This window comes from Oncorhynchus masou, chromosome 16 (genome assembly GCF_036934945.1).
Source record: "Oncorhynchus masou masou isolate Uvic2021 chromosome 16, UVic_Omas_1.1, whole genome shotgun sequence".
Lineage (NCBI taxonomy): Eukaryota > Metazoa > Chordata > Actinopteri > Salmoniformes > Salmonidae > Oncorhynchus > Oncorhynchus masou.
In genome coordinates this window covers 19123835-19195923 of record NC_088227.1, presented here as the reverse complement: position 1 = coordinate 19195923, position 72089 = coordinate 19123835, and the positions used below count along the sequence as shown (strand labels likewise).

At 41.8% G+C, this 72089-nt stretch overlaps 2 protein-coding genes across 12 annotated transcripts in view; one reads left to right on the top strand and one right to left on the bottom strand.

Moving 5' to 3' along the window:
- The first annotated feature begins 25170 nt into the window (after positions 1-25170).
- On the top strand, positions 25171-37315 carry LOC135557199 (endothelin-1-like). The gene is made up of 4 exons (XM_064990402.1): positions 25171-25355; positions 34594-34762; positions 36662-36790; positions 36899-37315. Exons 1-4 carry the CDS (start codon positions 25295-25297, stop codon positions 37005-37007), a joined length of 468 nt encoding a protein of 155 aa, XP_064846474.1. The 5' UTR covers positions 25171-25294; the 3' UTR covers positions 37008-37315.
- An 18876-nt stretch (positions 37316-56191) lies between these two features.
- Positions 56192-72089, bottom strand: part of LOC135557605 (adhesion G-protein coupled receptor G6-like) — a 61862-nt gene continuing 45964 nt past the window's right edge. For 10 of the 11 annotated variants that reach the window (XM_064991028.1, XM_064991030.1, XM_064991032.1 and 7 more), the window contains 18 exons: positions 72082-72089; positions 71906-71953; positions 70617-70759; positions 70218-70329; positions 70000-70088; positions 69558-69759; positions 69142-69307; positions 68370-68510; positions 67930-68046; positions 66923-66968; positions 66165-66271; positions 65848-65975; positions 65391-65659; positions 63854-63956; positions 63302-63585; positions 62710-62811; positions 61680-61835; positions 56192-58533 (listed from right to left, as the gene is read on the bottom strand). The exon at positions 72082-72089 is cut by the window's right edge and continues 45 nt beyond it. In XM_064991028.1, the coding sequence (XP_064847100.1) occupies positions 58340-58533; positions 61680-61835; positions 62710-62811; positions 63302-63585; positions 63854-63956; positions 65391-65659; positions 65848-65975; positions 66165-66271; positions 66923-66968; positions 67930-68046; positions 68370-68510; positions 69142-69307; positions 69558-69759; positions 70000-70088; positions 70218-70329; positions 70617-70759; positions 71906-71953; positions 72082-72089 (2415 nt within the window). In that variant the 3' untranslated portion in view covers positions 56192-58339. Of the gene's footprint in view, positions 58534-61018; positions 61057-61679; positions 61836-62709; positions 62812-63301; positions 63586-63853; positions 63957-65390; positions 65660-65847; positions 65976-66164; positions 66272-66922; positions 66969-67929; positions 68047-68369; positions 68511-69141; positions 69308-69557; positions 69760-69999; positions 70089-70217; positions 70330-70616; positions 70760-71905; positions 71954-72081 lie in introns of all 11 variants that reach the window. The other variant, XM_064991034.1, reaches the window with a different exon arrangement.

Below are 72089 nucleotides of genomic sequence, written 5' to 3'. Positions count from 1 at the left end.
GGTGTTCCTCTCAAAGAGTGCAGTGTATAAAGTCAGAAAATCTGCTGTCTCAGCCTGAAGTCGGAAGTTTACATATACCTTAGCCAAATACACTTAAACTCAGTTTTTCACAATTCCTGACATTTAATCCTAGTAACAAATTCCTGTCTTAGTTCAGTTAGGATCACCATTTTATTTTAAGAATGTGGAAAGTCAGAATAATAGTAGAGAGAATGATTTATTTCAGATTTTATTTCTTTCATCACATTCCCAGTGGGCCAGAAGTTTATATACACTCAATTAGTATTTGGTAATGTTGCCTATTAATTGTTTAACTTGGGTCAAATGTTTCAGGTAGCCTTCCACAAGCTTCCCAAAATAAGTTGGGTGAATTTTGGCACATTCCTGGTGTAACTGAGTCAGGTTTGTAGGCCTCCTTGCTCGCTCACGCTTTTTCAGTTCTGCCCACACATTTTCTACAGGATTGAGGTCAGGGCTGTGTGATGGCCACTCAAATACCATGACTTTGTTGTCCTCAAGCCATTTTGCCACAACTTTGGAAGTATGATTGGGGTCATTGTCCATTTGGAAGACCCATTTGCGACCAAGCGTTAACTTCCTGACTGATGTCTTGAGATGTTGCTTAAATATATCCACATAATATTCCTTCCTCATATGATGCCATCTGTTTTGTGAATTGCACCAGTCCCTCCTGCAGTAAAGCACCCCACAACATGATGCTGCCACCCCCGTGCTTCACTGTTGGGATGGTGTTCTTCGGCTTGCAACCTCCCCCATTTTCCTCCAAACATAACGATGGTCATTATGGCCAAACAGTTCTATTTTTGTTTCATCAGACCACAGGACATTTCTCCAAAAAGTATGATCTTTGTCCCCATGTGCAGTTGCAAACCGTAGTCTGGATTTCTTATGGCGGTTTTGGAGCAGTGGCCTCTTCCTTGCTGAGAGGCCTTTCAGGATATGTTGATATAGGACTTGTTTTACTGTGGATATAGATACTTTTGTACCTGTTTCCTCCAGCATCTTCACAGGGTCCTTTGCTGTTTTTCTGGGATTGATTTGCAATTCTCGCACCAAAGTACGTTCATCTCTAGAATACAGAACGAGTCTCCTTCCTGAGCGGTATGACGGCTGCGTGGTCCCATGGTGTTTATACTTGAGTATTATTGTTTGTAGAGATGAACGTGGTACCTTCAGGCATTTGGAAATTGCTCCCAAGGATGAACCAGAATTGTGGGGGTCTACAAATTTCTTTCTGAGGTCGTAGCTGATTTCTTTAGATTTTTTCATGATGTTAAGCAAAGAAGCACTGAGTTTGGATGTATGCCTTGAAATACATCCACAGGTTCACCTCCAATTGACTCAAATGATGTCAGTTATCCTATCAGAAGCTTCTAAAGCCATGACATAATTTTCTGGAATTTTCCAAGCTTAGTGTATGTAATCTTCTGACCCACTGGAATTGTGATACAGGGTATTTGTGAAATAATCTGTCTGTAAACAGTTGTTGGTGTAAGGGATTTCCTCTTCTTCTTCCGAAGAGGAGAGGCGAGAAGGATCGGAGGACCAATATGCGGCGTGGTAAGTGTCCATGGTTCTTTTAATAAGAAAAACTACACATGAACAACTGAATACAAAAAAACAGTAAACGTGGAACGAACGAAACCCAAAACAGTACCGTGTGGTGAAAAACACAGACACGGAAACAAACACCCACAAACAAACAGTGAAACCCAGGCTACCTAAGTATGATTCTCAATCAGAGACAACGAATGACACCTGCCTCTGATTGAGAACCATACTAGGCCGAAACATAGAAATCCCCAAGTCATAGAAAAACAAACATAGACTGCCCACCCCAACTCATGCCCTGACCATACTAAATAATGTCATGTTGTGTTGCTACCATGCTGTGTTGTCATGTGTTGCTATCTTGTTATGTTGTTGTCTTAGGTCTCTCTTTATGTAGTGTTGTCTCTCTTGTCGTGATGTGTGTTTTGTCCTATATTTATGTTATTTATCTATTTTTTATCCTAGCCTCAGTGGGGGGTCTTTGCCTTTTGGTAGGCCGTCATTGTAAATAAGAATTTGTTCTTAACTGACTTGCCTAGTTAAATAAAATAATAGAAATTATGTCATACATTACAGTTGAGGAACAATGTTCCTCTGTATATAGGATGCTGTCTGTTCCTCTGTAAATAGGATGCTGTATGTTCCTCTGTAAATAGGATGCTGTATGTTCCTCTGTAAATAGGATGCTGTATGTTCCTCTGTAAATAGGATGCTGTATGTTCCTCTCTATGTAGGATACTGTATGTTCCGCTGTATATAGGATGCTGTATGTTGTTCTGTAAATAGGATGCTGTATGTTCCTCTGTATATAGGATGCTGTATGTTCTTCTGTAAATATGATGCTGTATGTTCCTCTGTATATAGGATGCTGTATGTTCCTCTGTATATAGGATGCTGTATGTTCCTCTGTATATAGGATGCTGTATGTTCTTCTGTAAATATGATGCTGTATGTTCCGCTGTATATAGGATGCTGTATGTTGTTCTGTAAATAGGATGCTGTATGTTCCTCTGTATATAGGATGCTGTATGTTCTTCTGTAAACAGGATGCTGTATGTTCCTCTGTATCTCAACATTATTCAAACCTTATACAAACCCTCACAGATTATTAATTTCGTACCTACCGTTGGATGATTCATTTCATACCTACCAACTATGTGTTTCGTCACGTGTTCCAGCACCTCGACCTGAGAGCAAGGTATATACGTAGAGTCCAACTTCCATAATGTGAATATTTTAGGTTCATTTGGGTATGGGATGGAGATATTTAATGGTTCTTTGGGAGAAGGAGAGCTGGTTCTTGGTCCCACTTGGTATTGTGGGACCCGGTTCTAGAGAAAATGCTGTGCGGTAATGAGTTAATTACTCTGTAATTAGGAAATGGTAGTACAGCGTAATGATGGGTTTGGAGTGATGGCCTCTCCCTTGGGCACAGGCTTGTAATGTTGAGTTTGTGCTCATCCTCTCCATACCCTGATATCCTCCAGTCACACCAGATGACGTTCTCTCTCTCTGTCTCTGATAGTTACACACCCCCCCCCCACACCCCTCTTGGGCCTGGGAAGACTCCTTGGCTAGTACTTTGCCAGGCTGGCTTTTCACCATAACTCACCGCACTGACTAAGCACATGCAAAATATATTTAAGGACAACAAGATGGCCTAGAATGCCTTGAGTTTGAGTCAGGCCCTGTTAAATTGTGATTACAGCTGCCACCATTAGGAGGATTTATTTGGAAACATTGGGGGAAAGAACAACATCAATTCTGCCGTGATGGGCATGAGAAAGGGCAAGGGCATGCTGAACATACTGAGAGGTTACTTTTCCATCAGATGGAGGGAGGTTGTGGAGGACAGGGCTGTGTCTGCTCCACGCCGGGATGACCCTCGCTCCATTAATCCAGCCCTATAAATCAGTCATCAGCATCACACCATCACCATGCTGTCTGTCTCTCTCTCCCCCACAGCCACCACTCCAGGTCACACATTAATGACACGGCTCTGAGGAAATCTGGATAGTAAACCTTTCCTCTCCTGTGACAGTTCCATGCTGGGGTGTTTATTTGGAAAATTGAATGTTTTTAAAAGTGAAAAGGGTGTTGCAGCAAAACTTGCATTTAGCAGACACTCTTATTCAGGGCAACTTACAGGAGCAATTAGGGTTAAGTGCTTTGCTCAAGGGCACATTGACATTTTTTATTTTTACCTAGATGGCTTGGGGATTCGAACCAGCGACCTTTCGTTTACTGGCCCAACGCTCTTAACCGCCTTGGCAAGACCTTATCTTCTACTCTGTAGTCTGCTACAGTATTACAGGATGGGATTCCTGGAGCTCTGTCAGTTGGGTCAGAAAGGAGGGAGGGGAGAGCAGACCAGCGGTTAACCTCAAGAGAGGTGGCCAGAACACCCCACATCTCTGAAGATAGACATAACACATAGGAAACAACAGTGCCAACACATAGATGGGCAAGTAATATGAGCTGCCCAGAGCGGGATGGAGGGAAAGGAAGAGAGGGAGAGGTGGGAGGAATGGCGGGATGGATGGAGGAGGAGGAGGGGGAGCAGGCAAGATATGAAGCAGCGGGAAAGATGGCGCTCAGTGAGACAGAGAGGACATATGGTTGAAAAATCTGTTCCTCAGGCCACTTTTGGCCGAAGTATTTCCAGCGAGCGAAGGAGGAGGGAGGGGGGTGTTAGAGAGAAAGGGAAAAAGACATGGTAGGTCTCATGTCATTGACGTGTGTTTGGGCTGGGGTACAGGGTGGACTTGGCCCACGTCTGTTTGTTTGTTATTCTTAGAGCCACGTTGTCGTCATCCGCTCCACGTTTCTGGCGTTTTAAAATGTCACACTGTTGCAAACTGTAGACCGTCAGCATACTGACTGAGGCCACCTCCAAACAATGATCTGATCTCAATGAGAGAACTGGATAAAATAAGAATGAGAGGGTGCAATACATTGTGAATGAGGAATGGCGCTATGATTATTAGCAATAACACAACATTTAAAACCATTTGCTTATTCTGACACATCAGTGAAACTGGGTGAAATAAAAACATTGTTTTATGCACTTGTGCCAATATCATTTTGATGTACAGTACCAGTTAAACATTTGGACAGCTGCTCATTAAAGGGTTTTACATTGTAGAATAATAGTGAAGACATCACAACTACGAAATAGCACATATGGAATCATGTAGTAACCAAAAAAGTGTTAAACAAATCAAAATACATTGTATATTTGAGATTCTTCAAAGTAACCACCCTTTGCTTGATGACAACTTTTCACACTCTTGGCATTCTCTCAATCATGAGTGGAATGCTTTTCCAACAGTCTTGAAGGAGTTCCCACATATGCTGAGCACTTGTTGGCTGCTTTTCCTTTACACTGCGGTCCAACTCCTCCCAAACCATCTCAATTGGGTTGAGGTTGGGTGATTGTGGAAGCCAGGTCATCTGATGCAGCACTCCATCACTCTCCTTCTTGGTCAAAAGGAATGGCTATTTAATAGCCCATACACAGCCTGGAGGTGTGTTTTGGGTCATTGTCCTGTTGAAAACAAATGATAGTCCCACTAAGTTCAAACCAGATAGGATGGCTTATCAACCATGCTGGTTAAGTGTGCCTTGAATTCTGAATAAATCACAGACAGTGTAAGCAGCAAAGCACTCGCACACCATCACACCTCCTCCTCCATGCTTCACGGTGGAACCACACATGCGGAAATTATCCGTTCACCTACACTGTCTCACATTGGTGTCTGACACAGAGGTTAGAACCAAAAATCTCGAATTTGGACTCATCAGACCAAAGGACAGATTTCCACCGGTCTAATGTACATTGATGTGTTTCTTGGCACAAGCAAGTCTCTTCTTATTATTGGTGTCCTTTAGTAAAGTTTTCTTTGCAGCAATTCGACCATGAAAGCCTGATTCATGAAGTCTCCTCCGAACATTTGATGTTGAGATGTGTCTGTTACTTGAACTCTTGTGAAGCTTTTATTTGGGCTGCAATCTGAGGTGCAGATAACTCTAATGAACTTATCCTCTGCAGCAGAGGTAACTCTGGGTCTTCCTTTCCTGTGGCGGTCCTCAAGAGAGCCAGTTTCATAGTAGCGGTTGATGGTTTTTACGAAGACACTTTGAAAGTTCTTGAAATGTTCCGTATTGACTGAGCTTCATGTCTTAAAGTAATGATGGACTGTCGTGTCTCTTTGCTTATTTGAGCAGTTCTTGCCATAATATGGACTTTTACCAAATAGGGCTATCTTCTGTATACCACCCCTACCTTGTCACAACAAAACTGATTGGCTCAAAAGCATTAAGGAAGAAATTCCCCAAACACACGTTTAATAAGGCACACCTGTTAATTTCAATGCATTGCAGGTGACATGAAGCTGGTTGAGAGAAGAGTGTGCCAATAGTGTGCAAAGCTGTCATCAATGCAAAGGGTGGCTACTTTGAGGAATCTCAAATATAAAACATGTTTTGATCTGTTTAACTACTTGTTATTTCATCATTTTGATGTCTTCACTGTTATTCTACAATGTAGGAAATTGCATGAGTAGGTGTGTCCAAACCTTTGACTGGTACTGTACATTATTACATGAACTCTATGGGCGAATGCTCATGGAAATGTTAAACGGCTTAATTGACATTTTGACTTGATTGATATTCCAAAGCCAAACCAACGAGGGCAATTAGTGATTTTTGAATTGTATTCATTAAGGAAAAGTATCCTAAATGATAACCCGAACGACCAAATACGAGTATTTCTGTACATTTTTGGTGAATGATACAATTTAGCTTCAAAGCAATCGTCCAAGAACTCCCAAGTGCTCTCCATGAATCCAAACCTCTAAATATAGTCCGAAAAGTTGTAAAACATTTTAAGTAGCAATTGAGAAACGTGTGTTTTTCTGGTTGCGTAATTGCATGATTCTACAAAGAAACAACATCACCGATCCTTTGCTTAACATATGCTCAGTACTGTTATTGTACCCTATTCATAAACGGTGGATGTGGTAAGTTTACTATGGATCCAGAAAACATCTGGACAAAAATCTGTTGTGCATAGGTTCAAATAGGTTAATCCCATGACACCGCAGAGCATTCTGCTGTGCAGACGCCAGGCAAGCAAATCATTACAGACAGTGGATTCTTTGATTCAGTATACACACAAGGTCTTTATTGTTTTGTTGATCCTGAAAAAGAATGTGTAAATATACCATTGCTAAACCAATGCTTTTCATATCTATGAATCGTTTAAAAGTAATGTTTTTTTTAAGTGTAGCTAACAAGATTGATCATGTTAGAGTTCAGTAAATCAAAACAGAAGTGTTCTAATGGTAATAACTTATGAGTAATGGCAAGTCTCTTCAGCTGATATTCAAAGATGTGTTTGTGTGACAGTTACCTAACTTGCTAAGAGTGCTCAACCAGACTAGATATGACCACGGATATGTGCTATGGCAATGTGGAGAATGCATATGTGCCCAAGTGTCATATGTGGACACCTACAACTCGTTGTTGACAAGTGCATAAAATCGAGCACACTGCCATGCTTTAATGACAGATTTCCTCCTCTTTGTCTGAAGAGGAGTAAGAATCGGACCAAGATGCGGCGTGGTAAGTGTTCATAACGATTTTAATAAGAAAAGCACTGAACACTACGAAATACAAAAAACGAATACGTGAAATAACCAAACCGAAACAGTAATGTGTGGCGACAAACACACACACGGAAACAAACACCCACAAACCAACAGTGAAACCCAGGCTACCTAAATATGGTTCTCAATCAGGGACATCGATAAGCAGCTGCCTCTGATTGAGAACCCTATCAGGCCAAACACAGAAATAGAAAAAGCATAGAAACACAAATGTAGACTGCCCACCCCAACTCACGCCCTGACCATACTAAATAAAGACAATCAAAGGAAATAAAGGTCAGAACGTGACACATGCAATGGCACAGTCATAGGATGCCACCTATCCAACAAGTCAGTTCGTAAAATTTCTGCCCAGTTAGAGCTGCCCCGGGTCAACTGTAAGTGCTGTTATTATGTAGTGGAAACATCTAGGAGCAACAACGGCTCGGCTGTGAAGTGGTAGGCCACACAAGCTCACAGAACAGGATCGCCAAGTGCTGAAGCATGTAGCGAGTAAAAATCGTCTGTCCTCGGTTGCAACACTCACTACCGAGTTCCAAACAGCCTCTGGAAGCAACGTCAGCACAATAACTGTTTGTCAGGAGCTTCATGAAATAGGTTTCCATGGCCGAGCAGCCGCACACAAGCCTAAGATCTCCATGCGCAATGCCAAGAGTCAGCTGGTGTGGTGTAAAGCTCGCCGCCATTGGACTCTAAAGCAGTGGAAACGCATTCCCTAGAGTGATGAATCACGCTTCACAATTTGGCAGTCCTACGGATTCATCTGGGTTTGGTGGATGACAGGAGAACGCTACCTGCATAGTGCATAGTGCCTACAGTAAAATTTGGTAGAGGAGGAATAATGGTCTGGGGCTATTTTTCAGGGTTTGGGCTAGGCCCTTAGTTCCAGTGAAGGGAAATCTTAACGCTACAGCTAACAATGATATTGTAGATGATTCTGTGCTTCCACCTTTATGGCAACAATTTGGGGAAGGCCCTATCCTGTTTCAACATGATAATGCCCACTTGCACAAACCAAGGTCCATACAGAAATTGTTTGTTGAGATCGGTGTGGAAGAACTTGACTGGCCTGCACAGAGCCCTGATCTCAACCCCATCTAACACCTTTGGGATGAATTGGAACGCCGACTGCGAGCCAGGCCTAATCGCCCAACATCAGTGACCGACCTCACTAACGTTCTTGTGGCTGAATTGAAGCAAGTCCCTGCAGCATTGTTCCAACATCTAGAGGAAAGCCTTCCCAAAAGAGTGGAGGCTGTTATTGCTGCAAAAGGGGGGACCAACTCCATATTAATGCCCATGATTTTGGAATGAAATGTTCGACAAGCAGGTGTCCACATACTTTTGGCCATGTAGTGTTCCTCTAACTACCTTCATACTGGATGTAGAGACATAAAATGGTATCCATGAGTTAATATGACGCTTCGGGAAGTAGATAAAAGGCCAAAATCCCTAAGTATCCATTTAAAAAAACAAAAAGATGCAAAATAAGAACAGCTAAAATTTACTTCAAAAACAAGGATCAAATTCAGTGCTGGAAATGTAAGAGAGGCTTGGAGAGGACTGAATTCGATGATGGGCAGGGCACAGAAACCAAGCATTCAATGTGAAGACCCCCTCAATTTTGCAAAAGAATTGAACATATTTTACTCCAGATTTGATCAAACAAACGTCCTTGCAGCCAACATTATAATAAATTGTTTCAAGCAGATTTGACAAACGTGACATCAGTGAGGAGTGCCACACTATCTTTCAGGCAATGTGACAATAGAGGAGAGGACCGGACGGCCTAAAGGGGAATGTCCTGAAGGAATGCCCTTCACAACTGGGAAATGTTTCCATCTGACTGTTCCAGCTGTTTCTGAACACAAGCTTTATCCCGGAGGCCTGGAAGGTCTTTACTATAATTCCTGTACCTAAGATAACACATACCAACTCCCTCAATGATTTTAGACCCATTGCCCTGACCACACTACTCAGCAAGGGCATGGAAAGACTAGTTGTCAAATAACTAACTGTGCAAATGGACCCTCTTGCTTATCGGGCAAACCGGGGTGTAGAAGGTGCCTCACTGACTCTCCTGGACAAAGTCTACTCCCATCTTCACAAAGCCAACACATATTTCAGGGTCTTACTCATCAGCCTTTAACACAGTGCAACCACACCTGCTACTAAAACGGCTTTGTGACCAAAATGTCAACTTGGGCCTGGTGCAGTGTATCCGAGAGTTCCTGAGGGAGCGACCCTAGAGTGTCAGTGTTGAAGGCAACCTATCTGATCACCTTGGTTGTGTCAATGACGGTGATTCTGATCTAACCATAAATTCATATATTGTGCCACTGGCCTGTGACGATCGAAGTTCAGTATGTAACCTAGTAGATTCACGTTAACTAGCTAGCTAACTTAGGTGGTCCATTGTTGCCTATGTGAGTAAGTTAGGCTAGCAAACATTTTAACTAGGTAGCTAATGAAAACAAAAGCTAAAAGAGTACAGAGCCATAGACCGTTTGGCCAAGAGAAGAGGACGACATTGGCGTTTAACTCGTCTACAAGTAGATCAGTCCCCCAAAAATGTTTTACTTACGCACACACACACAGACAGAAATCAGTCCCATGGACAGCCACATGACATTTAGCAACATTGATTGTAATAAATAATTTTTGGTATCTTTGTTTGGTTCAGAAATCAGTACCATGGACAGCCACATGATGTGGTGCCGGAGGAGATGGCTGCAGTTTTACAGGCTCCTAACCAATTGTGCTATTGTGTGTGTTTTTTGGAGTTATTTGTAACTATTTGTAACTTATGGTTGAACGGCGACATGGATAACATACAGCTGGCTGGGTTTTCGGTGCATCGGCAAGATAGAACAGCTGCCTCCGGTAAGACAAGGGATGGCGGTCTGTGTCTATTTGTCAATAACAGCTGTTGCAAAAAATCTAATATTAAGGAAAACTCAGAATTTTCCTCATCTGAGGTAGAGTATCTCATGATATGCTGTAGACCACACTATATACTGAGAGAGTTTTCATCTATATTTTTCGTAGCTGTTTATTTACCACCACAAACCGATGCTGGCACTGAGACCGTACTCAATGAGCTGTATACGGCCATAAGCAAACAAGAAAACAAGAAAATGCTCATCCAGAGGCGGCGCTCCCAGTGGCTGGGGCCTTTTATACCTCTTTTCTAGCAGAATGTTATATGGGCAACCAGAGGAAAAAAACTCTAGACCAGCTTAACTCTACACACAGACACACGTACAAAGCTCTCCCTCGCCTTCCATTTGGCAAATCTGACTATAACTATTTCTTCCCGATGCCTGCTTACAAACAAAAACTAAAGCAGGAAGCACCAGTGACGAGCTCAATATGGAAGTGGTCAGATGACACCGATGCTAAGGTACAGGACTCCTTTGCTAGCACAGACTGGAATATGTTTCAGGATTCTTCCGATGACATTGAGGAGTACACCACATCAGTCACTGGCTTCATCAATAAGTGCATCGATGACGTCGTCCCCATAGTGACCATACGTACCCCAACCAGAAACCATGAATTACAGGCAACATTCATACTGAGCTATAGGGTAGTGCTGCAGCTTTCATGGAGCGGGACTCTAACCTGGACGCTTATAAGAAATCACGCTATGCCCTCCGACGAACCATCAAACAGGCAAAGCGTCAATACAGGACTTGAATTCGGTGTTGAATTCTACAACACCGGGTCTGACGCTCGTCGGATGTGGCAGGGTTTGCAAACTATTACAGGCTACAAAGAGAAGCACATCCACAAGCTGCCCATTGACACAAGCCTACCAATGAGCTAAATTACTTCTATACGCGCTTCGAGGCAAGCAACACATGAGAGAACCAGCTGTTCCGGACTACTGTGTGATCACACTCTCCGTAACCGAAGTTAGTAAGAACTTTAAACAGGTCAACATTCACAAGGCTGCGGAGCCAGATTAATTACCAGGACGTGTACTCCGAGCATGCACTGACCACCTGGCAAGTGTCTTCACTGACATTTCAACCTGTACCTGACCGAGTCTATAATACCAACATGTTTCAAGCAGACCACCATAGTCCCTGTGCTCAAGAACACCAAGGTAACCTGCCTAAATGACTACCGACCCTTAGCCCTCACGTCTATAGCCAAGTTATTTGAAAAGCTGGTCATGGCTCACATCAACACCAATATCCTAGAAGCCCTAGACCCACTCAATTTGCATACCGTCCCAAAAGATCCACAGGTGACGCAATCTCTATTGAACTGTAATCTTCCCTTTCCCACCTGGACAAAAGGAACACCTATGTGAGAATGGTATCCATTGACTACAGCTCAGCGTTCAACACCATAGTGCCCTCAAAGTTCATCACTAAGCTAAGAACCCTGGGACTAAACACCTCCCTCTGCAACTGGATCCTGGACTTCCTGATGGGCAGCCCCCAGGTGGTAAGGGTAGGTAACAACACATCCGACACTCTGATCCTCAACACGCGAGCCCCTCAGGGGTGTGTGCTCAGTCCCTTCCTGTACTCCCTGTTCACTCATGACTGCACGGCCAGGCACGACTCCAACACCATCTTTAAATTAGCTGACAACACAACAGTGGTAGGCCTGATCACCGACAACAATGACAAAGCCTATAGGGAGGAGGTCAGAGACCTGACTGTGTGACCTGACTGACAACAACCTCTCCCTCAACATGATCAAGACAAAGGAGATGATTGTGGACTACAGGAAAAGGAGAACCGAGCATGCCCCCATTCTCATCGACAGGGCTATAGTGGAGCAGGTTGAGAGCTTCAAGTTCCTTGGCGTCCACATCACCAACAAACGAACATGGTCCAAGCACACCAGTCGTGAAGAGGGCACGACAAAACCTATCCCCCCACAGGAGACTGAAAAGACTTGGCACTGGTCCTCAGATCCTCAAAATGTTTTACAGCTGCACCTTTGAGAGCATCCAGCTGCACTTTCGAGAGCATCCTGCCTGGTATGGCAACTGCTTGGCCTCCAACCGCAAGGCACTACAGAGGGTAGTGCTTACGGCCCATCACCAGGGCCATGCTTCCTGCCTTTTAGGAACTCTATACTAGGCGGTGTCAACCCTAAAAATTGTCAAAGACTCCAGCCACCCTAGTCAGAGACTGTTCTCTCTGCTACCGCACGGCAAGCAGTATCGGAGTGCCAAGTCTAGGTCCAAGAGACTTCTAAACAGCTTCTACCCCCAAGTCATAAGACTCCTGAACAGCTAATCAAATGGCTACCCAGACTACTTGCATTGCCCCCCCCCCCTTCTACGCTGCTGCTACTCTCTGTTATTATCTATGCATAGTCACTTTTATAACTCTACCTACATGTACATTTTACCTCAATTACCTCGACACTGGTGCCCCAGCTCATTGACGCTGTACCGGTATCCCCGTTACATAGCCCCGCTATTGTTATTTACTGCTGCTCTTTCATTTTTGGGGGGGTATTTTTTTAAAGCTGCATTGTTGGTTAAGAGCTTGTAAGTAAGCATTTCACTGTGAGGTCTACACCTGTTGTATTCGGCGCATGTGACAAATAAAATTTGATTTTACCCACGCACCGCTACTGAGTCCCGCTCATGACTTGCTTGACAAATGCTTCCCTGACCTCAATGTCATCAAGACTAAAGAACACATCTCCCAGATCTCTTCACTCAGAACACTACAAGTAAAGCACTCCAGGTCTTCAATGACAACACCTACCCAGTGCACGCATCCTTCCGTCCTGTCAGAGATTACAAGTGTCACTCACACAGAACCAATTTAAAAAAAATCCTTTATCCCCTCTGCAGTGACAATCCTCAATAACACTATGGTGAACTGACATGGAAATGCTCAGTGTGATTAATGTTGATGTTTGTATGTCTATTTTTATCCTTTTAATGTATGTTTTATGTCTGTTTTAGTCCTTTAAATGCAAAAGCACCAAAAACGATTTATCAATTTTGTGCAAACCTAATGGACAATAAAGTGTTCTAATCTAGTCTAATAGTGTAACGGGTTTCCTCCAACTCCTCCTCTGACAAAGAGGTGGAACAAGGATCGGACCAAAATGCAGCGTGGTTCGTTAGATACATCTTTAATGATGAAGAAGAAAACACGAACAATACAAAACAACAAAAGTCAAAAACCGAAACAGCCCTGACTGGTGCAACAAACACAGAGACAGGAACAATCACCCACAAACACACAGTGAAACCCAGGCTACCTAAATATGGTTCCCAATCAGAGACAACGATAATCACCTGACTCTGATTGAGAACCGCCTCAGGCAGCCATAGACTAATCTATACAACCCCACACAACCCCAAGACGAAACACACTACAAATAAACCCATGTCACACCCTGGCCTGACCCAATAAATGAAGATAACATAATAAATATAGACCAGGGCGTGACAAATAGATCTATGCTTCCTACTTACTATACAGTATATAGGCTTTAAGATGCCATTTCAGATCCATCGGTCTTTCCTAAGGTATTCACAATTACATATATTCTGAGCTATCTGCTTTCAAATACATTCAACAGGACGAGTTAAAAAGTGTGTTTTTACTCAAAAATGACTTTATTAAACAAAAACGATTTACTGGCAATTCCACTCCTCTTCTCTCTCCAACCGGTGCTTTCCAGAGGAGATAATCAGTAGTAATCACATTTGATTTGTCTCCCCGCATGGCTTCCAAACCCCACAGTGGACCATGAGAAGCAGGATGTGGTGAGGCCCCTGTAGATATGGCCACTGAGACACATTAGAATGTGGTCTCTCCCCTAGTGCTTCGTCTGATTGTGGCAAGAAGAAGTGGCACTGGGAACTCCATTAGTCTGAATCCTTCAACATGAAGGGCCTGGTAGCTTCAAGAAGACAGATAGACTTGAAATGTGCTCATGTGCCTCTCTAACTACACCATTTGTTGTTCTATAATCATCTGTTCACATTACATAGGAGACAGGATAGTGTGTGGGTGTTGGAAAGGAGCGCATTAGATCCTTAAAAAAGGAAAATAATTTTAGTATAAACTAAATGTGAATAATGTATAATCCTGGCTGAATCGCCGTACTAATCTCTATGTTGGACTAATCACTGATTATTTGTTATAGATATTAAAGGGACACTCCACTAAAAAAAAAACACTCAACCCCTCCAAAAAACATTTATTGCCATAATGGTCAGAGTTAGGTCAGCTTACACCAGTCTCACCTAAAGCAGCAACTGTAAGACTTGAAACCAAAACACTGGCAAACCAGAATCACATGATTTCGAGCAGGTCTTTAAAAATCGTATGGCATGTAAAACAGTAACACCTGGAGAAAAAATAATAATATTATGCACTTACAAATGTTATCAGCTAGGTGGAGGTGTCTGACTATTGGAGTTGTCTCACTACATGAAGGAGCATTGCCATTTAATTCTACTGAGATGTATTTGAGCCTGAGCAGAGTCAGCACACTCTCAGCCTGGCCATGGATGGCTCTTCAAAGGGAGTAAGTAACAGCGCTGGGTTTTCTATCCAAGTTTCCACTATAGCAAGAAAATAAAAGTGGCAAAAGTCCCTGTTGGCCATTGGTTTTGAACTGCTCTTGAACTATTTACGTGGAACTGAACCCTTTTTGCATAAATGTACAAATCTCCATTAACAATAATTGTATGGTACTTTGAACTCTTCTCTATTTTGATGTGTTGTACAGTATGCCAACATTGTGGTGGTATGGAGGTTGAGTATTTAGTCAATCCTGAAACAGAAGAGGAAGCAAGACATCGCGCTCCCTAATTTCTTGGAAACCACACTCAAGATGAATCATGTGACCAAATATTTAGGAAGAGGTCATCATTTCATGGAGTCTGTGAAGGAGGAAGCCACATGGAAAAAGTGGTAAGCAGGTTTGGCCCAAAAAATAGATTTTCACAAAGTAAAAATAATGTATTGTGTTATAGGTTTCATGATGCTTGTATGTAAACCAAATTAGATAGTTTTAAGAATTTTTTATACATCATTTGGGGTCTCTATAAGCTACAATATGAGGTCCTAAATGTACATAGCTGTGCATGTAGCTGTGAGGGCTAGTACGATATAATCCAAATGGTTGCTTTTGGGTAAATTGTGCCATTTGGCAAGACGCAAAAGTTGAGCCAATGTAGTCAATGTACCCCATACATTTTGTCAGTTTTATTTTTATAGTATTTTGAAAAATGCCTTTCTCAGTTGCCCCCCCTCCCCCCACCTCGCCCAAGGCCACAACTGAAGTGTTTTCTTCCAAAGTGTCATGTAAGGTATTATCGATGGGATATGGGGTTACCCCAGGGTCTGAGCCTATATTAAATGTTTTGTACAAGTGTTAGAAATGTGCCCTTATGCTTACCCTGTCTTTATGCTCTATTTACCCCATACCCTTACTAAGTTATCCTGTTTGAGATAGGGGGCAGCATTTTCACGTTTGGATGAAAAGCGTGCCCAGAGTAAACTGCCTGCTACTCAGTCCCAGTTGCTAATATATGCATATTATTAGTAGATTTGGATAGAAAACATTCTGAAATTTCTAAAACTGTTTAAATGATGTCTGTGAGTATACCAGAACTCATATGGCAGGCAAAAACCTGAGAAAAATCCAACCAGGAAGTGGGAAATCTGAGGTTTGTAGTTTTTCAACGCTTGGCCTATTGAATATACAGTGTCTATGGGGTCAAATTGCACTTCCTAAGGCTTCCACTAGAAGTCAACAGTCTTTAGAAACTTGTTTCAGGCTTCTACTGTAAAGGAGAGGCTCACAAGGGCTCTTTGAGTCAGTGGTCTGGCAGAGTGCCACAAGCTCGCAACGCTCGTTCACGTGAGAGGTAGCTCGCGTTCCATTGCTTTTCTACAGACAAATGAATTCTCTGGTTGAAACATTATTGAAGATTTATGTTAAACCTCTTGATACTCCCCATCCCGGATCCGGGATCGTGAATAAAGCCTCAGGCTCATTAGCATAACGTAACGTTAACGATTTCTGAAAATCGCAAATAAAATGAAAATAATGTGCCTGCTCTCAAGCTTAGCCTTTTCTTAACAACACTGTCATCTCAGATTTTCAAAATATGCTTTTGAACCATAGCAAATCAATCATTTGTGTAAGAGTATTGCAAGCTAGCTTAGCAATTTGGCGTAGCATTTAGCACGCAACATTTTCACAAAAACCAGATAACCAAATAAATAAAATCATTTAACTTTGAAGAGCTTCGGATGTTTTCAATGAGGAGACTCTCAGTTACATAGCAAATGTTCAGTTTTTCCTGAAAGAATCTTTGTGTAGGAGAAATCGCTCCGTTTTGTACATCACATTTGGCTACCGAAACAAACCGAAAATTCAGTCACCAAAACGTCAAACTTTTTCCGAATTAACTCCATAATATCGACCGAAACATGGCAAACGCTGTTTAGAGTCAATCCTCAAGGTGTTTTTTCACATATCTCTTCATTGATATGCAGTTCGTGGAAGCCTGCTTTCCCCTCAGAATCGCATGGAAAAATACCAGCAGCTGAAAATGACGCACCAATTTCGACGGAGGACACCGGGCGGACACCTGGAAAATGTAGTCTCTTATGGTCAATCTTCCAATGATATGCCTACAAATACGTCACAATGCTTCAGACACCTTGGGGAAACGATAGATAGGGCAGGCTCATTCCTCTCGCATTCACAGCCATATAAGGAGACAATGGAAAACAGAGCCTCAAAAATCCTGCTGATTTCCTGGTTGCCGTTTCATCTTGGTTTTGCCTGTAGCTCCCGTTCTAGGGCACCCACAGACAATATCTTTGCAGTTCTGGAAAATTCAGAGTTTTCTCTTTCCAAAGCTATCAATTATATGCATAGTCGAGCATCTTTTTGTGACAAAATATCTTGTTTAAAACGGGAACGTTTTTCATCCAAAAATGAAATAGTGCCCCCAGAGTTTCAAGAGGTTAAAAACACCCTAAAGATTGATTCTGTACATCGTTGGACATGTTTATACGGACTGTAACGGAACTTTTGGACTTTTCGTCTGGACCTAGTGCTCGCGCCTCATGAACATGGATTACTGGGCTGAACACGCTAACAACAAGAAGGAATTTGGATACAAATGATTAACTTTATCAAACAAATCAAACGTTTATTTGTGGAACTGGGATTCCTGTGAGTGCATTCTGATGAAGATCATCAATGGTAAGTGAATATTTATAATGCTATTTCTGACTAATGTTGACTCCACAATATGGCGGATATTTCCTTGGCTGGTTTGGTCTCTGAGCGCCGTACTCAGATTATTGCATGGTGTGCTTTTTCCGTAAAGTTATTAAAAAATCTGACACAGCGGTTGCATTAAGGAGAAGTCTATCTTTAATTATGTGAATAACTCTTGTATCTTTTATCAATGTTCATTATGAGTATTTCTGGAAATTGATGTGGCTCTCTGCAAAATCACCGGATGTTTAAGAAGTAAAACATTATTGAACGTAACACGCCAATGTAAACTTTGATTTTTGGATATAAATATGCACTTTATCGAACAAAACATACATGTATTGTGCAACATGATGTCCTATGAGTGTCATTTGATGAAGATCATCAAAGGTTAGTGATTTATTTTATTTTATGTTTAGTGTTTCATCTTCATTAATAAATAGAACATGTATTCGTATCACGCTGCGCCTTGGTCTCCTCCATTCAACAAACGTGACAGAGATCTTAAAGAATTTGAAGTTAGGATAGGCTGAATGTTTTAAAGTTGGTCTTATAGCTTAATTTGCCAAGGATTAGGACAATTTTAAAATAGCTACTGTACCACTGTATTACTGTGGCTCTAATTCAAACCCATGTTAAATTTATGCAAATTTAAAATGGTTATAATTGTTTAAAAAATCATAATAACCACACATGGTTTTACCGCAACAAGTGCAACAGACCAGCACAACAGCCTTCAATTCAAATGTTGGGAAACAAACCAAAACAGCAACATCTCTCATAAAAACTGATCAGAAATCAAATCACAGAAAAATTATATTGGAGCAGTAGAACTTCTAAGTGTGAGCGGCCACGTCATGATGATGATGCGTTTTGCATCATATGATCCATTTTGCGTCATCATCATGATCTGGCTGGTGACACTTTACGTCTTAAAAGTCCAATATCTTGGTAACTTGACTGCTGACATGCAAAAAAAAATCAACAGTGACAAAAAAATGACAAAAAAAAGACCAAAAGATAGTTTGGGTGAAATGTCCCTTTAAGCATTTAAGCATTTTTGTAGACTTAGAACATCCACTGTAGTTGCTTTTCTACAAAAAAAGTTGATTTTGAGAGTGAAAGCATGAAGAAACTGGAGGAAATTGGTCCTTACGCTTTCTTTATCAAATCATCTCTCTCTCGATTTTGCAGAAAAGAACACATGGCACTTTAAAATCTGCAATAAATGTAACAGTCTCTTTGCTGTTACAGTAAATCTATTAAAATAAATGCAAGAACACAAGGGCATGCTAATTTAAAAGATGGCTAGTCATTATTAGCTTGGTTCTGTATTGAATGCAGGCACAGTATGGGAGACAGGCTAGTTCATCATCAATGATCCATTTCTTTATAATAAAATTATGGTGCGACCAAATGATGTTCTGGTGCCACCAACTGAAAAAAATGATTGGATAAAGTTAGTGAATAACCTTATATATGTTGATAGCTTTCAGAGTTCAATACAGGATTGTAACATTAGCTAGCTAGCTATCTTACCTAGTCCCGCTAGGCTAGCAAGGTAGCTAACTTTAGGTTACCTCTAATCGAGAATCTTCAGAGGTAACTTTCTCAGCTTTCATTGGAATGGATTCCTCATCAGTTCAACCTGAAAATCCCTGATAATCTTTGGTCACCACAAGCATAATTCTTGCTAGCTGCAGCCCACTGGCAGGGGTAAACCTGTAGTACAACTTTTCTTTTGCGCTTGTTTGTAATTAGCACAGCCAGCCACAGAACACCACACAGGCATGATGACAAACATTAGTGAAAACAAAAACCTTACCTAGAGAAGTTCTGAGATTACTTTGTGTTGTTTGTTCGAAGTAAACAACACCATCATCCAAGTTTGTGGGCACTTTGATTGCCGGCGCTATGAATGTGGTTCACCATGAGCAGAGGAATACACAGGAAGTCGAAACTTCCCGATTTACCAGTGAAATGAAAATGTGCTCATTGCAGCTGGTGGTTTGGATCATTGTGATGTTTATGACAAAAACTTGATGTTGTTAATATAGTAATGACTATATGCTGTGTCAGAGCCAGGGTGAACTGTCCCTTTAAGTTTGGATAATGGTCCTAAGAGATGAGAAAGAGATAAAAACCTGAAGTCAAAGTTCTATTTGACATTTTACCAGATGTAAGTAAGGAGGTGAGTAGTGATCAATCACTCAATATGAACCCTGCAAGTTTCAAATGCATATGAGGTGATTTGTAGAAACTAATTAAATTGGCTTAAATTCTAAAAACGTCTGCCAAGAAAAGGGTGTCAAATAAATATGTGGAAAACAATTTTATCCTTGAATATTTTTTTGTAAGCACAGGCAAAGCTGTGGATTTTTATTATCTTAATATGAGATTTTGGTGTTCGGCAGTGTTCAGCAGGTTTTTTTACCAGCGAAGTTCAGTAGTCAAAGTCTACACCACTTTGTCGGTGATTGATCAACAGTAGGGCTTCTTCAATTAAGTGTTTGCTTTTGTTCAACGACAGTTTTCATGCAATTTTCTTCTCTTGAGAAATACTGCACCAAACATCTTTGTTAGATGTAACATTTTGTGACTAAACATCAAAATGAATGACAGATTTCTCGATTTATCTTAGATTTTTATCTTAGATTGATTCTGACTGTAACTTGTTGCTACGGCGTCTCAAGAGAGACACGCGAATGTCTTTTTGAGGGAGAATGGGAGGCACAGATATTCATGTCGCCTAGCTGAGCTCTGCCTGGAGTAAACCAAACCTAGTATGGGGAGGCCTTTAGCCACAACAAGAGTGGGGTTGAGCCATTTTTTATATTCAGCATCACTCCGTCAATGAAAATATATTATTCTTTCTAGCAAATATATCTACATATATTTCAGGATATGAATCCCTGGAAATAATCAGAATTCATGTAAATCATTATAGTTTTGAAAAGATAGCTTGTCCAAAAAAAGTGGTCTCTTGGCACAATTTATGCCGGGTATGAAATAAGTTGAGCCGCGGAACAAGATAAGTTAAGCCACCTACAAATATCTGCACTGAATGAAATATTTCCACTAACTTTTTAAAACCATGTCTATCTTTATTTCCCAAACACAATTCAACACAATCACAATCACGTTTTTTGTCTTTTAATAATTTTAAGCATCTTTTAGCACATATTTAACACCTAATAAACACTTTGTACTTTTTTTGGAATAGGCCAGGCCCTGTTGTTATCTCATATCCCAGCGATAATGCCTGGGAAGAAAACACTTTGCTCAACTTGCCATTGGCTCAACCACTGGCTTAACTTACCCCAAGGCTACCATTTTGACTATTTTAGCCCACACAGCTACAATGATACACTTTCATGCTAGGGTTAGGACCTCATATTGAAACGTATAGCGATGCCAACTGATGAACCCAATCTTAAAATGATCTTCTTTGGTGTAGATACAAGGATCATGAAACCTCAATAAATTGATAACACAATAACTGAATTTGAATTGTTAAAAATCATTTTTTGGACCTAACTTGTCCATGTGGTTTCTTCCTTTACAGACTCCATGAAATGACGATCTCTTCCTGTATATTTGGTAAAATTATACATTTTGTGTATGGTTTCCTAGAAACAAGGGTTGCTCAACTAATCCTCAATTTACTGTCCCTACTGGACAGAATGCATGATGAAGAAAATTGTGTGCCTGTCACATATTTCATAAAGTAAGTTGTTTCTTTTTCATGATATTCTGTGATAGTGTGTTGCGCACGCAGGAACGTACACACACACACACACACACACACACACACACACACACACACACACACACACACACACACACACACACACACACACGCACACACGCACACACGCACACACGCACACACGCAGGCACACAGGCACACAGGCACACACACCCATCCAACCTATACGCCGGTGTAGACCTAAATCCAAGACACTCCAATTAGTATGATACAGTATGTTACGCTTCATATAGTATGTATTCATTTGTGGCTGTCCATTATCCATTTTGTATGATATGTTACAAACTGTAATTCGTTCAATATGTAACATAATATAATATAATATGTTACAAATTTGCAAAACATATATGTTGTGAATTCTAATTTGTTGTAACTTACGTTAGCTAGGTGGCTAACATTAGCTAGGCTATGGGTTAGGGTTAAGGTTAGGGTTAAGGTTAGGGTTAGGAGTTAGGTTAAAGGGTTAAGGTTATGGTTAAGGTTAGGGGAAGGGTTTGCTAACATGCTAAGTAGTTTCAAAGTAGCTAAAAAGTAGTAAATAGTTGCAAAATGGCTAGTTGGCTAAAATGCTAAAGTTGTTTGGGATGAGTTTTGAACACGCAACTTTGGGTTGCTAGACATTCACATTATACGCCCACCCATATGGTTAAGGTTAGGGTTAGGTTAAATGGTTAAGGTTAGGGGAAGGGTTAGCTAGCATGCTAAGTATTTGCAAAGTAGATAGAAAGTAGTAAGCTGTTGCAAAGTTGCTAATTAGCTAAAATGCTTAAGTCCGCGATGAGATTCGAACACGCAACCTTTGCGTTGCTAGAGGTTCACATTACAAGCCCACCCCACTTTCATTTGTGCCTTTCTGTAAACTTCTGTCTTATGTAATCGTACCAAATGTAACATATACGAATTCAAGTTTCTCGGATTTACGTTTTCTATGTTACGTCTAGTCTATGAGACCATTCGCCTGGTCACTAAAGCACAGTATCTGTCTAAACTACTGGCACACTCTGCGATGGCTGTCCTGCCTTTGTGACATGTCACATATTTAAGGATTAGTCCTTCCCTTTGTAGATGACATTATTTATCAACTGTTTTCTGACATGATTCGCCTGTTTTATTTTCCTTTAATCACTCTCCAATAGTGTCCTTTTGTGCTTTCTGATGTCAGTCCAGGCAGTTAATCTACATTCTTTGGGCCGTGTTGTCTAGTACTCTAGTGGTGACGCTCGTGTTTTCAGTCTGTTCAGGAGATCATAGATGAAATTTCCACTGCAAATTTGAAAGGTTAGCAGTCTATCTGCCCCTAGAGGAAAGTAAGTGAAAATATTATATAATTAGCATTCATTTCCCTCAGCTGACCCTACCTTCCTAATCACACTTCAGGAACTGGCTCCTGTTATCCTGTTATATAGATGCAGAAAGAATAAAGCTCCAGCTGTAGCATTGGTGCCAGGATAAATCAGTTGGAACCGTCTGTATTGGGAACACACTTACTGCAAGTGTCCTTAGAATTAGATACATGTAGTTATTGGCTTATGGCTAGGGTCAGGGTTGAGCCAGGGTGAATCTTTGTGTTAGTATTATGTTTAAGGTTATCAACCGTAGGGTTTCAAAACCTAACCTATAGCCATAACCCTAACCATTAGGGTAAGAAATAGGGTTTAGCAGGGGTGTGGACATTTAGCTTGGCTTAGGGTTAGAATTATGGTTAGGATTTGGGTTGAGCCTGGGGTGTGGACATGAAGCTAGGGTTAGGGTTCATAATGCACATTGTGTAGCCCTGATAGGATAAGATATCATGGACATTTTCCAAATTTGGTGTGGTTGTGTGACTGACTGTGACTGTCCTGGAGTGACTGAACATGTGGTAAGTCTAATTGTGGTTGGAGGTCAATGGAGTAATTGTACTCAGGACATTTGAGAATGTCCTCCTAAACCCAAATCTGTCATTTACTAAATCACCCAATAATCATTATTTGCAGGTGTTTGTCATCAGCTGAGTGAAATGGAGGGGGGAGTCATGCTATTCTAATTGCTCTAATGATCATCCACAAGGTGCTCTTGTTTTTCCACAAGTCAGTTAAGTCTGGATAATTGTCATAAGAAATTATGTTTTATCTTGACTTAAAACTTGAAGTCAAAGTTCTATTTGACATTTTACCAGATGGCCTTTGTGATTTTTAACGATTCGGCCAAAAACATATTCAACAGAGGAGGAGAGAAAGACAGAAACATCTTACAAAAAAAATCTGCATTGTGTCAAACAAATTCTGAAATGATGAGAAATGGACCATGAAGTCATGTCTCCTGAGCCAGTAGAAAGTGTAGCCAAGGGATCACACCTATGAGTCACAACACAAAATTGCCCCTCACCCATACCTCTTAAAAAATAAATTAAATGACTCTTTCTGTCCCTCCTTTGATCAAAATATACCAGCAAGCTATGCCCTTTACTTTAGAGAGACTTGTAGGGTAAATTTAGTTTTTACATTCTGCACGCACTGTTGAGATATCCCTGCAGCGCTAACCCTGGGAGCCTAAGTGAGTGAGTGGCCATATTAACTGACAGTTGATGACAACCTGTTCATTAAATCTTCCGCAGACTTTGCGGGAGAAAAGTTGGGCTGAAAAGTCTCTGAAGTTTTTTTGTCTCCCTTTTTCCCCTTCATCCATTCCCACCCCATCTCACCTCAAGTATCTAATTGCTGTAGCCAGGGGCACAGTGAGCAAAGATGTTGTTTTGTGTTTCACCAAGCCTTTAATTTTCTCTCCTGAATGCAAAACTAAGCCTAATCTCAACTAATGAGAAGTCTAAAACTCTGCTAAATGGGAGTGAGGGTAGGAAAAAATAGCCCCTGTGGTGGGACTCAGAATACTCCAGTATACCTACTGTGATCATGTTACAGGCCCCAATGAAGAGTGCACAGGGAAACGTTCAGGCATTAAAGCATTAGGTTACTCACTCACCTTCACACTTTCTAGATATCACACACAACCTCCAACAACACAGACCACAACGATGATGTTAGTGCGTCTGGGCTTTGATCGGATCCAAATGTGATGTGCAAATGGTATAGAAAATAAATAAACCCTCTAACAACCAAAAAGCACGGGTTAAAGAGAGGAATACGTGAGTACTGTAAACTATTTTGAAGGCAGCAAAACTTTACCCAATACAAGACCAATACAAGACCCTGGCTTAGAGCAATTAACAAAATGTCTGGCACACAGATGCGTTAATTGAGATGCTTCAATGGACTCTTTATTCTTTTAATTAAAATGTTGGTTTGCCACAATGGGTTTCCCCTGGTTTGGCTAAAAGACACAGTGCTAGACAGCTTCCCCGTATGAAGTTGAGGATTTCCTCCAAAACACTTTTTTTTCTAGCTCCATGGACTTGTTCTTTAGACCTCCCTATGCCAAACATATCCTCAAAATCCACTGCCTGCTGGGAATCTGACAACCAATTATTCCCCAGTTCCCTTCCCACTAAAACATCTGCTTTCCTTGTGCTCTGGTGCTGGATTCACCACAGTGCTCTATTCTAATCCCAACCGGCTTGGCCCTGTGACAACACCTTCAGCACACCTTTCGATATTTGGTCAGAAACAATCCTCTCTCAAGGCAGCTTTTTCCTGCTGTATGTTATCAGTAACAGGCAGGCCTGCAGCACATAGCAGAGATGTACACTTAGTGTAGTGTATCGCTGCGCACACACACACACACACACACACACACACACACACACACACACACACACACACACACACACACACACACACACACACACAAGTGTAGGGCTGTTGTCCATGTGTGGGACTGTGGGGGAGAGGAGAGGCAGAAGTGGTGACAGAGACTGAATCTGGTGAGGAGGAAGGGAGGGTGTGCTGGTGTCTGAGGTGCTGCTGCTCCAGACCAGTGCCTGGGACTGACTGTAGAACCTCTCCATGCTTCACTGGTCCCTGCTCCTGGAAATATTGTCACTCCTATTTTGGAATTTGGATCTGTTTGTACTCACAGCTGTTTGGAACATTGGAACAGAATAATGGATCTCACCACTTTTTACTTCCTGACCACTACTTTGGTTTTGATACTGGAGCATGAAGGTAAAGACCTTTCTCCTACTTTTTTTTAATTTTAGTTATGTTTTATTTAACTAGGCAAGTCAGTTTTATAAGAACAAATTGTTATTTACAATGATTATTGAGACCGTATGAGAAGCTTGTGCGTTTTGTTTTAACTGGCATAAAGTGTGCTTTACTATCCTGCGGGGTATACTTGTTGCACCTGAGCTGTGGCTTAATAGAGATAACGTGTAGTAGGTGATTGCGAGCGCTCATGTTGGTCATGCCTTTGAGCAGATGCCAGGGTCCACTGTCAGCTTTGACTGTGTGCTTTTATCCCTGTCTGTTTTGATATGTTATTCAAAGGAGCAGTGTGTTAAGTTGATTTATTGAATCTACATGGGCACAAAAAAAGCCTATTTTATATTATTTTTACTACGGTTGTTATGAAGGAAATGTCTGCATCCCCTGCTCAAGAGTCACACTATTCTGTATGAGATTAGAAAGAAATTGTTTGCATAAAAATGACCTCTGACGTAATCTTTGCTGCTGATGCAATGTTGTGAGCTGATCTAATTAGTGTGCTGTTGTCGAATGAGGAGAATGTTATGTATTACGAGTATCAAAACATGGTACTGCGTGGTTCAGTTGGTAGAGCATAGTGCTTGCAATGGCATGGTTGTGATTTCAATTCACATGGTGGCCCGGTGTGAACATGTATGCACTCACTTGGGGCGGCAGGGTAGCCTAGTGGTTAAAGTGTTGGACTAGTAACCGAAAGGTTGCAAATCCGAATCCCCGAGCTGACTAGGTACAAATTTGTCGTTCTGCCCCTGAACAAGGCAGTTAACCAACTGGTCCTAGGCCGTCATTGAAAATAAGAATTTGTTCTTAACTGACTTGCCTAGTTAAATAAAGGTAAAATAAAAAAATACAACTACTGTACGTCCCTCTGGATCAGAGCATCTGCTTAAAGACTAAAGTGTAAAAATAGGAAAAAACTCCAATGGATGAAATGTACATATACTTAAAACTACATTATAAGCGAAGCAGCATCCCACTTTAGAATTGTATCATATATGTACATATACAAGGGAGAAATGTGGAGATTCTGACCACCCGAAGGCCTTATCTATTCTTGAGGCCCATGTTCTGGACCATAAGAGTTAGATGCCAGCTAATGTAAACCATAGTGTTCTGATTGGTTTTCCAACCTTGCACTTAAACTTCAAGGACACCTTAACACCTCCACATTCCAGTTGACAACTCCTTCAATTTCACTATAGCATTTGCCCAATTTACCTGGTAAGATAAGGTCAAGTAAATTAATAAAATGTCTCACAGATAAACTGTCAATCACAACTTCCACATTTCTCATTACATAACATTTTACTTTAATATAACATATCCTCAATAGGACTATGTTCATCAACCAAATTTTAAATGAGTGTGTTTTTGATACATGAAGAATCCTAAACCACTCTGCCGTTGTGGTAGCCAGACATCTGATGCTTATGAATCTGAGGGAAAAGTTCGATGCACCTAGCTACGTTCTCCTTGATCGAAGAAGGACAAAACTGATATGTTTAGGTCCGGACACAAATGAAGGTAAGATGTAACTATCTAGAGATACGTACTCTCTATAGATGTGTACTATTTCTATAGATATCTTCGAGATTTGTAATATGGAAAGATACAATGCAACAGGTGTTCACAATGGGGCTGTTGCATTACATCATGCAGTACTTTTCAGAAACTCATTCAGCCCAATATAAAAAAATATACTGTTATTTTGGTCTGAATATTTCTACGGTATGTGTTGCTGGCCATGTGTGCTGCACATTCCCTTAGAAACCACAGACCATAAGTCAGTTCTATAACAGAGATCCCCAGGCAACACCCCACCTCAGTGTAGAGGGCTTTAGCTGCAGGAAAAGGGATTCAGCTCTGGTGGTGGGCTGAATTGAATAAAATGGCTTACAGATAAGCTATCAATTACAGCTTCTACATTTCTCATTACATGAAATTGATTTTTGTTGTTGTTTAATCTAACACATCTTCAATATGATTACATGTATCAACCAAACAAAATGTTATTGTGACTCGTTATTGGTCTGCAGGACATTCTAAATGAGTGTGTTTTTGATAAACTGCATATTGGTTATCCATGAAGAATCCTAAACCACGTAGTTGTGGCAGCCAGACATCTGATGCTTATTATAAGGGGTTGATAGATAGCCTTTTTTATTTATTTATTTTTTTAATCTGAGGGAAAAGTTCAAAATATCTAGCTATGTACTCCTCGATCAAATAAGGACAAAAGGTATACATTTAGGTCAGAACACAAACAAAAGTAAGGGTTAGCTATGTAGAGATAAGTACTCTACCTCGATATCTCTAAATCAGAAGATATAATGCAACAAGTGTTCACACTGGGGCTGTTTTTACATTGTGCTTTCGAGGAATTTGGACTAGTCAACCAGCATAATATTACAAATATATTTACTGCTCTTTGGGTCTGAATATTTCTACGTCATGTGTTGCTGCTGCAAATTCCCTTCAGAACCATAGAGCATACAGTTTTATAATGGAGACCCCCAGGCAACACTTCACTGGTTTAGAGGGCTTTAGCTGGAGGAAACAGGGATTCAGCTCTGGTGTTGGGCTGAGATTTAACCGCACCCCAGTGATCTGAACCAGGAAAAACATGTTCCATTAACGTCAATCCTAATTGTATGGAGAAGGAAACCTTGTAGACTATTTATCAAGGTCAAGACTTTATTAAGGCAAATAAAATGAAAAATACAAATTAAACATGGATTATTATTGTGGATTATTATTATGGATTTTATTAGATAGTTTTTAAGAAGTATCTATGTCCTGTGTTATGGGTGTTGTTGAAGTACACTATGGTTTATTGTTTCTGATATATGATAATAAGAGTTCAACATTGGTTAGTTCAGCAATGTCTGGAATCCATACAAGCTATTATACACAGCAAAACTGTTGCTTGTGGTAACATGCCACACATATATTATATTGTATTGTACCATATACAGTGCATTCAGAAAGTATTCATACCCCTTGAATTATTCCACATGTTGTTGTCTTCTACACACAATACCCCATAATGACAAAAAGAAAACTTGTTTTTAGATATGCTTGCACATTTATTGAAAATGAAACACAGATATACAGTTGAAGTCAGAAGTTTACATACACCTTAGCCAAATACATTTAAAAAGTTTTTCACAATTCCTGACATTTAATCCTCATAAAAATTCGATGTCTTAGGATCACCACTTTATTTTAAGAATGTGAAATGTCTGAATAATAGGAGAGAGAATGATTTATTTCAGCTTTAATTTCTTTCATCACATTCCCAGTGGGTCAGAAGTTTACATACACTCAATTAACATTTGGTAGCATTGCCTTTAAATTGTTTAAACTTGGGTCAAACGTTTCAGGTAGCCTTTCACAAGCTTCCCACAATAAGTTGGTTGAATTTTGGCCCATTCCTCCAGACAGAGCTGGTGTAACTGGGTCAGGTTTGTAGGCCTCCTTGCTAGCACACACATTTTTCAGTTCTGCCCACAAACTTTCTATGGGATTGAGGTCAGGGCTTTGTGATGGCCACTCCAATACCTTGACTTTGCTGTCCTTAAGCCATTTTGCCACAACTTTGGAAGTATGCTTGGCGTCATTGTCAATTTGGAAGACCCATTTGCAACCAAGCTTTAACTTCCTGACTGATGTCTTGAGATGTTGCTTCAATATAATGGTCATTATGGCCAAACAGTTGTATTTTTGTTTCATCAGACCAGAGGACATTTCTCCAAAAAGTATGATCTTTGTCCCCATGTGCAGTTGCAAACTTGCTGTTGTTCTGGGATTGATTTGCACTTTTTACACCAAAGTGCGTTCATCTCTAGGAGACAGAACGCATATTTTTCCTGAGCGGTATGACGGCTGCGTAGTCCCATGGTGTTTATACTTGCATACTATTGTTTGTAAAGATGAACGTGGTACCTTCAGGCATTTGGAAATTGCTCCCCAGGATGAACCAGACTTGTGGAGGTCTACAATGTTTTTTCTGAGGTCTTGGCTGATATCTTTTGATTTTCCCATGATGTCAAGCAAAGAGGCACCGAGTTTGAAGGTAGGCCTTGAAATACATCAACAGATACACATCCAATTGACTGAAATGATGTCAATTAGCCTATCAGAAGCTTCTAAACCCATGACATCATGTTCTGGAATTTTCCAAGCTGTTTAAAGGCACAGTCAACTTAGTGTATGTAAACCTCTGACCAACTGGAATTGTGATACAGTGAATTATAAGTGAAATAATTTGCTGTAAAAAAATTGGGGAAAATTACTTGTCATGCACAAAATAAATGTCCTAACCGATAAATGTCCTAAAACTATAGTTTGTTAACAAGAAATTTGTGGAGTGGTTGAAAACCAAGTTTTAATGACTTCCGACTTCAACTGTATCTAATTTACGTAAGTATTTTGTAGAAGCATCTTTGGCAGTGATTACAGAAGTCAGTCTTTCTGTTTATGTCTCTAAGAGTTTTCCACACCTGGATTGTGCAACATTTGCTCATTGTTCTTTTCAAAATTCTTCAAGCTCTGTCAAATTGGTTTTTGATCATTGCTAGAGAACCATTTCCAGATCTTGTCATAGATGTTCAAGTAGATTTAAGTCAAAACTGCAACTCGGACACTCACGAACATTTACTGTCTTCTTGGTAAGCAACGCCATTGTAGATTTGGCCTTGTGTGGCCTAGATTTGGCCTTGGCCTTAGGTTATTGTCCTGCTGAAAGGGGAATTCATCTCCCAATGTCTGGTGAAAAGCAGACTGAAGCAGGTTTTCCTCTCGGATTTTGCCTGTGCTTTGCTCCATTCTGTTAATTTTTCATCTTGGAAAATTCCCCAGTCCTTAATGATTACAAGAATACCCATAACATGATGCGGCCACCACTATGCTTGAAAATATGGAGAATAATACTCAGTAATGTGTTTATATTGGATTTTCACAAAAACAACACTTTATATTCAGAACAACTCTGTCAGCTAGGTTAGTATTGTGGAGTAACTACAATGTTGTTGATCCATCCTCAGTTTTCTCCTATCACAGCCATTAAACTCTGTAACTGTTTTAAAGTCACTATTGGCCTTATTGCGAAATCCCTGGGTGGTTTCCTTCCTCTCCAGCAACTGAGTTAGGAAGGACACCTGTATCTTTGTAGTGACTGGGTGTATTGATACACCATCCAAAGTGTAATGAATAACTTCACCATGCTTAAATGGATATTCACTGTCTGCTATGGTTTATTTTTTTACCCTTCTACCAATAGGTGCCCTTCTTTGCGAGGCATTGGAAAACCTCCCTGGTCTTTGTGGTTTAATCTGTGTTTGAAAATCACTGGGACCTTGCAGATAATTGTACGTGTGGGGTACAGAGACTAATGATAGTAGTTATTAAAGACTCATGTTAAATACTAGTGGTGCGCAGGTCAGTGGAATTATGTTTTGACAGGGGGTTCAGGATATATCAATAAGATACGTTTCTGTTTAGAATTTAAGACAGTTTGGTAGGCTGTTTGTTTGTCAACTTGTCTATAAATAGATGCAGTTTCTCTTCCGTCATTATGTTGCCCTAGAAGACTAAATAAACCCTTGCTCACCAATTATGTCATAAGTCGATAGAATTAATGCTTCAATCTAGCTGACATCAGTAAAGTTTTCTCTGTCATCTCTGCTTCATTCGCGGAGCAAAGATGTTTAGGGACTGGGGAGAAAATGCAACAACAAACCGAAAAACTGGGAAGATTTTGTTTTAAAAAATCCAAATGACATCATATTTAATGGTTGGAAGGAAATATACTAACTAAAAATGTAATGTGTTGGTCCCATTTTTCGTGAGCTGAAATAAAAGATCCCAGAAATTGTCCATACACACAAAAAGCCTTTTTCTCAAAAAAATTGAACACAAGTTTGTTTACATCCCTGTTGGTGAGCATTTCTCCTTTGCCAAAATAATCCATCCACCGGAAGATGTGACATATCAAGAAGTTGATTAAATAGGTGCATATTGTGCTGGGGACAATAAAAGGACACTCTAAAATGTGCGGTTTTGTTACACAACACAATGCCACACGTCTCAAGTTTTGAGGGAGCGTGCAATTAGCATTCTGACTGCAGGAATGTCCAACAGAGCTGTTGCCAGAATGTTCATTTCTGTACCATAAGCTGCCTCTAAAGTTGTTTTAGAGAATTTGGTAGTACATCAAACCGGCCTCACAACTGCAGACCACGTGTAACCACACCAGCACAGGACCTCCACATTCGGCTTCTTCACCTGTGGGATCATCTGAGAAGGGGGAGTGGGGCGCTGAGGAGTATTTTTGTCTGTAATAATTACTTTTGTCGGGAAAAACTCATTTGGATTGGTTGGGCCTGGCTCCACAATGGGTGGACCTGGCTCCCAAGTGGGTGGGCCTATGCCGTCCCAGGCCCATCCAAGGCCGGGCCCCTGCCAAGTCATGTGAAATCCATAGATTAGAGGCTAATGAATTTATTTCATTTGACAGATTTCCTTCTATGTACTGTAACTCAACAAAATCATTGAACTTTTTGCATGTTGCGTTTATATTTTTGTTCAGCATGGAAAGCTGTGAAAACGACCCAACATGTTTCTGATCAGATTTCAGTTCTTCTTGGATGCATATTTTATGTGGTTGAAATACAATCAGCTTTTATGATGCTGATAAAGGTAGCACCTTTACAGAAGGTATCTAACTGCTCATTCATGGGGGGGATATTTTCTGAAGGCACTGTATATATATACAGGATTACCGGGGATATAATCTGTGGTAGTTCATAACGTTAGATCCAGAACTAATCTTGTAAAAACAGGGCCAGGGGCTCTGACAGTGTTGCCTCAACATTCTGCCGGAGACCGTTTCTCACTTAATGGGTTGGTATGGATTAAATAGTAATCTCATGGATGACTTTGGCAATCAACTCCTGAACCGCTAAAGCAATGAACTTCTCCAAATAGGTCACTAAATAAAATGTCATCTCAGGAGGCACGCAAGGTTCGTAGTGTAACATTTCTATAGAAAATGCCAATACAGAATAATCCATGGTTCAGGCGTCTGTTTGGCGCAGAGTCTGTAAGACCCCAACCTTCAATTTCCTTGCTAAAAGTCTAAAGCAAAAAAATCCACCATTAAAACAGCTCCCTGATCAAAAGATGATTTACCTTTAGCTATATGCATCAGTCAAAGCTACATAAATCACTGGACACCTGTATGATCAGACTTTCTGTTGGGGCATTTTCCCTGAGACTTGATGATAAAGAGCTGAAGAGGACCGCTTGGATGTACAAGGGAAATCTGGTTTCCTTCAAGTGATAAAAAGTCAAACCCCAGCCGAATTATCAGAAGCTGCACTCGTGGCTTTCCCCAACAGACGCCTGAATGCACTGCATGAACTTGCAAGGAACATGCAGGGTACAATGTGGTTGACCACTGATTCATTGGAGTGCTTTAAAATCCAAATCCACATGGCATTTGGGATTCTCCACTACATGAGCTTTAAAGCACATTTTATTAAACTATTGACCTTTACAGGGTTTAACAGTTTGATACACTTTATATTTTATTTTGTAAATTTTAAGAAATATATTAGGGTTAGATGGGGGAAACATAAGAACGCATCTATGTGTCACTATCAGAAAACAAATCCCTGTCTATACTGGACATACAGTGGCAACCTAATCTAGACTTCATCTGGGCTATCAGACTGTAATAATACAGTTGAAGTGGGAAGTTTACATACACTTAGATTGGAGTCATCAAAACTCATTTTTCAACCACTCCACAAATTTCTTATTAACAAACTATAGTTTTGGCAAGTCGGTTAGGACATCTACTTTGTGCATAACACAAGTAATTTTTCCAACAATGGTTTACAGACAGATTTTTTCACGTATAATTCACTGTATCACAATTCCAGTGGGTCAGAAGTTTACATACACTAAGTTGACTGTGCCTTTAAACTGCTTGAAAATGTCAGAAAATTAAACCATGGCTTTAGAAGCTTCTGATTGGCTAATTGACATCATTTCAGTCAATTGGAGGTGTACCTGTGGATGTATTTCAATGCCTTCCTTCAAACTCAGTGCCTCTTTGCTTGACATCATGGGAAAATCAAAAGAAATCAGCCAAGACCTCAGAAAAAACATTGTAGACCTCCATAAGTCTGGGTCATCCTTGGGAGCAATTTCCAAACACCTGAAGGTACCACATTCATCTGTACAAACAATAGTATGCTAGTATAAACACTTCCAAATTGACAAGCATACTTCCAAAGTTGTGGCAAAATGGCTTAATGACAGCAAAGTGAAGGTATTGGAGTGGCCATCACAAAGCCCTGACCTCAATCCTATAGAACATTTGTGGGCAGAACTGAAAAATGTGTGTGCAAGCAAGGAGGCCTACAAACCTGACTCAGTTACACCAGCTCTGTCAGGAGGAGTGGGCCAAAATTCAACCAACTTATTGTGGGAAGCGTGTGGAAGGCTACCTGAACCATTAAACAATTTGGCCAGTGGGTCAGAAGTTAAACAATTTTAAGGCAATGCTACCAAATACTAATTGAGTGTATGTAAACCTCTGACCCACTGGGAATGTGATGAAAGAAATAAAAACTGAAATAAATAATTCTCTCTACTATTATTCTGACATTTCACTTTCTTAAAATAAAGTGGTGATCCTAACTGACCTAAAACAGGGAATTTTTAATTAGGGTTAAATTTCAGGAATTATGAACAACAGAGTTTAAATGTATTTGGCTAAGGTGTATGTAAACCTCCGACTTCAACTGTGTGTCTGACTGACATCAAAAGTATAACCAGTGATGATCAGTGTCTTTCTGAGGGCTGGATAAAACGCTGTCTGTTGCCAGGTGTAGCCCAGTGGCTGTAAGATGGCCTATAGACGGTGAGAGGGCTGGAGGACACTCAATAAGTGAATTGTTTTATAGACTATTGGCCCTTATGAGAAGCACATAATAAGATTGATGTGTCACGATTATAACAGCATTAGCAGTGCCAGATGAGCTACAGTACACACTGTTCTTCAGAAACGAATACAAATGGAGTGACCGCAATCTCACAATTCTGTACCCTATGTCCTTGTAAAAGGTTAATTAGCGTGTGTTATCTTGATATAACGCTTTATTCATGTGTTTTCTCATTCTCCCAGCATACTCAGACTCCACCTCCATCCCTGGGACTGGTTCAGAGGAGCGCCCCGTGAAGCTGCTTAACCACAGGCCCCATCGGCGGGAGAAGCGTTGTTCCTGTGAGAACCTGAAGGATAAAGAATGTGTGTACTTCTGCCACATCGGCATCGTCTGGGTCAACACTCCTGGGTGAGTCCATCGAGACACTCACACAGGAACATCACACAGCAAAACTGGAATTCACCCCATCAATAAACATACCACAGCTAGAAAGATCCTGAAGGCACATCTCTGTGTCGTGAAATCAGAGATACGGCTATACATAGTTTTGGTGGATTGAAAAGGTGGAAATGCGTAACATTTGAATGATAAATTATCATGCTGTATCAGATTTTTGTATTGCACCATGGTGTGTTGTGACAGCGCAATGAGAAGCCACAGTTTTTTCTTTTTTTTTTTGCGTTTCATTATCACATCAGGGTGTAAGGAGCTGGATGATTTGTGGTACTCTGTAAATCTCAAAACCACAAAGTGTCAAGGATTTAATTTAAAATAAGAGGCAGCTACTGTTTATCATCAGCTCAGACTGTCTCTCAACTCTGCTGAAGCTTCTTGTGTAACATAAATAAAGATATCTACTCACATTTTTTCAGAAACAAGTAGTGTAACTCTTCAACATTTACTACAGTCAACCTACAATAAGATGGACCTGAACATACTTCCTGACCCAAATATCCCACATCCAATTAGTTGGAGCAGTGGTTAGGGTTTCTGTCCTCTTGTTAATTCCTCGTTTCCTCAAAAGAGCTTTCATATGTGTTCTGGAAGTACCAGGTTTCTATAAGGTTGCCACTATGCTGTACTTCCCTGGTGGAACAGCTACTACATACTAAGGCCTGTACATTTTAGGTACTGTGCTATGTTTAAACATGGAATCACAGTAGTAGCATGCAATTATGTAATCCCTTGTTGTTGCCATTATCATATCATTGGTAATACCACACGTCCGCCTATCAAACATTATTAAAACAAAGGGGTGGATATCGGCAGTTAGGAACTGATATTACATTTCATATTAAAGTTCACAAATAACCATTCATTTCCAAAATTAGCATAGGGTCTTATGAAACTCATGTGTGGTTTCTATTAAATTCTGTTGACTCAAGCTGTCTACTTCCAACGCCAACTCTAGCAACTACGACAGGTCACAGTTCCTAAAAAATTGAGGACATTTACTGGCAGTCATAGAGACAGGCATTCACCGTCCAAAAAACTACAACGGGGAGAAAGAGATGAGAAAAGAAAGGGTCACCTTTCAACAGCTGCCAAAAACACAGTATGGAATGCAGATGTGTTGGTGTTTAAAGAGCAGGCTGCTCTGACAGACCAACCTACCTACCGACTGACTGACCGATCTACCAACCAACCGACCTACCGACAGATGGGTGCATGTGCGTGAGTGTGTGCGTCAGCGTGCGAGGGATGAGTGCATGTGTGTGATGGTGTGTGGAGAACACAGGGAGGAGGTGACCCTGTTTGATGGGGATGCTTTGAGCCATGCATGGCATCTGGAATCATTTTACGGTGTGCATGGTCTTGTTAACATGTTCCAGGCATGAGATGGGCATCGAGCCATAATGGCGGCCAGGCAGACATGCTCTGGTTGGCATCAGGATAAAGGTTAATTCCCAGAGCAATGAAAGAGCAGCTTCAGGAGATATAAATGTGTTATTACAGACTGCTGTCCTCTCTGTGTCCTGTAAGGCAGGTTTAGTACATTATACCCTCGAGGCTCATTAGACACCAGCGTTTGCCCAGCTTTTCAGGGTCATGCAGTTGTATACAGTACATGGTATCTGCTTAATTGGTTCTGTAAAAGCATGTTGTGAGTGCCAATAGTGATAGGATATTGAGCCATTATGAGCACTTCAAGATAAAATTCCAGACATCCTGTGCTGTGCTATGATAAAATAAAACAAAACACTGAGTTCCCTTTGTAGGTTAAGAAACACATCCATTCAATTCAAAGAGATTGTTAATCCTTCCATGTAGAAAATGTGTTCATCAATCCCCTAACTCTGTCTCTAGTCAGATAGTGCCATATGGAGTGGGCTCTTTCCCTGTTCGACTGAGGAGAGAGGTGGGAAGGTGTTTCTGCGCAGAGAGAAATGACTTGGAGTGCCGTCGCTTCTGCTCTGCCTTGCATACACTCAAAGAGTAAGTGTTCTTGATTCACATTTCAAGTGTGTTAATATCATTGATATGCCATGTCAAGTGTTGGGATGAAATGAGTTTAAATTGTCATTGTTGTCCTAATTTCCATAGAGGTGAAAATGATTTGGTCAAGAGGAGGTTTGCGACAAAGTTTAAGAAGAGATATAAGGCTGGAATCTCGGATGAAAGGAACCAACAAACACTAATTCAAGAAACCTGAAAGGAGAGAATGGACATCACCCTCGTTCCATGTGTCATCCACTTTCATTGGTCTCTTTTACAATACGATGCAAAAGGACATTGTTCAATGGTGGCCTGTGTCTGAAATGTATTTATGAAATGATGTCGTAACTGCCTTCATTTTGTCATTGTGAATCATTATTGAATGATTTTATTGCTGTACATAAATATTTCCACTTTACAACATACAGTACATACATAATTTTGAAATCAGATATTGTTACATTATTGCAGAGTAAATGTAAATGTCTTGTATCTCTGTCAAAAATATCTGTCATTTTAACATGTTTTGACCACCTACATCCATTGGACATGTTTTCTGTCATGAAGTTTGAAAGTGAAAGATGTACATGCCGTATATGCAAAGCAATGCTGTTCGTTGTTCTTCACAGTGAGTTATATGCCAAGCCAGACAGGAAATAAGCTGTGTGATCTAGGACAGGTGGGTTATTGTACAATATAGCCAAAAGTAAAACATTTACAGTTGAAGTCAGAATTTTACATACACTTAGGTTGGTGTCATTAAAACTCATTTTTCAACCACTTTACAAACTATAGTTTTGACAAGTCGGTTAGGACATCTACTTTGTGCATGACACTAGTAATTTTTCCAACAGTTGTTTACAGACAGATTATTTCACTTATAATTCCCTGTATCACAATTCCAGTGGGTCAGAAGTTTACATACACCAAGTTGACTGTGCCTTTAATAAACAGCTTGGAAATAGTATGTAAGTATAAACACCATGGGACTATGCAGCCGTCATACCGCTCAGGAAGGAGACGCGTCCTCTCTCCTAGAGATGAACGTACTTTGGTATGAAAAGTGCAAATCAATCCCAGAGCAACAGAAACGGACCTTGTGAAGATGTTGCAGGAAACAGGTACAAAATTATCGATATCCACAATAAAATTAGTCCTATATCAACATAACCTGAAAGGCCGCTCAGCAAGGAAGAAACCACTGCTCCAAAACCACCATAAAAAACCCAAACTACGGTTTGTAACTGCACATGGAAACAAAGATTGTACTTTTTGGAGAAATGTCCTCTGGTTTGATGAAACAAATAGAACTGTTTGGCCATAATGACCATCGTTATGTTTGGAGGAAAAGGGGGGGATGCTTGCAAGCCGAAGAACACCATCCCAACCGTGAAGCATGGGGGTGGCAGCAGCATGTTGTGGGGGCGGCAACAGCATGTTGTGGGAGCAAGGAGGCCTACAAACCTGACTCAGTTACACCAGCTCTGTTAGTAGGAATGAGCCAAAATTCACCCAACTTATTGTGGGAAGCTTGTGGAAGGCTACCTGAAACATTTGCCCCAAGTTAAACAATTTAAAGGCAATGCTACTAAATACTAATTGAGTGTATGTAAACTTCTGACCCACTGGGAATGTGATGAAAGAAATAAAAGCTGAAATAAATCATTCTCTCTTCTATTATTCTGACATTTCACATTCTTAAAATAGATTGGTGATCCTAACTTACCCAAAAACAGGATTTTTTTTTACTAGGATTAAATGTCAGGAATTATGAAAAACTGAGTTTAAATGTATTTGACTAAGGTGTATGTAAACTTCCGACTTCAACTGTATATTGTTTCATAAATGATTTTATAGCTAATACATGACAACATACCCTAGATCCTTGCAGTTGTATTGTAGAGTACCTTAGTTGTCACAGTGATCTTCCATCACCCCCTTGAGTTTAGATCTGCCTGTGAAATGTTCCCTCTAGGCACAGTCTAAGAAGTGTGTGTGTGTGTGTGTGGTATGTACAGCATGCATGCCTTACAATGGAGTAACGCCCTAGCCTGTCCAGCATTTATGGAGCAGAAGAAGAGGGGCTGTCATCCAATCATCATCCCTCTCCTTTCCTCTGCTCACCTAACAGTCATGTCGAGCATTGCTTTGGGGATCAGAGATGGACCTTGTCCTCTCTGTGCTCCCTGCAGACCATTTCTCTGTCAGCCTGAAGAAGCCTGTAGGACCGCTGGATTGAACATGATTGCACCCTCAGCCCTGTCTAGTCTTCTCCCACAATGCTGTGCTCACAGCTCACAGGAAGATAACTCTGTTCCTGATGGATATTGGGCCATGGTGTCTCAATGCATGATTTGTGGCTTTATGCTACTGCAATTTCTTCAACTTTGCTCTCATATTGTTTACAGTGTTGTTTGCAATGTTTTGTTATAGATTACTGCGGTACATCCAACCGTCCCATGAGGATAATCAAGTAGGACAAATTCTACACACAACATAAACAAACATATAAAGCAGAAGCCTCTCAATTTTCTCTGAATGCACCATGATAATTCCTTTTCTTTTGAACAATTTCTTGGAAAAATAGAGGTATTGCACGAAATGCACACATACTGTACCTTCAGAAAATCGAACAAATGGAGAGGTGGAAACAAATGTCTCCTGTAGAGAGTTCCCATCAGGCCATATATTACAGATGGATCTTCAGGGTCAGATATATAGTGTGCCCAGGGAGCTTAAGTGAAACTAGAACTCACATCTGCTTCTTATAAGACCAAAATTGGCCAAAGCTTTGCCAATACGAGATTTCTTGGATATTCCACCGTTATAAATGCAAAGGTATTAATCATTTAAAATGCAACGATTTTAAGTTAATGTTACCTTAACAAAATGCAATGCTTTATAAAATCACTTGCATATTATGCTGGCAGTGCCAGGGAGTTGTTTAGCAGGTGATGCGAGTTAAGGATGGACCTTTTTTTCAATTTCTGCCTAAAATGAAATGCCCAAATCTAACTGCCTGTTGCTCAGGACCTGAAGCAAGGATATGGTCCAGGTCCTGGGACAGCAGGGGTTCAAACTGTAGAAGCCAGTTCCTACATTTTAACATAAAAATAGATTTTATCAAGCAAAACAAAGCTACCTTTTATCTCTGGGACCCTCAGGATGACAAATCAGAGCAAGATTACTGTATCCATTATTTACCTTCAGAGGTGAATGTATCAAACCAGAGGCCGTGATAAAAGCATTTTGTTGTTGTGCACTCTGCTCAAACAATACCATGGTATTTTTTCACTTTAACAGCTACTGTAAATTGGACAGTGCAGTTAGATTAACAAAAATGTAAGCTTTCTGCCCGTATAAGACATGTCTATGTCCCGGAAAGTTGGCTGTTACTTACAACTTCAATCTAGTCACATTAGCGCACGTTAGCAACAACCGTCCGCGGTTTAGGGACACTGATCCCATAGAGGTGCTTCAGAGACGAAGAGAAAGGACTACTCAGGAGATTAAATGCAGGCCTTAGATACAAAAAAATACATTATAACGCAGTATTACAACCTATGCGTTGTTTGCTCTATAACCTATCAATTCCTATGCCTTGAGTAAAGCCAGAGTGTCTATCTATGCGGATGACTCAACACTATACATGTCAGCTACTACAGCAACTGAAATGACTGCAACACTTAACAAAGAGCTGCAGTTAGTTTCGGAATGGGTAGAAAGGAATAAGATAGTCCTAAATATTTCCTAAAACTAAAAGCATTGTATTTGGAACAAATCATTCAATAAACCCTAAACCTCCACTACATCTCGTAATGAATAATATGGAAATTGAGCAAGTTGAGGTGACTAAACTGCTTGGAGTAACCCTGGATAGTAAATTGGTAAGGCTGGCTTCCGGGTTGGATGCACGCTGTGTTAAGAAGCAGTGTGGCTTGGTTGGGTTGTGTATCGGAGGAAGCATGACTTTCAACATTAGTTTCTCCCGAGCCCGTATGGGAGTTGTAGCGATGAGACAAGATAGTAGCTACTAAAAACAATTGGATACCACGAAATTGGGGAGAAAAAGGGGTAACAAAAAAATAAGGATAAAAAAGACATATTGATATAACAGTAGCTAAGATGGGGAGAAGTATTTACATAATAAAGCGCTGCTCTGCCTTCTTAACAACACTATCAACAAGGCAGGTTTGTCGCACCTAGACTACTGTTCCGTAGTGTGGTCATGTGCCACAAAGAGGGACTTAGAGGGAAAATTGCAGTTGGCTCAGAACAGGGCAGGACGGCTGACCCTTAAAAGTACATGGAGAGCTAACATTAATGGCATGCATGTCAATCTCTCATGGCTCAAAGTGGAAGAGAGATTGACTTCATCATTACTTGTTTTTCTAAAAGGTGATGACAAACTGAACATACCGAGCTGTCTGTTTAAAATACTTGCGCACAGCTCGGACACCCATGCATACCCCACCACACATGCCACCAGAGGTCTCTTCACAGTCTGCAAGTCCAGAACAGACTTTGGGAGGCACGCAGTACTACATGGAGCCATGACTACATGGAACTCTATTCCACATCAGGTAATGGATACAAGCAGTAGAATCAGATTTTAAAAACGGGTAAAAATACACCTTATGGAACAACGGGGACTGTGAAAAGACACACACAAAGGTTCAGACACATTGCCATACCAGGCAGTGATGCAACCAGTCAGGATGCTCTCGATGGTGCAGCTGTAATTCTTTTTGAGGATCTGAGGACCCATGCCAAATCTTTTCAGTCTCCTGAGGGGGAATAGGCTTTGTCGTGCCCTTTTCATGACTGTCATGGTGTGTTTAGACCATGATAGTTTGTTGGTGATGTGGACACCAAGGAACTTGAAGCTCTCAACCTGCCACACTACAGCCCAGTTGATGAGAATGGGGGCATGCTCGGTCCTCTTTTCTTGTAGTCCACAATCATCTCCTTTGTCTTGATCACGTTGAGGGAGAGGTTGTTATCCTGGCATCACACGGACAGGTCTCTGGCCTCCTCCTTATACAGTAGGCTGTCTCATCATTGTCAGGCATACCACTGTTGTGTCATCGGCAAAATTAATGATGGTGTTCAATTCATGCCTGGCCAACGCAGTCATGAGTGAACAGGGAGTACAGGAAGGGACTGAGCATGCACCCCTGAGGGGTCCCCGTGTTGAGGATCAGTGGGGCAGATGTGTTGTTACCTACACCTTCTTGAGCCTTGTTGGTTAAGCTTTAGCTACCTGCAGATTCATATTCCAGAATTTCATGCATAATGGCTTGCTATGACAATCTATTTGTACTGTAGCTATAGGTTGGAATTATGGTTAATTGTTTAGCTAACTAGCTAACTAAGTACATGTCTCAACAAAAGACAAAAGCCTTCTATTGCATTCCATGTGTACATGTCTAGACAATAGTGACCCATCCACTTAGTTAGATGTGGCTGGGGGTGGTTATAGCATTTCTTTCACATGACCCTTCAATTTAGACAAGTGTCTGGGTAAGCATCATCTAATAATTATAAAATATTTTTATCTGGACACTTTTAAAGTCAGATTAGGGTATAGGCCAAGGACTAGATAAAGTGTATGTTTACTTAGTGTAGGCTACTACTTTCTCCACTTTTTGTCTCAAAATCTTTGGTTGTTTACTACACTACTTTACTCACTCTATTTAGCACATGGCCTCATGTGCGAATCCTTTAAGGAGATGGGTGGTTTCTAATGCTTAAGAGGGAGTGAACAATGCTGAATAGGTGTAGACAAAGAAGAGCTCTCCGATAGGTGTACCAAAACATTCACGGTGCATTTTCTCAAAAGTGTGGTTTCAAGTTTTTAAGTTTTCAAAGCAGAATTACTTTCCCGTTGTTCCTCAACTGTAGTGTAGGATATATCATTTTGTAACTCTGAATCTCTACTTTTATCCAATGTAAAAAAAACACTATTTCAAATTTTGCTACTTGAGACCGAATCGAGGCAGTGGGTCACAAATGCTTGCTGGATTCCCTTGCATTCAATGCTAACAGCGGCAACAATGTCATACTCTTTTGACCAGACAGAATCAGATAAATGGGCTACACATACTGAGACAGAGGGGCACTGTTTCGTTCGCTCTGATGTTTTCTTCAGGGGAGATACAGTTGAAATCGCAAGTTTACATACACCTAGGTTGGAGTCATTAAAACTTGTTTTTCAACCACTCCACAAATTTCTTGTTAACAAACTATAGTTTTGGCAAGTCTGTTAGGACATCTACTTTGTGCATGTGTAGCGTGGTTTGTTCTGCATTGTGTACTGTTAATTAGGACACTGCCACAACTGGAGGTCTGCTGGTTGAATTATTTTTATTTGCCCTGCACACGAAGACAACACACAACACACAATATTTTAGCCCTTGGCGCAGTCATAGCTCTCAGGCACCTGCACATGGACACTCACTCAAACACTGTCCCAAGTACTCACAAGTTACAATAGATACCCTAGTTAGCGAGTTCAGTGAAACTTGTTAACATAAATCTTTATATTGTCCACATTGTAACAAACTTATGGTTGCATAACAGCACATTGTGTAACATTACCATGGTTTTATATTGAACAATTTTGGAGCCAAGGTCTGGCAAAAGAGGAGGTATGGAAATACAGATAACCCACGATGGGCCAAACCAAAATATACTAAACTTTTACAATCACGTGTATGTACAATATTGATATGAAAAAGTGTTTGTACACCAAAGAATAACATTAGCCATGCAGCTGTAATTAAATAAAAAAACATACTGAATTATTATCAAATTATTAACATCCCCTCTTGAACTGACCAATTTGAATTGGTCCTTGCGTGCAATTTGGTGCATAATCTAGGGGAACAACATCACACTGCTACACATGACACAAGTAATGTTTCCAACAATTGTTTACAGACAGATTATTTCACTTATAATTCACTGTATCACAATTGAGTCAATTGGAGGTGTACTTTGGTGCAAAAAGTGCAAATCAATCCCAGAACAACTGTCACGGCTGTTGAAGGAAGTGGACCAAGGTGCAGCGTGGTGAGTGTACATATTCTTTTATTTAGAAAAGATGCCGAACAAAACAATAAACACTACAAAACAAACCGTGAAGCTAACGGCTATGTGCCATAAACAAAGTCAACCTCCCACAAAGACAGGTGGGAAAGGGCTACCTAAGTATGGTTCTCAATCAGAGACAACGATAGACAGCTGTCCCTGATTGAGAACCCTACCCGACCAAAACATAGAAATACAAATAATAGAACATAGAATACCCACCCCAAATCACACCCTGACCAAACCAAATAGAGACATAAAAAGGATCTCTAAGGTCAGGGCATGACAACAACAGCAAAGGACCTAGTGAAGATACTGGAGGAAATAGGTACAAAAGTATTTATATCCACAGTAAAAACAAGTCCTACATCGACATAACCTAAAAGGCCGCTCAGCAAGGAAGAAGCCACTGCTCCAAAACCGCCATAAAAAAGATAGACTACGGTTTGTAACTGCACATGGGGACAAATATCGTACTTTTTGGATAAATGTCCTCTAGTTTGATGAAACAAAATAGAACTGTTTGGCCAGAATGACCATCGTTATGTTTGGAGGAAAAAGGGGGAGGCTTGCAAGCTGAAGAACACCATCCCAACTGTGAAGCACGAGGGTGGCAGCATCATGTCGTGGAGGTGCATTGCTGCAGGAGGGACTGGTGCACTTCACAAAATAGATACCATAATGTGGGAAGAAAATTATGTGGATATATTGAAGCAAAATCTCAAGACATCAGTCAGGAAGTTAAAGCTTGGTCGCAAATGGGTCTTTCAAATGGACAATGACCCCAAGCATACTTCCAAAGTTGTGGCAAATGGCTTAAGGACAACAAAGTCAAGGTATTGGAATGGCCATCACAAAGCCTTGACCTCAATCCTATAGAAAATGTGTGAGCAGAACTGAAAAAGTGTGTGCGAGCAAGGGTGCAAAATTCACCCAACTTATTGTGGGAAGCTTGTGGAATGCTACCCAAAACAGTTGACCCAAGTTTAACAATTTAAAGGCAATGCTACTAAATACTAATTGAGTGTATGTAAACTACTGACCCACTGGGAATGTGATGAAATAAATAAAATCTGAAATAAATCATTCTCTCTACTATTATTCTGATATTTCACATTCTTAAAATACAATGGTGATCCTAACTGACCTAAGACAGAGAATTTTTACTAGGATTAAATGTCCAGAATTTAAATTAGTTTAAATGTATTTGGCTAAGGTGTATGTAAACTTCCGACTTCAACTGTATATTCAGCTTCTTGCGAATTGAAGGAAATATATGAAACACAGAGAGACAAAAGATAAATTATTTTGTACCTTTTTATATATTTTCCATGGTAAATGTTTGGCATGCTTGGAATCTATGAATACACCCCACTGCCCGAATGTCAAGTACTTATGATCATGTTGCACAGTACTGCAGCCAGACAACAATCGCTCACCCTTAGGAACTACGGTGATGTCCTCTCTTGAGACAGCTTAGCTGATAATTATATTTTACTGTCTGGAAATTATTCCTTTCTCATTGTGATTTTACAACACCAACACAGAGCATTAAGCACATTAAGGGCTGGATTCCATCCTTATTGCCCAAGTATCGCAGATGATCCATGTTAAATTGTCATGGTCATTTCCATTTGAGCCTACGTACAGTATACAGCGTTGACTGTGAATGCAGTCTCCTCGACCACAGGAACATTCAATGACAATTAATGCCATTCATATAGCCCTTACTAACAGGAAGCAGTAGGGTGAATTCAGAAAAACTTTTTGCCTTTCGGTCTTCTCTAACATCTTTTGATATCTATCCAAAAACTTAACCCCACACATGATACATTTCTGAAATGCCCAAGATGTTGCCTAATCACACAAAAATATCAAATGTTTATATCATATTCACAGGAGGCATTACACACCCATTTGTGTATACTTAGCCAGAATCATATTTTCAGTTTGCATATATTGAACTGGGACAGCAGGGTAATAAACTGGGTCACCATTAATATCGTCCTAATTGTATCCCAATGACAATTCAATTCACACTTTGTTGTTATATCTTGAGGATTTCAGAAATGAATCTGGTGTTGGGATAATACTATGCTGGATAGAGGTCGAACAAGGTTACAAAAGACGGAAATGCAAAAAGTGGGACAGCTTAATCCTGACAATTTTTCCACTTCCTGACGGGCCGCTCCCAGGTGGTGATGGTAGGAAACAACACCTCCACTTCGCTGATCCTCAACACAGGGTCCCCACAAGGGTGCGTGCTCAGCCCCCTCCTGTACTCCCTGTTCACCGATGACTGCGTGGCCACGCACGCCTCCAACTTAATCATCAAGTTTCAGGAGGCTGAAGAAATTTGTCTTGGACCCTAAGACCCTCACAAACTTTTACAGATGCACAATTGAAAGCATCCAGTTGGGCTGTATCACTGCCTGGTATGGAAACTGCACCACCTGTTACCGCAGGGCTCTCCAGAGGGTGGTGTGGTCTGCTTGCCTGCCCTCCAGGACACCTACAGCACCCAACGTCACAAGAAGGCCAAAAAGACCATCAAGGACATCAACCAACACAGCCACGGCCTGTTCACCCCGCTATCATCCAGAAGGCAAGGTAAGTACAAGTGCATCAAAGCTGTGACCGAGAGACTGAAAAACAGCTTCTATCTCAAGGCCATCATGCTGTGAAATAGCCATCACTAGCCGGCTACCAGCCAGTTATTCAACCTTGCTCGCCCTATATACATAGACATGGAATCACTGGCCACTTGTACATACTGTATTCTATTCTACTGTATTTTAGTCAATGCCACTCTGACATTGCTCGTCCTAGTATTTATGTATTTCTTAATTCCATTCTTTTACTTTTAGTTTTGTGTGTATTGTTGTGAATTGTTAGATATTACTGCACTGTTGGAGCAAGGAACACAAGCACTTCGCTACACCTGCAATAACATCTGCTAAAAATGTGAAAGTACACATGTTGCAGAAGGGATTTCTGCCAAAAACCGCATTTCTATTTAAAAAATAACTAAGTTCAAATGCGTCTCCGTGAAGTAGTGATGCGCATTATATGCCTAGTTTCCTGAAACAAATCACATTTGTGTCAGGACCCGGTTTCGAACCTGGGTCTCCGGAGTGAGAAACAGTCACTTAACCAACTGAGCCACGAATAGACAGCAGAACCCAGAAAATGAGGCAGACACAGCAGTACTTAAGACGGTGTATTTAATAAAGAAAAAATCCTAAAATACAAAAAAAATGGCAAATCCAAAAGGTGGTAGGTAAAACACAAAAAGACCTCAAAAGAAACTCACCAAAAAATAAACAAAAACAAAAAACAGAATACCACAAGAACGTCACCCGGAATCGACAAGAGCACACAGAACACTAGGGCAGGGTGCTAACATACAAACACAGAGCACAGAACTGAGGGAAACAAAGGGTTTAAATACAATCAGGGGAAACGAGACACAGGTGCAAATGATAATGGGGATCAAGGGAAAAACATAGGGACAAAAAGCACAATGGGGGCATCTACTGACCAAAACCCGGAACAACCCTGGCCAAATCCTGACAGAATCCCCCCCCCCTAGGAACGGCTCCTGACGTTCCTACCAGCTCTCTCAGGGTGGAGAACCCTGAACTGACGAATGAGGTCAGGGTCCAGGATGTCTTTGGCAGGAACCCAGGAGCGCTCCTCAGGACCGTAGCCTTCCCAGTCCACCAGATACTGCCAGGACCGCTGCACCCGGCGGGAATCCAGTATCCGGTGGACGGTATAAGCCGGCTGGCCTCCAATGACACGAGGCGGAGGGGGAGGTCTGTCTGCCGGGACAAGGGAGAAAAAACAACAGGTTTTAACAATGACACATGAAATGTGGGATTAATCTTAAGGGATCTGGGTAAGTGTAGGCGATAAGAAACTGGGTTAACTCTCCTGGCAACCTTGAAGGGACCGATGTATTTTTGGGACAGCTTGCGAGACTCCACCCGTAGAGGTAAGTCTCTTGTGGAGAGCCAGACTCTCTGGCCGGGGCGCAGGGTAGGCCCGGGACGGCGACGTCTGTTGGCTTGTTGTTGATACCTCTGTGAGGAACGCATCAGATTAAGACGGGTCTTCCTCCACATAAGCCGACAGCGTCTGACGAACCTCAAGGCTGAAGGCACTCTGACTTCTGCCTCCTGGTCCGGGAACAATGGAGGAGCATAGCCAAACTGACACTCGTGCGGGGACATACCAGTGGAGGAGGAGCGCAAGGTGTTGTGCGCGTATTCGGCCCAAACAATAAAGGATGACCATGTGGACGGGTTGTCACGAGTCATACATCGGAGGGTGGTTTCCAGCTCTTGATTCATCCTCTCTGTTTGGCCGTTGGACTCCAGATGGTACCCTGAAGATAGACTGGCAGAAGCCCCCATGAGTTGGCAGAAGGCGTTCCAAAACCTTGAGGCGAACTGGGGACCTCTGTCAGAAACCACATCTTGAGGAATGCCGAAGACTCGGAAGACATGATTAATTACCAACTCAGCCGTTTCCTTGGCAGAAGGTAACTTAGTCAGAGGGACGAACCTGGCCGCCTTTGAAAACCTGTCGATTATGACTAGGATAGTAGTATTGCCATGGGATGGAGGAAGTCCAGTAATAAAGTCCAATGAGATATGGGACCAGGGTCTGTGGGGAACAGGTAAAGGGTGAAGGAGTCCTTGAGGGCGGAGGTGAGAAGATTTGCCCTGGCAGCACACGGGGCAGGCATTGACGAAAGTGGCAACGTCTTCTCTTATGGTAGGCCACCAGAACTTACGCTGGATGAACTCCAAGGTGCGACCTACGCCCGGATGACAGGTGAGGCGAGAGGAGTGCCCCCACAGAAGGACCTGAGTCCTCACTGCTTTGGGGACAAACAACCGATTGGCAGGGCCTCCTTTAGGGTCCGGTTCGCTAGCTTGAGCACGTCTCACGGTATCCTCAACTTGCCACGAGATCGGAGCCACAATCTTAGCAGCAGGAAGGACAGGCATGTCCGTGTCATCTCGAATGGCAGGAGCGTAGACTCGGGACAGGGCATCCGGTTTGAGATTCTTCGACCCGGGCCGATAGGTGAGGATAAACTGGAATCGATTGAAGAAAAGAGACCATCTAGCTTGTCTAGAGTTCAATCGCTTCGCCTGCTGGATATACTCCAGATTTTTGTGGTCCGTAAGCACTTGAAACGGGTGAGAAGCCCCCTCGAGCCAGTGTCTCCATTCCTTCAATGCCATCTTAACCGCTAGGAGTTCACGATCCCCCACATCGTAGTTCCTCTCAGTCGGGGTAAGCCGGTGTGAGAAGAAAGCGCACGGATGAAGCTTCTTGTCTTCACCCCTCTGAGACAGGACAGCTCCAACACCAACCTCTGATGCGTCTACCTCCACCACAAATGGTTCATCCGTAGTCAGTAGTATCAGGATGGGAGCAGAGAGGACGCGCTGCTTGAGTCCTTGGAAGGCCGTCTCAGCTTCTCTTCCCCACAAAAACCTTGCATTGCCACCTTTGGTTAAAGCTGAGAGAGGAGCTGCCACCAAACTGAAGTTCTTGATGAACTTGCGGTAAAAGTTTGTGAAGCCCAGGAAACGCTGAACATCCTTAACGGATTTGGGGGTGGGCCAATCCGCTACCGCCCCTACCTTCCTAGGGTCCATTTGGACTCGACCGGGTTCCACTACAAATCCCAGGAATTGTACTCGGGATGAATGGAATTCACATTTTTCCGGCTTAACGTACAGATGGCTGTCCAGGAGGCGTTTGAGTACTTGTCTGACATGCTTAGTGTGTTCTTGAAGGGAGCTCGAAAAGATGAGGATGTCATCCAAGTAAACGAACACAAATATGTTAAGCATATCCCTAAGCACATCGTTTATGAGCGCTTGGAACACCGCTGGGGCGTTGGTCAGGCCGAAGGGCATCACCAAGTATTCATAGTGACCAGTAGGCGTGTTGAAAGCGGTCTTCCACTCGTCACCAGGTCTGATCCGCACAAGATGGTATGCGTTCCGCAGGTCAAGCTTAGTGAAAACAACTGCTTCCTGGAGCAGCTCGAAGGCTGTGGCCATAAGGGGTAGCGGGTAACGGTTACGGACAGTTATGTCATTGAGTCCCCGGTAGTCGATGCAAGGACGTAATCCACCATCTTTCTTGGCCACAAAGAAAAACCCTGCTCCCGCCGGGGAGGTGGATGGACGCATGAGGCCTGCTTCCAGAGAGTCCTTGATGTAGGTATCCATAGCAGCTCGTTCGGGTGGAGATAGGGAAAGATCCGACCCCTGGGGGGCAAGTGCCCGGAAACAGGTCGATGGGGCAATCGTAAGATCTATGGGGTGGTAGCATGGTGGCCCTCTGTTTGCTAAACACCAGTTTGAGGTCATGGTAACACTCGGGAACTCGGGTCAGGTCGATGGATTCTAAAGACTCGGGAGTAGAACTCGGGAATTCTGGAAAATACAAGTAGCTTGGCACGTAGGACCCCACTGCTTGATAGTGCCCACAGACCAGTCGATGTGAGGGTTATGGCTGTGAAGCCAGGGGTATCCAAGGACGAGAGGGAACTCGGAACAGGAGATCAAATGAAAGTTCATCAATTCCTGGTGTTGTGAAACTGAAAGTCTCAAGGAGGTAGTGACATGAGTGACAAGTCCAGATCCCAAAGGGCTTCCATCCAATGTAGTAACCCTCATGGGGTCACTTAGAGGTTCAGAGGGAACGCCATTCTCCTTCGCCCAGACACCATCCATGAAGTTACCTGCGGCTCCAGAGTCTACCAAGGCTTGAAGGTGAAGCTTGTGGTTGTCCCAGGAGAGGGTGACTGGAATGAGCAGACGGGAGTTGGACGGACGGGAGGAGGTTATGTTTCCCGTTACAGTTCCCCCCGGTCTGTACGGGACAGAGCGTTTCCCTGGAGCCCGGGACACGTGGAACGGAAATGGCCCGGTTTGCCGCAATATAGACAGCGTCGCTCCCTCATCCGGCGGTCTCTCTCAGTCTGGGAGATGCGTCCAATCTGCATGGGTTCCAGTGGAGCCAGCGATGATAAAGGTGGGGACTCGGAGCTGGGACTGATAGGGGCTAGAGGTCTACGGTTGAGTTCTCTCTCTCTCAGACGCTGGTCAATGCGTGAGGCCAACTTGATCAGGGACTCGAGATTGTCCGGTGGTTCCCGAGTGGCCAGTTCATCTTGGATAGTGTCGGAAAGGCCTTTCAGAAAGCACACCGTGAGCGCCTCGTTGTTCCAGCCACTCGCTGCTGCCACCGTGCGGAACTGGATGGCATAGTCCGTCACGCTGCGCCAACCTTGATGGAGAGTCAGGAGCTGTTTGGCTGAGTCAGAACCACTGCTTGGGCCTTGAAACACTCGTTTGAATTCCTCAGCAAAGGCAGAGTAGCTGGCACAGCAGGAACTATGGGCATCCCACACAGCAGTAGCCCAGGCCAGGGCTTTTTCCGACAGCAGGGTGATGATATATGCGATCTTAGACCGGTCGGTGGGAAACGACGAGGGTTGCAGCTCAAAGGAGAGAGAACATTGAGTGAGAAACCCTTTACAAGCACTTGGATCACCTGAGAACCGTTGGGGAGGTGGAAGACGAGGTTCAGCCAGGGGGTTAACTGCCATGGGTACGTGAACTTGAGGTACTGGGACGGGAACTGTTGCCGGGGTAAGTCGATCAGATATTTGCTTAATGGAAGTCAGCATCTCCGACAGAAGATGAGAATGTCTAGCCATTAAGGCCTCTTGCTGAACCAGGGCGGCCGTGGCGTTGGACAGTCTCCTGGTGGTGGGACAGCGTGGCAAAAAGGTCCTGGGAACTGGCTGCCTCTGGGTTCATTTTGGCTCTGTGTTTCTGTCAGGACCCGGTTTCGAACCTGGGTCTCCGGAGTGAGAAACAGTCACTTAACCAACTGAGCCACGAATAGACAGCAGAACCCAGAAAATGAGGCAGACACAGCAGTACTTAAGACGGTGTATTTAATAAAGAAAAAATCCTAAAATACAAAAAAAATGGCAAATCCAAAAGGTGGTAGGTAAAACACAAAAAGACCTCAAAAGAAACTCACCAAAAAATAAACAAAAACAAAAAACAGAATACCACAAGAACGTCACCCGGAATCGACAAGAGCACACAGAACACTAGGGCAGGGTGCTAACATACAAACACAGAGCACAGAACTGAGGGAAACAAAGGGTTTAAATACAATCAGGGGAAACGAGACACAGGTGCAAATGATAATGGGGATCAAGGGAAAAACATAGGGACAAAAAGCACAATGGGGGCATCTACTGACCAAAACCCGGAACAACCCTGGCCAAATCCTGACAATTTGCAGTTTGTTTTTCTTGTGTTTCGGATTATGTTGTGCCCAATATAAATGAATGATAAATAATGTATTGTGTCATTTTGGAGTCACTTTTATTGTAAATAAGAAAATAATATGTTTCTGAACACTTTTACATTATTGTGGATGCCAACATGATTACGGATAATGAATCGTGAATAATGATGAAACAGATGCACAAAGATCATGCCCCCAAATCATGCTAACCTCTCACCATTACCAATAACAGGGGAGGTTAGCATTTTTTTGGGGGGGGGGTATGATATTTATGCCTCAGTAACTTTCTCACTCATCATTATTCACAATTCATTCAGAATTATCCATAATCATGGTACGGTAGCATCCACACACAAGCTTGATGTCGTCATTGCGTGCTAGCAATATGGGACCAAATACAACTTTTAACTAAATTGAATACACTATAAGGGGCCGATTTCAACCTGAGCTGTACTCAATTTTCTCTCTATGCCTATTCTGACCTTGAACTTAATTATGAGATGCACCATATTTAATAAAGGGTTGGCTTAAGATAAATGTTCTGAAAACCCTATTTGAATGAAAACTACACAAGGAAATCTGTTGGCAATCAAGTGGGAGAGTTTTCAGCAGTCACAGTAAAGGTATTCATCATGCGCAACGGAACCACGCCTACAACGCCTGTTATGCACCTTCATAAGGTAAGTCTGAAGACCAACTGAGAGGTGCATAGGAAAGGCTTACGTAAGAAAGGCCTACATTTCCTAAGTCAGAGTCGGTCCCTAAGTGGATTTGTCCAAACACTATTGACACCTTCAACTGGGGGGAATAAATACCCAAAGCACATTCATTTCTAAATGGTAAATCAGATATGTATGAAAATACCCTTAAATAAAAGGTGACATTCTGTACAGTTGCCTCATGTGAAACATTGGATCTCCAATCCAACATGCGAAGAGTATACAGCCAAATTAAAAGTTTAACCTTCACCGTCCAAATAAATACATCTTGGAGTGCATGTATAGAATGTTACAACGGGTACATACAATTGTAGTAACCTTGGTGGGTAGCACATGTGACCTGCAGATCAGTGTAACCAGTAGCGTTGTCTGTCTAGCCAGACTGAGTTTCTAAATGGCCCAATCATCTGGTTGTGTAATTACCCTTCCATTTCTCCTGAGTTCCTTTCTTCAATTCTGTTTTTTTGGCTGCTGATACCTTGTTGACTCTGACTGCCCCTACCACATCAGTGCCATGTCTGGGGAGGAACAGACACCGTCATACTCCCACACAGCCAGTTGAAGTTGTCGGGGAATGAATTCATTCCAGATAATTGTTGTGAACCCTGTCTCCACATTGTGGAGGAGAGGAAGGGATGGGAGAAGGCAGGGCTGCTGCAGGCCAATAAAAGTGTCTGTGCCAAGGAACCCTGGCATCAAACAGGAGCAAAATTATGGTTGAGATTAATGGGGAAGGCTAAATGTTTCCACAGCTCTAGGTACCTATTTTAAAACCCGACAATGTTGACTGCCTTTTTGTCATTGTTGTTTGTTCTCCGTGAGCCACCCTCCAGTCTTAGGTAGGCTACTGTAAAACAAGTCAGAACAACAGGCAGATAATTGGAGAGCTATAGGCCACCCATACTTATGTGCATGTATGAAAGTTTAGTAGTGTATGTTACTAATATCTAAACCTTCATTTTGAATACACACATAAGTGAATTTGTCCAAATACATTTGGTTCCCTAAAATGGGGGGACTATGTACAAAAAGTGCTGTCGTTTCTAAATAGTTCACTTGATATGGATGAAAATACCCTCAAAATAAAGCTGTCATTGTCAGTCATTGTATCGTTTAAAATCCAAAGTGCTGGAGTACAGAGCCAAAACAACAAAAAATGTATCACTGTCCAAATACCTTTGGACCTCACTGTACGCAACAAACCATATATTGGATCTTCTGAGTAAACCATATTGTAAAGACTTGTTGATTGTGCAGAGAAGAGGCAGACAGTAAGAGTAAAGGGAGAAAGGATGGAATATTTTTTTTTAAAGGACAAAATAAATTAAATTCTCGTAGTTGTTATGTCTTGCATCAAGTTAATCTGGTACCTATGTACAGTGGCTTGCGAAAGTGTTCACCCCTTGTTGCCTTACAACCTGGAATTAAAATGGATTTTGGGGGGGTTTGTATCATTTGAATTACACAACACTCCTACCATTTTCAAGATGCAAATAATTTTTATTGTGAAACAAACAAGAAAGAAGACAAACAAACAGAAAACTTGAGCCTGCATAACTATTCAAATCAAATTTTATTTGTCACATACACATGGTTAGCAGATGTTAATGCGAGTGTAGCGAAATGCTTGTGCTTCTCGTTCTGACAATGCAGTAATAACCAACAAGTAATCTAACTAACAATTCCAAAACTAATTTCTTATACACAGTGTAAGGGGATAAAGAATATGTACATAAAGATATATGAATGAGTGATGGTACAGAGCAGCATAGGCAAGATACAGTAGATGGTATCGAGTACAGTATATACATATGAGATGAGTTCACCCCCCCCTCCCAAAGTCAGTACTTTGTAGAGCCACCTTTTGCAGCAATTACAGCAGCAAGTCTCTTGGGATATGTCTCTATAAGCCTGGCACATCTAGCCACTGGGATATTTGCCCATTCTTCAAGGCAAAACTGCTCCAGCTCCTTCAAATTGGATGGTTTCCTGCTGGTTTACAGCAATCTTTAAGTCATACCAGAGATACTCATTTGGATTGAGGTCTGGGCTTTGACTAGGCCATTCCAAGACATTTAATTTTTTCCCCTTAAACCACTCAAGTGTTGCTTTAGCAGTATGCTTAGGGTCATTGTCCTCCTGGAAGGTGAACCTCCGTCCCAATCTCAAATCTCTGGAAGACTGAAACAGGTTTCCCTCAAGAATTTCCCTGTATTTAGTGCCATCCATCATTCCTTCAATTCTGACCAGTTTTCCAGTGCCTGCCCATTAAAAACATGGTGTTCTCGGGGTGATCAGAGGTGTTGGGTTTGTGCCAGACATAGCGTTTTCATTGATGGCCAAAAGGCTCAATTTTAGTCTCATCTGACCAGTACCTTCTTCCATATGTTTGGGGAGTCTCCCTTTTGGTGAACACCAAACGTGTTTGCATATTTTTTTCTTTAAGCAATGGCTTTTTTCTGGCCACTCTTCCATAAAGCCCAGCTATGTGGAGTGTACGGCTTCAAGTGGTCCTATGGACAGATACTCCAATCTCTGCTGTGCAGCTTTGCAGCTGCTTCAGGGTTATCTTTGGTCTCTTTGTTGCCTCTCTAATTTAATGCCCTCCTTGCCTGGTTTTGGTGGGCGGCCCTCTCTTGGCAGGTTTGTTGTGGTGCCATATTCTTTCCATTTTTTTATAATGGATTTAATGGTGCTCCGTGAGATGTTCAAAGTTTCTGATGTTTTTTATAACCCAACCCTGATCTGTACCTCTCCAGAACCTTGTCCCTGACCTGTTTGGCGAGCTCCTTGGTCTTCATGGTGACGCTTGCCTGGTGGTGCCCTTTGATTAGTGGTGTTGCAGACTCTGGGGCCTTTCAGAACAGGTGTATATATACTGAGATCATGTGACACTTAGATTGCACACAGGTGGACTTTATTTAACTAATTATGTGACTTCTGAAGGTAATTGGTGGCACCATATCTTATTTAGGGGCTTCTTAGCAAAGGGGCTGAATACATATGCACGCACCACTTTTCAGTTTTTCCATTTCACTTCACCAATTTGGACTATTTTGTGGATGTCCATTACATGAAATCCAAAGAAAAATCCATTTAAATTACAGGTTGTAATGCAACAAAATAGGAAAAACGCCAAGGGGGATGAATACTTTTGCGAGGCACTGTATATGACCGTATATGACAAATATTAGTGTCATCATTAAAACAATTAGCTAGAGTCACCTTTGTACATTTCAGTTCTTTTAATTGCCTTTATAGGTGAAACACAATTCATCAATGGTGTTGAGACATACAGAGACAGCTTCAAGAAAATACATTATTGACAAAAGTTGTGGGAAAACTAATGACAGGGTTTGGAGAATGTTTTCAAATAGACCCAGACCATCCATATTAAATCAGTGATACGTCTAAGTACAATATTGGTTTAGATCTAACCATCGTAATTTTCTAGCTCTTTGTCCTGGAAACATTATTTAATTAATAGGGAAATGTACAAATGAATCAGAGAAAATGATGTCTGGATTCTCTCTGCATTGATAGAACAATGTGCACCTCTAAATAATAGCCTATAACAAATAACATTACTTGATAAAGGTTGATAACTACTTTGTTGAATATTTGGAAATTTGTATTTTGGGATATCTTATTCTAATATGTATAAAGATGATGCCAGCAGTCATTTTCCAATTCATTGTAAAGATGAGAACTCCATCTTACGATCTCAACCCACTGTAATCACTTCCCACACGTTCTTGAAATGAAGACCCCAAATCTGTTCAACACCACATTACCTCTTGAAATTTGGCCCCTGAGGGAATTTCTCATTGATGCTCCAATTCTTTTCCTGATGTTGGAAAAGAACAGTTGAGAACACTGACTGCTTCCAAAATACAACCGTCCCTATTCGCCTGCCCAGGTAAAGAGCGAAGCTTTGTTTGCCCGCCAAGTTCCGTCTTTCCAAAAACAGTATATCAATCTATCCAGGGGCATTGTCCTGATCAACTGGCATTGGGGATTCAAGAGGAATAACAAATGCAAAAAGCTCTATAGAAATAAATATAAAGACACTTTTAAACAACATTGTTCCGTCGCTTCACAAACACAAACAACAATAGCTCACACAGCAACATTTAAACGTACTGCAATATATTCACTTCCCCTATTGGTGGGAAAACAAGACTACCATATTAAGCTAACTAAAGCAACACGGAAGAGCAGATTAACATGTTGCCATTTTAAAATGTTGGCATGAACGTGGATGAACAAATAATGCCAGTGTTTTGTCGTCCCTTTCCAATCATTACAGTATGCTGTGAGTTGCTGCACTGCGGAACAATTCAATGTGGAATGTTTATGAAACTCTCTTACCAAATCTAAGTTTAATGGCTGCGGGTTTAGTAACCTCTACAGCCATATGTGTATTGTAAATACATGGCTCTGGCAACCTCTATCCATAGAAGGGTCAGACTAAATGACACTTTAAACACAGGTCACAACACAGAGGTTGTCCTAAATCGAAGTGAGCAAAATGAAGTAGTAGTGATTGGACCAATACCAGACATCCATTTCTGCATGTGTTATTCAGTAGTAGAGCATCTGAAGGTTTAAAAAATATATACATGACAAATATAACATAGTCGTGATGATGATGTTGGTACGCTGACCAAGATAAAGTACTTTATGCAAAACCTCCTCATGCAAGGCACTGTAAAGGAACATAACATTGCTATCCAGCAAATAAACACACACAGGATTCACAAATAGATGACTAAAGCCAGAACTACACATCGACCTGTTCCTTTTGAGCACACATTGACAATGCTACAGCTTTTAAAAACTCCCTCATGTTTGGTATTCTTTGGGTTTGAAATATAGGCCTCAGCCTGAATATTTGGTCCAGATTGGAGGATTTTGCTTCCCTTGTTGCTCATACTGGATTTGTACAGATTGCAGAATGAGAACAGAACGGTTAAGATTGTTGATAGTTCTGTACAGGAAAGGTGACCCTACTGAATACCCAAGGCATGTGCAACACCAACTGAGAATCAATTATAGGGGGCGTATTAGATATACCATAAATATTTACACAACACATAGCCAGTTAAAGATTAATGTCACAGTATGTAAATCCCAAACTCCATTCTCCGCTTAGCCCTTCCCTTTTCTACAGAACTATGCATTTCCCCACTTCCCTTTTCAGTACATCTCACTGACTGGACCAGCTGATTAAGTCAAATATTGTACAGTAAAAACAATACAGCCCTGCTGCTCTGGAAGCTACAACCCTGGGGTGACACTGTGGACTGGGGAGATCACCACTGGTTAGGGGCTAGCAGAAAAAGCAGGAGGAAGAAGAGAAGTGCTGGGTGGTCTAGAACTTGGTGCTGTGGCTGAAGCTGTCCGACATGATGATGTTCTTGTAGAAGTTGTCAGAGCGCGCCGAGCAGTAACCTTTGACCTTGTCAATGACTTGGTGCACTGGGATTATGGAGGAGGAGGAGGAAGAGGAGGCCTCACCATCCAAGGAGACACTTTTAGGATTGGTCTGGTTGGAGTAACCTTTACCTGTCCAAAGGTGAGGAGAGATAATGTCAATCTTTGTGCTCTTTAACAATAGTGCACAGTACATTTCATTATTTTCTTTCCTTAAGCTCACAATGGCACAAAACTAATGGCAAAAGACAATTGAAAAATAAGCAAGTGAAAACCACATCACTGAACACATACACAAAGTAGATCTTAGGCCGAGATTCAATCAGATCGAGCGTTGACCGGCGATAGCAGACACCCGATTAGCAGATGTTTTGGCTGCGTCGGAGGTGGAACTGTGTTGGAGCTGTCAAATCGGTGAGCAGCTGCTCTTGCGATCATTGTCACGAAGCCACGAAGGCTGCATGAAATTTCTCTTAATTCAACTCCGTACAGCCAATGGCAATGTCCTCTTTAGGTATAATGCCTGGAGCCGCTTGTGGATTTGACAGCTCTAATGCAGTTCCACCTCCGACACCATCAAAACATCAGTAATGCGGATGTTGGCCAAAGTGGATCTGATTGAATTGGGCCCTAAATCTATATACAATGATTGTGTATATATGATTGTAGGTTGAATATGTGGCACTCATTTTAAACAATTCTAATGCATAGGCTTTGCAAAGATGATTTGCCTGTGTTTTCCTGTAACACAGCATGTTTCTTTAGCTTAGAAAATGTTTAAAGTTTAGGTTTATGTCTAGTTCCGTCCCAATCTCAAATCTCTGGAAGACTGAAACAGGTTTCCCTCAAGAATTTCCCTGTATTTAGTGCTTGTTTAAATGGAGTCCCAATATTTTCTGAGCAACAATTCTCATGCATCTCTGCATTCTGGTAGAATTCATTCCTATACGTGCATGCACATTCAAACAATCTTGAAATTCAACCGCGCACAACGGACAACTACACATATCTGTGTATCTTTCCAACATGCTTGAACCGCTTCCATCTGTTTTTGCCTTATTCTTGCTTCCTTTGCCAAGTGATAATACATTTGGGTTGGTCTTTGACATTTGATAATGTCAGGGCTAAAACATCCATTGGAGGTTTTGAATAGAATGACTTGAGTGGGTCAATTAAGCACAGAACACAGGCTATCCAAAGCCTTTGGCATCTTTAGTAACAGAACCGCTGGCTGTCTCCTCACTCCTGACACGATATGTATGTCTATTTTCAGTTTGAGAGACAAACAGCTATAATCACGATCACATATTAATCACTGGTTATTCATGAAATGGCATCCTCACTTTGATCCTGTTATTTCACCAAACCAGTTATCAACTTATCTCATACACTCAGTAGTCCTCACATTGCACATGTGTTCTTGATGAGGTAATGTGTACACTGAACCCACCCTATTACTCCTTAAAGAGTGTCCACAATAAAAACAACGTTTATTCCGCAATGTCAAGTAAGGTATTGTAGGACACCTCGATGGCAGCTTCACGCACGATTCTCACCCCTTCGTTTCTCACCCACTGCTTTATAGGCTCTGTCAGACTAGATTAGTCCATTAGCAGGGGGATGCCATTAATCGTTGGATCAGTCCAATATGACAACATCACAGAGTAAATTGCAGATTATCTCACCAATGCACACGCCTGGAAGCAATAGGATAGTGTACGCCTGACTCGGATGCACAATGGTTTTCTCTTGACAAATGATCTTTCACATTACCTGAGATCTCCGTGAAATTAAGATAATTAGGTAATTAATCATCTTATTATCACAAGGTCTGTGTAGACACATGTAATAAGGCACAAACATCATGCTTGAATTGTGCATTTGGTTGTCAAGTATAGGTGAGGGTGATAGCACTATCTCCATCCAATGGGTCAGGGATGCACACAAACACACACGTCTACAATTTTCCATGTGACAGTTGAATGCTGAAATGCAAGCTGTGGGTTTTACTGTGGTATCATTGCTGCTAGCAGAAAACAGAGGCATCCTAGGGGAGCAGAATTAGTGTGGTATGAGTGAGTGAGTGAGTGACATCCAGAACCACTGAGAAGAAGGCAAAGCAGCTCATCTGCCAAACTCTCTTATTGGTCAGATGATATTACTACAACTGTATTTATATTACTTCATGTCCATGTTTAAACCAAGTTAAACATGAATGTTATTAAGTTGTTATAGCATATTATCTTTGATGGAAATCTCAAAATGTTTTTCATTGACTTTAGAGAGAACAATGGCAGAATAGAGGTCTTTGTCATACAGGGTCTTCATGTCACCATTCAGTCTGGATTCAATCTAACTATCAAAGGAAGCATTTGGCATCAAAACTAAATGCACACATGCCAATTTTTGTGTTAATGTCAACACAATATTTCTGTTTTAAACGGTAAAATGTGTTATTGTTCTGTGAGACACACCAGTGTTAAGGGAAAGTGCACACGCCCAGCTGTTAGGTTGAATCCAGGCCTTCATGTTCAAAAGGTGAAAGGCCAATAACACAACATCACATCACACTGTAAGGAAGCATGGAGTCAGGCTGGCTTTGATGCAGTTCAGTTACCTCAGGAGGTTTTCCTTCGTGCTATTGGTGGGCTACATCTACACACACCACAAACATAAATACATACAGGAGGTCAGCCACCATGTAGCCCAGGAATAACTATTATACACTAAAAGCAAGAAAACAAATGTTTCACGCAGTCCTTGTAGACATACAGTACCAGTCAAAAGCTTGGACACACCTACTCATTCAAGGATTTGTCTTTATTTTACTATTTTCTACATTGCAAAATAATAGTGAAGACATAAAAACTATGAAATAACAAATATGGATTCATGTAGTAACCAAAAAAGTGTGAAACAAATCAAAATATATTTTATATTTGAGATTCTTCAAAGTAAGCCACCCTTTATCTTGATGACAGCTTTGCACACTCTTGGTTCTTCACTATTATTCTACAATGAAAATGGTAAAATGGTTAAAAAAAAAGAAAAAAAGAAAAAGAAAATGAGTAGATGTGTCCAAACTTTTGGACTGGTACTGTATATATTTTTGTGAATAAATATGAAGGGGAGAAAAGGTCATGTAAAGTATCCTTCTTTTCAGAACTACAAAAAGTAAACTTTGGTATGAACAAAATGTAGATCAAAGAAACAGACCAACTGAAAGTAAACAAACCGATGTGTGTGGCTTAATATTAGACCCTCCCACAGTGTCTTACCTGCATTACTGTTGCGCTTTGCAAAGGGGTTTAGAGTTGCTTTGGCCTTGGAAGTCCAGTTTGCTGTACTGGAGCCAAAAGAGCTGGAGGACAGGGACTTCCCCACCGTGTCTGAGCTGACCTTCTTGGTGTTGTTAGTGGCCGTCTTGCTCCAGTCTGTCACGCAACAAGAAACATTTCACATACTTATTCAGGCAAAATTAACAGTGAAGTGATCTTTGTTTACGAGTTTTATGGAGTTTCTGTGTATCAATTTGACTGTGTATAAAGCTAAGACCTCTCAGGTTTTATACTTTAATAACCATTTTTATTAGTTACTGTGAGTCCACAGGGCACTTTTACTGGACTCCTGTGCAGATATGGACTAGCTTATATTCCAGTGACTTTCAGTTCAATAGGAATTCTATTAACATTAGACAAGATTCAATATAAAATGTCAACTGAAAATATTTTAACAAGATTGTCACGACTTCCGCCGAAGTTGGCTCTCCTGCCCGTTCGGGCGGTGCTCGGCGGTCGTCGTCACCGTCCTATTAGCCACTACCGATCCCTTTTTTTCGTGTATCTGTTGGTTTTGTCTAATTGGTTTCACCTGTGTGTTGTTTAGTTAATTAGTGTCTGTATTTAATGTAGGTTGTCCCGCCCTTGTTTTGTGCGGGATTGTTTATGTTGTCTTTCATTTCGTCTGTCGGTGTTTTGTGTTTCCTATTCTCCGGTTAGTCTTTATCCTGTGTTGGATCATTTTCACCCTGTGCGTATTTGGGTTGAACGTTGTTTATTTTGTTCACCGGAGAATAAACTTTATATCGCTATCTGCTCTCTGCGCCTGATTCCACCCACCTTGACTAGACATGACAAAGATTTTTAGCTTAGAATCTTTATCACAATCACATAGGACTTTTTTAAGTACAGCAACATCACCCCCCTCACCCTAAAACCTGTTACGATATTAGTGTTGTGAATATCAGGCCAGATATTGTTCCTGAGAAGGAGAAGTCTCTTTGTTGTCTGTTTCCTGTCAGATCTTTACCTGAGTTGTCTGCCAGGCGGAATCTGCCACAACACAAGTATCTCCTCCACTGTTTCTGGACATTCTCCTTCAGTGCACAGTGGAATATGAAGATGAATAAACCTGTTAGCCAGAAAAGAACAATGGAAGAAATGGCTGTTTAATAACAAGGAAGATGACAGAGAGGACAAATAAAAGAGAGCAAGTTTGGTTCGTCTTTCAATTGCCAGATGTTGTACCAATGAGACCTCTGGTGGAACAAATAGTATACGACATGACACTGAGTAGATTACTTATTGTTGTTACCCACAGTAGGCTGCTGAGGGGAGGACAACTCATAATAATGTCTTGAAAAATGCTAATGGAATGGCATTATGAATTCGATACTATTTCACCTATTCCGCTCCAGGCATTACCACGAGCTCGTCCTCCCCAATTAAGGTGCCACCAACCTCCCTTTGGTCTTAACATATAATACATTAGAGACCTGCTTCGTACAAGAGTTTAAAGATAAACAAAAGACACCTTTGATCCAAACATTCACATATTAGTAACCAATACTACAGTGTATTTTCCTTTAAGGTGCACAGCGCACCATAGAATGGCCCTGTACCTTGCAGTGAGTTGGAGATGGAGAAGAGGTACATGAAGGCCAGGTTGACGGGTCCCCAGGCGAAGAAGGCGAAGCCCCAGGTCATGCCCAGGAGGAAGGTGAGACTGATGACGCTCCTCAGGTTCCTCAGCACCTCCTCACGCAGAGTGCGGTTGCTGCGCTTCCCGTTGCGACCGCAGATCTGGATCATAACCACGATGAACATGGCGACGTTCAGGAGGAAGATGACAGAGAAGTAGCCCACACACGTTACATAGAACACCACATGGCTCCGGATCCAACAGCTGGGAAGAGAGGAGGAGGAAGAGGGGAGGAGGAAGAGGCCAGGAGAGGAGATTGCCGTTGGTTAACTTACATGTTTTAGCTGGAAGGCTGGGCCTATATCACATATATTACATACATTATGCACTATAGTACATAGTTCTGGTCCTATAACTGACATAAGGGAAGACATACACTTGGATTACACAAGTCTAAGACTCCATCTACATACAGAATGTCATGTTTTTTATGTTTATGTTTTTTATCTCTTGAACTTGATGCAGGACTCACAATTCAGAAGAGCCTTGTCCAGTCTCCCCCTTTCCATACTCCATTTTCCCATAGGAGTTTTTGTCAATAGCTACCACTGTAGCAACTATCGCAGCAGGCAGACCTGAAAGTGAGACATAGGGGGAAATTATATATTTTTAACATTCAGGTATATGTAGGGTTGCAAAGAGAGGGTGTATTACTGGTAACTTTCAAAGTTCACCAGTAAACTACCAGAATGTTGGTAACTTTCAATTGTAATTTTTTATTGTATCACATGACATATGTACACCTTTTGGGGTACTTCAGATTATAACAGGTTTCTGTACTTATCTCTGGACATCTGTTAAATTAAAATTGAATGACAAAGCTGTAAAACATTATTCTAGATATAAACCATCAACTAAGTGAACACCATTGGCATTTAATATGAGGGTTTCAGCATGAAATATCCTTTATATTTTATAATGTCAATATGTCTTTATTGTAAATATTTTGGTGGCAGTTGTGAAAAAAGTAAATAGTTAGAATTCTGTAAACTGGCCGTTGGGGTGGGCTTGGTGTGGGATGTGGTATTTGGGGTGGGTTTGGTGTGGGATTTGGTATTTGGGGTGGGTTTGGTGTGGGATTTGGTATTTGGGGTTGGCTTGGTGTGGGATGTGGTATTTGGGGTGGGCTTGGTGTGGGATTTGGTATTTGGGGTGGGCTTGGTGTGGGATGTGGTATTTGGGGTGGGCTTGGTGTGGGATTTGGTATTTGGGGTGGGCTTGGTGTGGGATGTGGTATTTGGGGTGGGCTTGGTGTGGGATGTGGTATTTGGGGTGGGCTTGGTGTGGGATTTGGTATTTGGGGTGGACTTGGTGTGGGATGTGGAATTTGGGGTGGGCTTGGTGTGGGATGTGGTATTTGGGGTGGGCTTGGTGTGGGATGTGGCATTTGGGGTGGGCTTGGTGTGGGATGTGGCATTTGAGGTGGGCTTGGTGTGGAATGTGGCATTTGGGGGTTCGTGGATGGCTTTGACCATTTATTTGAATTCCTCACATCTTAATTATTGTTAAAAAGAGGTTTGGTCCATTTTGGATATTGGGTACTACATTTATTGAATAGTAGATGAATCCTATAAATTGAAATGACCAATCTGGGTTCAATTGTCTTTCAACAAAATAATGTTTCAGGAATTATAATCCTATCTGTTTCTAACTATAGAATCCGTTTCAGAACAATCTGAGATGGTGGGTATTGAAATCCTCTTTCTTGTGCTTTTTGAGGTGGAATGACTCATTTTTGATGAGATGCTTTTTTCATTAATTAAGCTATTTGAAATAATTACCAAAGTTACCATAGATTGCCATAGATGACCTGTTAAATAAAACATTTGAGACAGTTCTGGTAACTTTGGCAAATTACCGGTAGTTTTGCAACCCTAGGTAAAACTTTGAAATTCAGTGTATAGCGAGAATAATGCATACCATGCATTTGCATTTTAATAGGGATTTGGTCTATGACATAGCCAGCATACTGCATAGTAATTAGTTTATCCAACTTTAGTGCCACTTACCCCAGCCGACGATGCAGAACTTGAGAATGTACCTCCGGATGTAGGTGTTGAAAACTTTGACCAGGGCGATGTACATGTGGATGGACTCAAGGCCCATCCAGGTGAAGGATGTGAGCAGGAAGAAGTGGAGGAAGACGGCCACAGCCACACACAGGCCCTCCATTTCGAAGGAGGCCAGCCAGCCATCCAATAGGAACACCATGTTGAGGAAGAGCAGTGACGTGCTCAGGTTCATCAGAATCTTGGACGGGTAGTCACGACGCAACTTCCTGTAGAGAGGACAGACACTGAACAACACTGTCTGACTACTACAGTTCTGGTTGTCTTTCTTATAATATCATGGTTAATGACTAGGATCAATAGTCCACCTGACGTAGATAGGAAGAATTCATAAGACTAGTTATAGGAGTATTTCCTGATCACATGTTGGAGTTGTCCAAAATGGTAATATACTCACTCAAAGGCGATATAAGTCAGAAGCGTTACAGCAGAGAAGATGGCCGATATGCCACATCCGATGTACGTGATGAAGGTAAGAATCTTGGTGTTTTTCTCATCAATCTGTGCAGCAGATCCAGAGATATCCTTCACAGAGAATACAGAAAGTAAAAGTATTCACCAAACAAGCAAGTCAAGTTCGACTATACTATACTTCCAAGTTATACTGTAAGATTCATACTATACAAGGACAAACGGCTGGTTTAAATGAATCAGAGAGTCACAATTATAAGGGGAAAGAGTCTCCAACTGGTTTAATGTGAACACAAGTCTTACCATTAGGATGCCAAAGTGTGTGAGATGGTCACAGAGGCAGATAGTCTTGTTTCCATTGGACATGGGACTAACCCTGCAGCCTTTACTGTTCCAGCCACCTGAGTCATCTTGTGGAGACAAAGACAAACTCTCTAGTATATTCTACAATTGAAAGGCTTTAACTTAAATTGAGATTGACATACTCTTGAGTGTACAAAACATTGTGCTCTTTCCATGGCATAGACTGACCAGGTGAATCTAGGTGAAAGCTATGATCTCTTACTGATGTCACCTGTTAAATCCACTTCAATCAGTGTAGATGAAGGGGAGGAGACAGGTTAATGAAGGATTTTTAAGCCTTGAGACAATTGAGATATGAATTGTATATGTGTGCCATTCAGAGGGTGAATGGGCAAGACAAAATATTTAATTGCCTTTCAATGAGTTATGGTAGTAGGTGCCAGGCGCACCGGTTTCTGTCAAGAACTGCAACACTGATGGGTTTTTCACGCTCAACAGTTTTCAGGTTGTATCAAGAATGGTCCACCACCCAAAGGACATCCAGCCAACTTGACACAACTGTGGGAAGCATTGGAGTCACCATGGGCCAGCATCCCTGTGGAACGCTTTCAACACTTTGTAGAGTCCATGCCCCAACGAATTGAGGCTGTTCTGAGGGCAAAAGTGGGTGCAACTCAATATCAGGAACGTGTTCTTAATGTTTTGTACGCTCTGTATATATTTCAACAAGCAAAATATGAGTTTTTTTCCCGACTTACTTTTCATGGTAAAATCCCAGAACATGCAGGTTGGCTTTGGCTTTGGCTGAAAGACACAATCACTGTGTGATTACAGGTTCCAGGTGTTAATTTGTACTGTACTTACGACTTCAACTGTTGAACTACCATCCGGCATCAACAATCATCAACTGAGTGGTTACAGACAAAATGTTTTTACCTAAGTGGAATGAGAAAAGAAGAAGAGGGAGGACAAAAAGTGAAAAAAACAAAAAAAACAGGGGGACCCGGAGGGATGCAAAGAGGGGAGAAAGGAACAGTTTATATGAAGTTTTATTTCCAAAATGCTATTTTTTCACATTTGTGTTTTTTCATCCAAATGATTGCTTATGGGTACCTTTATGTGTGTGTAAAGTATTACTGTTCTCAGATATATATTTCCTCAATTTTAAATGTGTATGAATTTACATTTAAAAATTCTAAACGTTATATATATCCATTGTTTAGCTGGAATAGGATATTCGTATCCTGTATATTTGACTGTGATATGTGGTTACCTCACATAGCTTTCTTAAGATGAATGCACTTAACTCGCTCTGGATAAGAGCATCTGCTAAAATGACAAATGTCAAATGTAAATGTTTTGCATACAGCTTTTATATTACTGTATTGTTATGGTTTAAATATTGATGTCAAAAATGTATTTGCACAGCTCTTTATTAAAAAATGTAGTTATTTGTTACATTTGACTGTGCAAAGCCTAGCAGTACTAATCATTTCTCTTAGAGTGAGGCGGATATGTAGCATTTTGCCCCCCAAAATATGATTTGCCTCTCTGAAATAAAACCATCAAGTGGTTTTAAACAAATAAGTTACATATGTCATTAAACAACCCCATGCCATGATTAGCTAGTGAAAAAACACCAACGTTTTTAAGAATTTCTTTTAAACAATAAAAGCTCATTTACCAACATTTTCTGAAAATGGATATATCATTTTGGAATGAAACTCTTCAATTAGAAGTGAGAGGAGGAGGGCGGGTAGACTACCTGGTAGTTCAAGTGTACAATCTCAATCTCCACGGGATCCTGCAGGTTACTGATGGAGTAATTGCCCACACTGCTGGCCACGACATAGCTGTTAAGAGACATCCCGTCCTGTTTGTCCTGAGAATGATCAATAGAAAAGTTTGATTTTGAAATAGAAATACATAACACTCAAAACTATAGATGCACATACCGGGCATACGAATCACCATGCGTTAGTAGGAAACAGGAAAATAAATCACAACACGCTAAGCAGACACACCAGATGTGTTGAATTGCATAAGAAAGAGGTATTAACCTGAAAATATCACTCAAATCTATAGATTCACATACCAGACACATGAGTCACCATCCATGGAAAGGATGTGTGAGAAAAGAAAACACACTGTTATATGCTGAAAAGACACTAAATCAGATACATTCCACCAAAAATAGGTATAAACCTGGAATAGTCCTATCTTGCTGAAGAACATGAAGTTAATCCTGGAGATGGCAGCGGTCTCAGCGTCGGTTAGGTTTTTGAGCAAAGTAGCTGGCAGTGTGACCTGAGCCAGGGGATTCAGCTGATGAGACTCAAAGTCAATCTGGTGGGAGAGAAGTTAGTTAGACCATTGACTTTGCCATTAACAATTTGAATTTGATTATTCAACGTAGACAGAGGTATGCTGATTATTATGCTGATTATATCATGAGTCCCCTGCTGTATCATCTGGAGGTCACTTCCAAACCTCCGTGGTGGACAGGTGGCTTATGACTAAAGCGTGCCCATTCTGCTGGCACAGCATTGGCACAGCATTGACACGTATGGCAGGGGCATAGGGTAAAACACATGAAACCGAGCGAGAGGGAAGGCTGTGGTGGACTTGACGCTAGTCAGCTGCATCATGTTCGCTTCACTCTACGATCCTTGCAGAATGATAGATGACAGGACTCCCACTCTGTCCATGTGTGTCACAAGGTTGCGAGTGTGTTGTGGGTACAGAAAATATTCTATACTGCCATTTATGTTAAATGGACTCAACGGGCCTGATGGGTTGTGAGTTTACCTTTAACACACAACTAGAGTTTCCACGGGAAGGCTTTCCTGGAAGCCCTGCCTGATTATGAACAGTCCCTGCATATATAGTACCACACTGCCCAGTACAGTACAGTGCAGCAGATAACACTGATTTCTGTATAACTCTTCTGTATAACACTGACCCTAACTGTCCGTACCTGGAGGTCTGTGGTGTTGGGCTGTATGAAGGCACTGAAGGAGGTCCCGTTGAACTTGCCATGGTTCAGTGTTGAGATGCCCAATGCCAGATTTTTAGAGGTGATGCTCACTGAAGGCCCATCAAACTCTAACTTCTGAACCAGCTCATCCACCGTCTTCAATGTCCTACACGCAGATAGAGAGTTATCATACTAATGGACTGGATAGTGACTTTCACTAGGGTCTCACAGTGCTTTACTTTGGTACAAAGAGACCACACAAAGTCAACATACAGTACACCTACCTGGGAGATACAGGCATAACTCATGTATGCTTACTCTCAGCATGCTGGACACAGTAAGAGGTGGGTTCTGAGGAGAGGAGAGACCACGGCAGTGGGAGCAGACAGGGGGAAGATGAGGAGAAGGTATCTTACCTCTCTGAGGCTACAGCCAGGGCTGACACAGAGCTGGTCATCACATTGGAGATGATGTTCAATACAGTGGTGGCCAGAGTGGTGTTGATCTTGGCCACATTGACCAGCTCCTTCACTTTGCCCACCACCTTGGACACCTCGTCTATGGAGAGCTCGTTGTTGGTGATGTCAGCAAGCTGGTCGGCAACTTCAGCAGCGTTCTCTGTTTGGGGAAAGTTAGGCACAACTAGATGAGAGCTGTCAATAGATAATCATTATTAGTTGTCTGCTGACTGTTCACTCTCTGCCATGGTGAGGCTGTAAACACATTTTATCTCTAAAACGGCATCTCTGTCCCTCTATCGTGTTGAGATCAAATATATCTCAAGTATTCATTCTTGCAGCTGTTTTGATTCTATCTGCTGTGGAATCATTAAAGTGATTTAAGATGTCGGTGGCCTACCTGCTGAAACATTGATGGAATCGATATCAGTGCAATTACTGATGTCTGGGGCGCCCCAAAACGCTGTGTAATTCAGGGGGCTGATCACACTGTGGACAAATCAACACAAAATCAGATCTAGTATTTTAAGATTGAATTACCTCAAACAAGTTCATGCATACAATGTCAGCATATCAATAGTTTGACATAGTTTGATGTAGTGAATGTGTCAGTCTCACCATGTTCTGGATGCAGTCTGGTCTTTGTTGGGGAAACAGGGGACATACTGACTGACCGTTGGTCTGCTCTCTGGCCAGATATAATGGAGGGGAGTTTCCTCCGGGCAGTTCTCTGAATGAGAGAGAGAAAACCGTGCAACTTAAAAATGTTAACACCGCACATCAGCAATATATTCATTTCCAATGACTACAAGAGGAAGATGGGAAACGTTAGAGGCATTCACATTTCAAACCTAATCGAATTAGGAGGTGCTTAGAATCCGTGGTGCGACTGTGCACCGTAAATTATTACTTTTTCTCTGGGCTGTGGGAGTGTCATGTTTTTCCACAGTCACTTTCTGCAGTAATAAGAGAGTCATTGAAGTGATTAAAGCAGGTCTGGGTGAGATCATGTCCTACCGACAGACTGCACGTCGACAGTTTCTAGCTCCAGTCCATTGCCAATGTTAGGGCTGCTTCCCACCATCCTGGTGGAGATGGCTACTTCTTCCAGGGTCAGATTGGTGCTGGTCTGATAGACCAGCAGGGCCTGGCAAGTGAATCTGGAGGGGGAAGAGGATGAGGGAGAGGATGAGGGAGTAGGAAGAAGAGGAGGGGTGGGGAAGAAGGAACAGGAGGAGGGAAGGAAGAGGAGGAGGGGTGGGGAAGAGGAGGGGGAGGAGGAGGGGTGGGGAAGAAGGAAGATGCAGATGGAAGGAAGAGGAGGAGGGGTGGGAAGAAGAGGAGGGGGAGGAGGAGGGGTGGGGAAGAAGGAAGATGCATATAGAAGGAAGAGGAGGAGGGGTGGGGAAGAGGAGGGGGAGGAGGAGGGGTGGGGAAGAAGAAAGAGGGGTGGGGACAAAGGAAGAGGAGGAGGGGTGGGTAAGAAGGAAGAGGGGTGGGGAAGAAGGAAGAGGAGGAGGGTGGAGAAGGAAGAGGAGGAGTGTGGGGGAAAAGAAAGAGGAGGAGGGGTGGGGAAGAAGGAAGAGGAGGAGGGGGAGAAGGAAGAGGAGGAGGGGTAGAAGGAAGGAGGAGGGGGGGGGAAATGGAAGATGGGGGAGAAGGAAGAGGAGAAGGGGTGGGGAAGAAGGAAGAGGAGGAGGAGAGGGGAGGGGTGGTGAAGAAGGAGGAGGGGGGAGGGGGGGAAATGGAAGATGGGGGAGAAGGAAGATGAGAAGGGGTGGGAAAGAAGGAAGAGGAGGAGGAGGGGTGGGGGAGAAGGAAGAGGAGGAGGGATGGGGAAGAAGGGAGAGGAGGAGGGGTGGGGAAGAAGGAAGAGGAGGAACGGTGGGGAAGAGGAGGGGGGAGGGGTGGGGAAGCAGGAAGAGGGGTGGGGAAGAAGGAAGAGGAGGAGGGGTGGAGAATGAAGAGGGGTGGGGAAGAAGGAAGAGGGGTGGGGAAGCAGGAAGAGGAGGAGGGGTGGGGAAGAAGGACGAGGGGTGGGGAAGCAGGAAGCGGAAGAGGGGTGGAGAAGAAGGAAGAGGAGGAGGGGTGGGAAAGAACAAAGAGGAGGAGGAGTGGGGAAGAAGGAATAGGGGTGGGGAAGAAGGAAGAGGTGGGGAAGAAGGAAGAGGAGAAGGACTAGCAGGAGACTTAACACACATGGAAAGGCAGGCCTAATGAATTACTATAATTTTTTCACGTGACGTGGTCAGGAAAAACTCTGATCCTTACCTACTACAGTATACCATAGTAAAAATTGGCCTTACTTTTTACTGGCACTCCTCTTAAGCTGTGAGTCACTGTTAGGCTGGATTCTGGAAACAAGATCAACAAATTAGGGTGGACATTATTATTGACCTGTAATACAACTCTAAAGAATAATACATTGAATGGACATGGAGGTCGGTGCATCTTATGATGGTACAAATATCTAATTGCTTACCTGAAATT

What these genes read in the sequence shown, in the direction of transcription:
- LOC135557199 (XM_064990402.1), top strand. Translation starts at nt 25,295, where the DNA reads ATGGATCTCACCACTTTTTACTTCCTGACCACTACTTTGGTTTTGATA. An exon ending in TTTGATACTGGAGCATGAAG is followed by an intron (nt 25,356 to 34,593) that starts GTAAAGACCTTT and finishes TCATTCTCCCAG; the next exon opens with CATACTCAGACTCCACCTCC. An exon ending in GTCTGGGTCAACACTCCTGG is followed by an intron (nt 34,763 to 36,661) that starts GTGAGTCCATCG and finishes CTCTGTCTCTAG; the next exon opens with TCAGATAGTGCCATATGGAG.